The 72,089-nt window shown below is 37.5% G+C and overlaps 2 protein-coding genes across 4 annotated transcripts; one reads left to right on the forward strand and one right to left on the reverse strand.

Annotated features, from left to right (window-relative positions):
• Positions 1 to 1,291: 1,291 nt before the first annotated feature.
• On the reverse strand, positions 1,292 to 30,250 carry golim4a (golgi integral membrane protein 4a). Of its 3 annotated transcripts, none has more exons than XM_067419979.1 (16): positions 29,681 to 30,250; positions 22,405 to 22,479; positions 21,461 to 21,510; positions 21,139 to 21,192; positions 20,840 to 20,990; positions 15,956 to 16,038; positions 15,066 to 15,149; positions 12,535 to 12,690; positions 12,184 to 12,420; positions 9,845 to 10,110; positions 9,550 to 9,626; positions 6,564 to 6,628; positions 5,210 to 5,383; positions 4,722 to 4,790; positions 4,547 to 4,633; positions 1,292 to 2,795 (listed from the first exon to the last, which is right to left on the reverse strand). In XM_067419979.1, the coding sequence occupies exons 1-16, from the start codon at positions 29,964 to 29,966 to the stop codon at positions 2,667 to 2,669; spliced, it is 2,043 nt and encodes a 680-aa protein (XP_067276080.1). In that variant the 5' UTR covers positions 29,967 to 30,250; the 3' UTR covers positions 1,292 to 2,666. The 3 variants fall into 3 exon arrangements, with proteins under 3 accessions (XP_067276080.1, XP_067276079.1, XP_067276081.1); XM_067419978.1 differs by having other exon boundaries at positions 12,184 to 12,423; positions 29,681 to 30,247; XM_067419980.1 differs by lacking the exon at positions 1,292 to 2,795 and adding an exon at positions 3,816 to 3,842 and having other exon boundaries at positions 12,184 to 12,423; positions 29,681 to 30,249.
• A 3,462-nt stretch (positions 30,251 to 33,712) lies between these two features.
• On the forward strand, positions 33,713 to 50,193 carry LOC137043354 (CUB and zona pellucida-like domain-containing protein 1). Its single transcript, XM_067419616.1, has 13 exons — positions 33,713 to 33,857; positions 34,580 to 34,773; positions 35,027 to 35,164; positions 35,274 to 35,403; positions 37,319 to 37,487; positions 40,919 to 41,060; positions 41,770 to 41,925; positions 42,019 to 42,074; positions 44,484 to 44,659; positions 44,769 to 45,169; positions 47,379 to 47,475; positions 47,541 to 47,718; positions 49,676 to 50,193. The coding sequence occupies exons 1-13, from the start codon at positions 33,726 to 33,728 to the stop codon at positions 49,828 to 49,830; spliced, it is 2,124 nt and encodes a 707-aa protein (XP_067275717.1). The 5' UTR covers positions 33,713 to 33,725; the 3' UTR covers positions 49,831 to 50,193.
• The last annotated feature ends 21,896 nt before the right edge of the window (positions 50,194 to 72,089 follow it).

The following is a 72,089-nucleotide window of genomic DNA, read 5'->3' on the forward strand; positions in this document are numbered from 1 at the left end:
TAAAAATAAAGTTTATCCATGCATTCATAAAATTGGAATCGAAATGTAGCTTATGCGGCATGTTTATTGCTTAGAAGTTTGATGCGGTTTAGCTCTATGTAGGCCTATGTCATGTCAGGCACGAATGGTAGGCGGGGCTACAGAATCAAGCGTTCTTCTTTTTCTGTTGAGGCGCCGTTTCACCATATGATGACGTTAATTAGGTGTGGCATATTCTGAGATCGATCGTTTGCTGGGCCTGGTGTCAATAAAAGCTTTTCTTTGACTAACAAGGAAGTATTCAGCTCTGAAATTTACAGGATATTATTATATTACCTTATATTCTTATCTTACAGGATCTTATATTACCATGATTTAAAACATCCACAGCTCAAGGGAAAGTTGATTCCCCTTTAAAGGGTTACTTCAGCGATTAGCATATGGCTATGTATCAGTAGAAACCCTGGAGTATATTCAAATGATTGTGCTTTCCCCCCTCATATCCCCCTCAGACAAGAGATTTATGCATTTTATTTCTGGAAAAATTCCTCCCATGATGCAAATATCGTCAATTTGCGCCATCGGTGATCAGTGATTCAGTGGCTCAGTAATCCAGTAGCGGTGGCTTTGAGAGTGGCCTCGTAGGGCAGCGAAGCATTCTGGGAATTGTTGTCTTTCATCCCCATGAGACAAAAATATGTTTTCTGTCTTTTCTCAGTCTAGGAAGCACCAAATAAAAAAAATATTTCACATTTCTACTACATTAATGACCCAGTTTAAATACAGATTTATCTTCCCAGAGCTGAAGTACTCCTTTAATATTGACCCCTTTAATTCATGACCCCTTTATTTCTTACCAAGGGTGCTAATAATTCTGACCATTACTGATTATATAGCCTAATAAAATACCAATATGTTTCGTGAAGAATGAGAGAGAGAAAATGTTTTTGGGATGAACTCTTTCCATCATGTTTTACTATTTCACCCAAGGCTTTCAGAACTGCAGAGCTGTCGCCTGAATCCACACATTACCTCTTCTGCTGCATCTCATCAGCCTTCTGATGAACTGCAGGATGAAAGAAGAGCATTATTTTTGCTTTAGGTTCATTCTTGCATTTAATGTAAGATGAAGAGATATTTCTTCTACTCCAAACATCAGCACTCCACCAGACTTTGTGCATGACTAAAAGAGGATGAGCATTAAATCCTTTAGCAATTTTTATTCTGCTCACAATGCCATTATCAAAAACAAAAAAAGGCACAAAAATATTTCTCCGCAGATCACTTTAAAAACTGAAAACTTGGGGGGGAATTCTATAAACAGATATTTATTTTAAATATAAAGTATTAAAGCTGAACACTTAACAGGAAAAATCTGGTTTCACCAATATTACATCAACTAATAAATCTACAAATCATTTGCATCCCAGAAAATAAAAGGTGAAAAAACAAGATTATTCAATTTTATATAATATATAAAAACAAAATACAGGCAAATAAATATTTCTCATTATTGTAGTGATTTAGCATACATTCAGAACAATTTGTTTTCTTATTTGAGTAAGCTAATCCAACCCTTTTGTTTACTTTTTGCATATTCAAATTCTACATCTGAATATTATGTCTTCTATTAATTCTCATTTTCAATGTGCCATTAATTTTTCTGCTGTCTAAGGTCATATATGAAAGACTAACAGTGACAATAAACTTGAGGACCAGGTCCAGTAGCACGTAGAACACTAGTACTAGTTTATACTAGAATAGTAGTTGGCAGGTCGAAATAAAACAGTAAAAATAGTTTTCCATAACGGAAACATTCGACAAAGAGATCAGAAACCAAATCATTCTGGCAAGAGCGGCAGCATTTGAGAAGGTTTTCCTTATTATCTCTATGAGGCACTTGGTGAAAAGCAAATAAAAATCATGTCTAACTAAATGAATTTGGTTTATGTTTCGACAGCAGTAATCCCACTACGGTATACAAGCACATACAGTACAACATTTAAAAAAAGACAAGATTTAGAAAGCTACAGTTCTGTTTGAATTACATGTAAACATTAATGTAGTGACATCTTTTTGCCTTGCCAAACTCACCCATGATACAATATTTATGCATTGCATTATTTATCAACAAGATTGATGAATTATCATCATAAATTTGGTTGGGGCCAGGTCAGGATTTAAGGCTAATCGGTGACTGCTGCCTGTCCATGAGGATCAGTCTTAAAATTCATCAGTCTGTTAGGATCAGTCTGTTAAAATAAGACTAAGATAAAAGGTTTACTTTAAAGATGGAATATATCTTGTATGTGGAGCCACAACTGAACAAAAATGGCAAATCTTTCAGTGCAAGAGTTTCTGGTGGATGAAATCTGTGCTTTCAGATTGTTGTCCAGCCCCAAAAACCAAACTCAAGATATAACAGCATTAAAACTGAACTGATTCACTGCTCCTTAGTAGAAGAAATGACAGACGTACAGTAAAGGGAGACAGCAGGTGTTTGGTCTGTGAGCGGTTGGGCGTTTTGGTGCATCTCGGTTTCAGAGTTACACAGACCGGAAGAAAAACTAGTTTCCGGTTCATCAGAACGTCCCAATAGAGCCATTGCCCAACACAATGTTTGAGCGGATGGATGGGAAACCCAATCCAAATGTGGCAGCGATTGGCTGTCCTTTCTTTCAATAGCCTCACATTTCTGCCCTGCGAATGGGCGGTTTATCCCCGTTGCCTTCTTCCTCCTCTTCTTCCTCATAGTTCTCCTCGTTGTTATGTTGGGCGGGTTCATTATCCTCCTTCACAACCCCTCTGGCCTCTTCCTGTACAGATACAACAACAAAAAAACAGCATTATATAAAGAAATGAAGTATGGTGTTTGCTACATACATTTATACAAGGCATTAAATGTTTGATTTCTACAAACCAACTTAGATACCTTTCACAGAAGAAATTAAGTGATGCCCTGCATCTGAATATTATGGAAATTTGTTTCCGCCACTGACTAAAAAATAAAAAGGTTAATTGCAAATGTATCTTTTTTTTCTCAGAATTGTGATATAAAGTCTCAATTGCGAGATATAACGTCAGAATCGCAAGCTATTAACTGACATTTTCCCCCTCGCAATTGCAAGCGTAAATCATGCGTTATATAAACTCGTCTATAAACTTCCCCTCAGAATTGGACTTATAGCTCAATTTAATGTAAAGCTATTTTAATGCAAGATGTAAAATAGCAATTGTGAGGAAAAAAGGTCAGAATTGTGAGATAAAAAGTTGCAATTATCTTTTAAATTGTTTCATTCTGTGGCGGAAAAAAACTTCCATTGAATATGCCAATATAGTTGGCAAAAATCCCAGATGACCTGGTGCTTCCAGTGAGATTCTTAAAATTTGCATCCACTTGACTCTTTACTATCCCAAAAGGCCCCAGGAGAGGGTTTGTGAATGGCAGTGAAGTGACAACTGATGCTGTAGGTCACAAGAAGGATGGAGAGGTGGAGGTAGTTTGTCTGAATTTCCATCATTTAATTTGAATTTCATTTATTGGTCAAAGTACATTTTAAGTATGTAAACAAATGTAGTGCCTAATATACAGAATGCGATTTCGGACACAGCTATGGGTTTGGACCAACATGAGGGTGATTAAATTATGACTTTTCAATTTTAAGTGAACTGTAATTTTAAAAGTGCACAGATGTGGATAAAGAATGAAGAACATTCCCTAAATTCCTTAAAAGAGATGAGGTGAAAATGGAGGATGGATGTTTATAGCGGAGCTGGAAGTAACTGAATACCATGGAGGACACTGCAATCGATCTGACTCACCCAACTGTGGCACTGCCCCCAGTCTACAGTTACAGCGGCGGCTTGTACAAAAGAATAAGTGAAAACATACACACAAGTAAGCACTACACACAACTCTCTGTGATGCATTACAGTAAAAGAGACCCTAAAATTGTTTTCTTGGATCAGACAGCGTAACCAGAGACTCATGGTCCTTTGTTTTTGACAAGAAACTAAATAAACACTACTATCATATGCTAAATTAGTTCATTAACAAATATAAGGCAGCAGCTTTGAAATAGCATACGAAGTTAAATTAAAAATTATGTCTATAGAATTTTAGAAATTTTCATGTCATAACTACTGTAATTAATAGATTCCACCCGTGACGTTCCACTCTGAGCTGTTCACATCTTGAGACTTGGATTTCTGCCTTTCTATGCCAACACTATCAATAGCTAAATTAATCTGCAGCAGTCAGATGATACAAGTAAGAGCTCTCTAGGTTGTTGTTTATTATTGTAATGTAATGCCGTCTCTCATGGCGCTTTGCACTCTGCTCAGGCTTTGCACATTCATGTGTCCTGGAGGAGGTGTGTCTTTGAAGAGAGTGGGATCTTCTGCTTTCAAATCTAGATTGCTATTGCTAGCCTCTACAAAATTGCACACCCTAGCTTTAATTAAATCAACTAAATCTAAAGGATTATTTTTTATGTTATCATTGTCCAGGAGCAATTTTGATCAGCAAACCTTCTCAAAAAGCCACAAAATAAAACATATTTTATACCTGTTCTCCATTCTCCTCATTATAAGGGTCTCCCTCCTCCTCTCGTACCGCCTCATGCTTTTGAATGTCTACCAGCTCATCTTGAGCCTGGAGAGAGAAAGCCAACCCGATTAGGGAACAAATAATTATTTTTTTGTTTTTGGGACAGCGTGTGTGATTGCATTTGTTATCCGACCTCATCATCGCCATCTTCCTGGTACTGCTCATCCAGAGCATCTTCCTGTTGGTCTGGGTTTCCAGCCATCTGCACAAAACACACACAACTTCAGAAATTCTGAGCTGCATAAAAAATATCCCCTAGATCTCTTTAAGAGTCAGATGCCCAAACTAAATCTCTGTCCCCCGGTTTCCCAGACAAGGCTTAAATTGAGTCCCAGACTAAAATCCATGATATCTTAAAATATATCAGTCCCATTGTTTTTTTTCTAAGGCATGTTTATAAAAAGCTACATAAATGGCCTAAGTGACTAATCCTGAATTAATCTAAAACCGATCTATGAAACCAGGCCTGTAAGAGTGTAAGTGTAAAAAATGCTGTATAGCTCCATCTGCACTGAAGTCTTATTGGTCCAGTCTCATTTCACATGCTTATTAATCATCATCCTGAAAACATTTTGCGTCTGCTGGTTAGGAGACTCCAGCTGAAAAGACCTGTTCACTTACCACCAGTTGTTCTTCAGCGGGTGGGTGGTGTTGACTCTCCATGTTGGGGTGGCCTACGGGCACTGGCTCTTCCTCCTCCTCACGGGGCTGGTGCTGCTGCTCTGCCTCCTCAAACTCATCCTCGCCCTGATTGTTGGGGTCATCCTCTGGATCAACATCTGCTTCTACAGGTCGCTGTAAGATTGACATATTTATCATCAGTACACGTTCACACACACAATGGCTTGAATTACTCACATTTGAGAAAATGAGAGCCCAGACGAGCTGATCTTGAGTTCTCCTGTTATGACGTCATACCAGGAAATGTTTCCGCCCCTTCCTCTGCTTCGCCCGCTCAGATAATTAGTAGAGAATGGCTTCAGTTTATCAGTCGTGATGACAGCAGCACAAGCTTTACCATATGGATTCAACTGCACCACCACAAACAGTGAGTAACAGTGTTCATTAATGCCTGATCTGAGATCAGTGAGTTCTGATGTGTAGCTAATCATTCAAGTTCACACAGACTTTCTTTCTAAATCGTTTAAAACTGTCAGTCCTGCAGCTGGCCGTCTTGATGCATCAGTGAATCAAGCCAGTGACTAAAACCATCAACTTCATGTTGTTTCTGTTAGTAGCATGAGACAACTCTGTTATTTAAATGATTAAACTACAGAGAGCAATCAAAGAACACTCTTTATAATGTTCGGATCGGTCTGTCACGCGTTTATCTGCAGTGCACACTTGCCCAAACTGCCGTTTGAATGACGCTGCTCATTATGCTCAACATAAGCTCTTACTGTATTCATGTTAATGTCGTGTTTGCTGTTAGCTGTGGTGAAAGCATTTTGTGAGAGAAATAACGTTGCAAAGTTCACTTGTGTTTATTCAGAGCTCTCAGATACAAACAAAATAAACTTGCGCTCTCAACAACTCAGTACAATAACACTTCCTAAGCAATCTTTCCCCAGCTCCGTCTCTCTCTCTCTCTCTCAACTGGCAGTGAGTGCTGCAGCTGCTCGCGCCTGACTAAACCACGCCCCCTCCTCACATAATCTCATTTCAAATGCAAAGATGTCAGCCAATTACAACAGTGGGTGTTTTCACTGAAGACTCACAGCAGACATGCCCCTTGAAACAGAGCATTCAAGCCAGATGGCTAATATCAGTATAGAAAAAAACATACTAACAATATAAGTACACCTCAGGAAACATTATAAAATAATAAAAGAATCCATGCCATGGGACCTTTAATGTGCTCCTAAATTGTTAAACTTTGGAGCACATGTTCTACTTGGGAAACGTAAGCATCAAGCCCTGTTTATATGAATACTGGTGATTGTATATGCATTTATAATAGCATAAGGGAACACACCTCATCCTCATGGTGAGCCTGGTCCTCTTCGCCTTGCCCAGGCTCCTCATGGTGCACATTCTCCTCTACACATGACAGAGACACAAAAAATATAATCCCCTGGGCCCAGTAGTTAATCTAGATTTCCAAATATTCAATATAGATTTGGAATCCAGGATAAGGTAATCCATATTACTTTTTGCAAGAGAACGCAAAAGCTTAAATAGCGTTAATCTCTGATGATTGCGCCAATGTAGTTTATATACAGTGACTTAAAGTGCACTGTGTACATTTTAGCAGTGAGGTAGCGAATTGCAACTCCCCTCCCTTCCGAAGCACATAGAGAAGCTACGGTGGCCAACACAGAACAAAGATGTCCTCATCTGGGACAACAGAGAGTAGCTAAACCTCTGTAGAGCAGTTTGCCCGTTTAGGACTAATGTAAAAGCATGATCAGTGGTACATGTAGATAGAAACGGCTCATTCTAAGGTAATAAAAATGTATACTCTAAATAATCTCTATATAATCTTTATATACCATTATCTATATTGCATTTCTGTCAATAGATCCTCATAAATATTACACACCGCACCTTTAAAAAACACAAAATGAAACATGGAATTTTTGTTTGATATTGACATCTGGGGCCTGTTCTTCGTACCTCGCTTAATACATCCGAGATGATTTGACAGATCCCAGATCTTTTAATCCTGATAACTGATCTCTGGCTAATTTGGTCCTTCAAACGAATTTGCGGATTGGATTAATATATCTGGATTAAATTATCTGAGCTCGTGCCTGTGTTCCCTGAAGAGGGCAGATGCATCGATACTCGAAACCACGATCAGCAATGCAGTGATTGGCTGGCGTCAAGACAACGTAATGACATCATATAATTAAAAAAGCCACCTGGCAAAAAACTTGTCAAAGAAAAAAAAAAAAAACACTTTATAAGGACCTTTATAAGGAAACAGACAAACGAACAAACCAACATAAAAGTTAGATAAATTAAATGTGCACTGTTATGATGAACATGATTACTAGGATTTATATTCACGATTTTATAATATTTGTACACACTTTACATTTTTATTTCAATGTTGTAATTTCATTTTTAATTCAATTTGAAGCAGATTTGTTATGTGACAATATTAATTAAAATTTCTTAACAGTCAAGATCAAATTATCTGCATCTCTTGCGCTGCATCAAGCCACTCCCATATTATCCGTCATCACTCACATTAATGCACGACAAATATTAACTGCATATTTGGAAAAATAGATGCATTCAATATAAAAATAGATCTCTCTTCTATAATACTTGGTATGAAAACAACATTGTGTTTGTTAAACAACTTTTAAATTCAAACTGTATTTTATTATCTTATAGTGCATTTTTGGATAAATTTGAGTTTCCAGTTACACCAAAAGAGTATGCTGTTTTATTTGGTACCATACCTCAACAAGTTATACAATTTGTAAGAGTGTGTAGAAGTGATTCTTCTGAGGCAGTATAAGTTCAAGACAGCATGTTTTTAGGAGATATTGACATTCTGAAACACAGTTGTACTAACAAACATATTAGGGATATTATAACAGGTGAAACAGCTACTCATTAAAGTTTATTGTGGAACAGTGCATTTGGGAATATAAACTGGAATAAAGCTTGGTGTATTTGTGAAGCATACTGATTAAATAATAAAGTAAAAGAAGTTACATTTAAAAATTGTACATGGTATATATCCAGTTAAAACTATTAGAAAGGTTTAATTTAGATATTGATTATTCATTTGATTTTTGTTCAATAAAAAAATAATCTATAATTCATCTATTTTGTGATTGTATATACACAAAGATTTTTTGGGTGGACATTGAAAATTTCATTAGAAGGAAAACAAATGTTATATTTAAATTAATAAATTAAATAATTTTGATATACATTATTCCAATGAACATGATAATATTTTCACCTTTATTGTACAACTTTTTATTATTTTGGGAAAATTTCATATGCACAAGAAGAAATGGTCAGGATCCAAGCCACATTTTATTCATTTTCTTCAGGAGACTTAGGACTCTTGCACCAGTTTAAAGAATATTATGAATAACAAAGCAAGAAAGACTTGTAATATTCTTAAAGAATTTTTTTTTATTTATTAATTTACCAAGGTTTGTACTCTGGCATTTTTTTTTGTTTCATTGTTCTTTTTTAATTTATTTTAATTTATTTAATTTTTTGTTGTATATGTGTATTAATATATTTTCTTTGCTGTATTTTACATGTTTTTTCTGGCAATAAAAAAAACACAAAAAGCCAGATTAACTGCACAATTTGAGTAAACCTCCAATACATCTATAAAGTAATCATTCCATCACAATTCACAAAATAAATCTCTCAATCAAGTAACTGTGTCTATAGTATTATACACAAATTTCAAATAAACTTTTATATTTATTATTATTTTAATTTATTATTGCCCCTGGTTCAGTAATTAAGTGTTGTAATAAAGTAGCAGTGGCTGGGACAGATTTTAAGTATCACCTCAAGATACAATCTAATCCTGTTTACATGAAATAAGCAGCTCCCGAGCAGGTTTAAGCTAACGGACCTGTTGCTATGACAGCAAGTCCAGGATGAGCTTCGAAGAACCAAACAATCCGAGATCAAGCCAAATCGTCAACAATCAAATCCAGCTAACTAAGTTAGCGACGTATGAAGAACAGGCCCCTGTTTGGACAACTCTATAATACATTTTATTTATAAATCACGTTACATTTTAAAGAAAAGTGCTACAAAGGGATAAAAAAATTGTTAGAACAATTAAGAATTAAGTTAAAATCAACACAAATTTAAACACAAAGCAATTCAAACATTGAAAGAAAAAAAAGCTGATGTGGCCCAGATATTAAAAATTCCACCAAAACATTAAAGAAATCTCTTTTCTAAAGAAAGACACCACGGGTAAAAGTAGCACTGCTGTAACGTCACACTACATATATTCTCACCGTTCTCCTCTGCTATCTGTGGCTCTTCTTCTCCCTGGACTATATCAGCATCCATGTTTTCATATTGTGCCTTTTTCCTGGTAAATAGAGAAAATAAAAGGATTTATAAAATAAACATGACCATTCTTCATTAATGCAAAAAGTGTTGTAAAAAACATGTAATTACGGATCTGTAACTGTGAAAAATCAGAGCAACACAGTCTCCTGTAGCTTTTTGTTTTTATAAAATATAATAATAAAAATAAACTTTTTAAAATAACTTTATAACTGCATGACTCAAGGGAGGGCCTCTGACCGGAGCATCTCTTGCTGGAGTTGTTGCTCTTTGAGATCAGCTTCTCTGTTCTGCTGTTCTTCTCTCTCTTTGTGTAGACGTAATCTTTCCTCTCTCTCCTTCTGCTGCTGCAGCTGCTGTTTCTGCAGGGCTTCCTGACGCAGGTGCAACTGTCTGCGCTCCTCCGCCAGCTGCGCAGCCAGACGCTGCTGCTCTTGCTGCTGTTCGTATGCAGACTTCACCCGCTCCACCTGTGCGTGCTGTACATGCGCGTCAGCTGGCACCACCTGGGGGCAGAACAGAAGATTGAGGGCCTTACAATGGGAAATGACTTAAATGTTGGAGGACAATGCAGGAAGGTGGACTAGCTAAGATAACTCAATATTTATAATAATAGTGAAAACATACAGAATGAAAATACATACTGAAGCATACACAAATATTGTGTGAAAATAGACAGTTCTGACAGCCGGCAAATCAGATTTAGTCTCTAATTAGATCTTTTCAGGCCGACTGTCTACGCTATTTATTGCAAGTAATCAAATAAGATTTGTGTTTCCAGACATAAACTGCCTAGGTTACTTTGTAGGCTATGATTTGGCTTTCAAAACAGAAGCAGGAAAATGAAAATCGCTATCCAAATTAGTGCTCTCTCGAGTCTGAGTGCAGAAATCCTCCATCACACAAGAAAAACTCAGCAACAGAGGAGACTGGTATATATATGAATACAGGTTTAATTGTATGAATATTTCCACCATTTCCATTACTAATTTTGATGTAATCAGTGTGTCACATTACATAAAATATTATTTGATATCTGATTTGAGCAGCCAGAGCATCCCGACTGAGGCATCTGGTTTAAATCCGATCTGGAATTTCTTTTTAAATAAACCAATTTCATGTGTGTTTTGTGTGTGTGTGTTTTGTGTGTGTGTGTTTTGTGTGTGTGTGTGTGTGTGTGTGTGTGTGTGTGTGTGTGTGTGTGTGTGTGTGTGTGTGTGTGTGTGTGTGTGTGTGTGTGTGTGTGTGTGTGGTGGGGTGGGTTATCAAGTATCAAAAATAAATGTTTTGTCTTTCTGGCCAATTGTCTTATAAGGTATCATTTGACTGTCTACCATCTGGAACAGCACATTATGATGGCTAAAAATGTTGTCTAGGCAGGCAGCTTGCTGGGCTACACTACCTTACCTTTCAAAAGTGTTGGGTCAGTGTGTATAGTAAATAAATTAACATCTATTTAGCAAGGATGCATTAAATTGATCAAGAGTGACAGTAAAGACATGTTACAACATAAATTAAGAAAAAGAAAAACAGCCTTATAATTTCCAAAAATATTAGTCTGCATAGCTGTTAACATTGAAAATAATAATAATTAAAGCTGCAACAGAGATGATGTTTCACAATGAAACATTGAATCTCGTCAGGCTACCAGCGCAACGAAAACTTGAGATCTCCGAAATTTAACATTGCCATGGCCTTTAGATTAGACTGACCAAATATGATGTGGATCTGTTAAAGTACAACGTCTGGAAATGGCAAAAGAGAAAATTAAAAATCTCTCACTTCCTGTTGGGTTTACATATTTTGCTCCAAGGGACTTTTAGGTGTTGGGCATGAAATGTAGCGAGAACGGTGCTTAATTGAAATTTTGTAAATGGCACTATCGAGCCATTTTGCCAGACCTACTTCTGAAACCCATATCAGATGTACATTTTCACAACTTCTGAAGCATGTGCAAAGTTTCATGAGTTGGAGTATGTTTAGATCCTCAGAAATTAGATTTAAGAATAATAGACAGAGCAATTACAATAGGGTACTCACACCATCGGTGCTCGGGCACTAATAAATGTTTCTTGAGCATCAGTGTATTAGAATGCTTTCTGAAAGATCAGGTGACACTCAAGACTCTATTATAGGAATAATAATGTGAAAATTCAGCTTTCCCATCACAGCAATAAATTACATTTTGAAATATACTATATTTACATGTACATGAACTTTAAATGACATCCCATAGGATGTAATCCATAGGGACGTCTTAATCCATAGGGTTAAATATGGAGTTGGTCCACACTTTGCAGCTAGTACAGCTTCAACTCTTCTGGGAAGGCTTTCCACAAGGTTTGAGGGTGTTTATGGGAATTTTTGACCATTCTTCTAGAAGCTCATTTGTGAGGTCAGATACTAATGTTGGACATGAAATTGTCCAAACTGTTTTGGTATGCTAACGCATTAAGAGTTCCTTTTACTGAAACTAATGGGCCACGCCCAACCCCTGAAAAACAACCCAAAAAAAGCTTGTTGTAATTTTATTGGTAATAAAATGTTTGCATTCAAAATCATGTTGCAAGAGTTCTTACCTCTTGAGCGTGACGTTGCTGCCTTTCTAGCACATTTTCATCTGGTTGGTTTGCCTTTGGCTCCTCCTCCTCCTCTTCATTATGTGGCACATCAAATTCCTCCTCTAGTTTCTGAGGTTGCCCGGCCTGCTCCATCTCCTCCTCAGCCAGCTCTCTCCTCCTCTCCTCAGCTCCTCCCATTTCTCCAACCTCTTCCCTGTGGTGCGACTGAGGCTTCTCGACCTCTTGGTGGTTCTCCTTCTGATGGAGATCCACATGAGACAAATCTCATTCTTGACCATTTTAAACCAGTGACATGAGTAGGTCAAAAACCTCAATTTTGAATGGATGATGGGTAAACCATTTCAATACCTCTGGCTGAGCATCCTGGGGTTGATTGTTTTCCACTGCATTCCCGTTGTGGATGGGTTGAACAGCCTCTTGTTGCTGGGGCTGCCCGGCAGCATGTCTCAGACTGGGCATCTTACTGAGCGTTTCCTTCAGCTGTTTATATTCATCCACCTGAACCTGGAACCCATCGAGACCCATTACATCAGTACAACACCACACAGCAAAGTAAAGACTTCATATACACTGGTGAAAGGTTACATGAGAGATGGTTTGGTGGTTAGCTAAAATAAGAGTTCGAATTTAAGAGCCTGACATTAGGCAAAGGCGAAACAGATTAAAGGCCATCATGAGGAAATACAACAAGTTCAGAAAGAAACCTAGTGCAATCGAGATCTATTAATTGTATAATTACTTGCATAATGAACTGAGAACCTAACACAATTATATAAGCATTTGACAAAATGGACAAAATAAAAATGAAAACCATGTAGTTTTGTAGTATTTACTAATTTGATTGAATCATATTTAGAAATCAAAGCAAAATGTATTTAATTGGAAAAAAAAACAACAACATGGTTTTAATTATATTTATTTATTTAATATTTAATATTACTACAATTAATAACTAATTCAATCTATTAATGAATTAACTTAATATTTAGATACAATAACTATACACTGTTCATGCGTTGGCCAACTGAACTGCCTCCCCCTGTTTCGGCCCAGGTTTTTTTCTCCATTCTGTCCCCTGATGGAGTTTTGGTTCCTTGCCAATGTCGTCGCCTTTGTCTCCTTTGGCTTTTGGCTTGCGTAGTTGGAGACACTAAATATTCAACAATATTACTGACATTGCCACAATGGTATGAGAACTGAATTCTGTAACTATTTTCCTGTTATCACTGTAAAGCTGCTTTAAAACAATCTGTATTATAAAAAGCTCTGTATAAATAAAGTTGAGTTGACAATAGAAATTCAATTCAGACTTCCAATCTGACTCTATTCCTCATGCAATGTCTATGACTTCAAAGGGCTATTCTTGAAATCATACTATTGTTTAATCATTCTCAACTCACACCCAAAATCCTTCATTCCTAACCTAACATTTCTCCCAGTCCTCCTTCACTTGGGTACCCGTTTTCTTTTCTGTTTGAGTACCAAATATTACCAGCATATAGAAGGAAAATATCACTCTGGATGTGTGCAAACACACACACACACACACACACACACACACACACACACACACACACACACACACACACAGCCTCCCAGCATCCTTCCCTACGCTGAGAAAGCAGATAGTGACAGTTCTAATTAACAAGCATTTGTACATCTGGTTTCACAAAGCCGCAGAGAAAGTGCGAGCACACAGGAAGTACAGCATGTATGGCTTATCAGACTCATGCACATTTTAGCATACTAAACAAGGGCAAGAAGTTGAAAAACGAGAGAGTGTGTGTATGCAAGAGATCATAATGGCCTTGTGGAATGCAACCGGACTTGAAATGCAGGCTTAGTCCAGTCCGACACAGCTTGCATAAGCAGCACTGCAGTCTAACTGAATCAGCAGGATCAAGTGCCGCTTTCACACTGAGAGCATTTCTACTGCATAATTGATATGCAGTGCTTTGCAGAAAATAATATAAAACATATTAGCACTGTTTCGAAACCTAGTGAGCTGTCTCGCATCCCGTGGTTTGGGATGAAGCCACAATAATAACACCCCTAAACTGCACAGTAAAAGCACATTAATTGTATACAATAAGCATTGTTAAGCTAATGACACAGTGCTCTAACAAGTATGAAAATGCATGCAATAATCTAATTTAATTACACTAAACTATTATTTTTAACAATGCTTTTCAGGACTGAATGAAATATTGAATTGTATAGTTTATAAATGACATTTCTCTCACTTAATCCACTATCTTAGATTTAAATTTTTACTAATATATAAAATCTCATATTTATTACATTAACGTTAGCCATTCTTTAGGGAAAAACAAATTTACCTACAAATTATATATATATATATATATATATATATATATATATATATATATATATATATATATATATATATATATATATACACACACACACACACACAGTATATCTCAAGTTAAAATTATATAACAAAATTTGTTTTTGCATGTTTGTTCAAAAATAAAACTATAACATATGAGAAGTAGGTTTATAGTTCATGTTCATCATGTGTTTTTCTAAGTTCAGCAAAAAAAATATGTATGTGAAATCCTGCTACGAATCTCATTGCTTACACAGACATTATGACTGTTGTAATCTGCTAATATGGGTGTATAAATAAATACACACCATTTGCATGCTGCTTACATGAGCTGTGTGAAATTGGACTTGTCTTTCCCACAGGATATGCTCTACATGGAATTTGATCTGTCAGTGTGAATTGAATGATTGAACAGCACACACATTCCTGAACCTGCTTAAAGATGATGCATGAACACACACACATTCCTGAACCTGCTTAAAGATGATGCATGAACACACACACACACACACACACACGTCCCAACCTGAGCCGCAGCTAGCGCACTCTTGTGGTCCTCCAGGGTCAACACAAGCTGGTCATGGGTGGACTTTAGGTTCTTGTGCTGTTGCTACAAAAGAAAAAGTAAAAAAATCACAGGTAAACTTTGAATACAGGCATTCAGGATAACCACACTGAATATTAGTATGGACAGAGTGATAAAGATAAATTATTATAATCATAAATACAATCGCATGTGTAATAAGATGGAAATTAGGCTGAATAAAAATTTGTAACTGGGTAAATTTCACCAAAAAAAAATTCAGTCTATTTTTAAAAAGTAAAAAAAACAAAAGACTATAAAAATCTTTCCAATGAAATGCTTCAGAAAATAACAATTAAGCACAATTCCTCCCTTTGTAATTTTATGAAACAATCACATGTCATTTAAATCGATAAGTGATTTTCATTTTTGAATTTCGATTATAAGCACAACAATTACATCATTGTAATATCTGCAGTACTAATGTAATTTATAATAGTTTAATTAAACAAACAACTAAATATATCATGTATTACTACATTATATTATACATGTTAAATAAACATTATATTTAAATATATAGTAACAGAGAAATAAAGAGAACGATGCATTTTTTATTGACACATTAAAAATGCTTTTTTTCTTTACATAAAAATTACCAAAAAATATGAATGTCTTAAAATATGATTCTGTTTCCTTGGGCTAAATACATTTTCTAATTTTATTTATTTATTTGTGAATTTTGGGGCCAGACATATTTCACTCATTTATCTGTGACAAATGGAACACATGGCTTAATTACCCATAATATATATTAAAATATATATTAAATAACCATAAAACATATTTTTTAATACTGCTCTAAAAAGACCTATAGTGTTTTTTGGCATTACCCTTGTATCCTGAAGTTGCACATAGATGTCCTGATGAGCTTTTCTCAACTGTTTGTTCTCTTCACGTAGGTTGTATACATTATCTGGAGGGAAAAAAGAGAAAAAGCGAAGCAACTGAAATGACCATAGCTTTTAAAGCCACCATATGTATTTTTTTTTCCAACTAGAAGTCGCTTATTCAAAACAAAGGTGTAGCTTGATGATGTTTTATTATGCCACAGGTCCTTCTAAAAAAAATTACATTTCATACCAATAAAATAAAAGTGTTTTTAATACAAAAAAGTCAACCTTCAAATAATTATGTTCAGTTATGCACTCAATACTTGGTCGGGAATCCTTTTGCAGATATGACTGCTTCAATGCGGCGTGGCATGGAGGCGATCAGCCTGTGGCACTGCTGAGGTGTTATGGAGGCCCAGGATGCTTCGATAGCGGCCTTAAAGGGGGGGTGAAACACTCAGTTTCAGTCAATCTCATGTCAATCTTGAGTACCTGTAGAGTAGTATTGCATCCTTCATATCTCCGAAAAGTCTTTCGTTTTATCATATTTATAAAAGAAATATGGGCTGTACCGAGTCTTTCCGGAAAAAACCGAGCGCCTGGAGGCGTATCGTGTGGGCGGAGCTAAAGAATGACCAGCACACCCAAAGCGGTGACGTCCTCAAGCGTGGAGAAACCCATCTATCTCAGCTAAAACAGATAATGATCCACAATCAAATCTGAGGCTGAAATAAATTGAACAGGAGAAACGGCAACATCAGGATGTCCGTCTTTGTGGTATGTACTGTATTTAGGGGCCTTTGTGTGTCTTTACGCGCAGTTTATGAGGACATGATTCGGTTTATGGACTATTGTATGTGACTAGACCTTAGAGGTAGCAAGCAAAACGGTTTTGCACGTCAGAGTCAGACTAGTGTTATACAGAACAACAATGGAGTAACCGTTAGCGCATTTGAATGACGAAGCACGCGATCGTATCGTTTACTGATGTTTACTCATGCGACGGTAGCCAACAGCACAGACATTTGAAGTTGATTTACTCACCGGCTGCTTCCAAAGCAGGACCGAACTTTATCGCTGGGACCGCTCTGTCAAAAACACACTTCTTTGGTATGATTTGGTGAAGTCCTGTGACAGCAGTGACCGTGGAAATCCACTTAACGACGCGACTGAAGCGATGCCTTGAAGCTTCCCGTCATTTCTGCGTTCAAATCGGTTCAAATGCAGCGCTGCCTTCCCAGAATGCTGTGCTGAAGCGTTGAAGTCGCTCGACGTCACCCATAGGAATAAAGTGGAGCGCGGCGCGTCATAAGTGTTCACGGACGACTGGATCTGCACCTGAGTGTTTACGGCGTGCATTTCCTCTCTCTCCCTCTAGTTACGCGCGCGCGCACCCTACCGGGAGAAGAGCCCGTACGGCCCATACAAGGACCTTCCGATCTATTTAACGTCAAGTCGAGCCATACACGAAAAAAAACTCGCCGAAACTTGTGAGAAACCGGAAGGAGTATTTTTAACACAGAAATACTCCATCAAACGTCCAACATTAGTTTTTGAAACTTTGTCTATGTTTAGGATGGGAATCCAAGTCTTAAACAGAGTAAAAAGCTCAGTATGCATGAAACAGCATTTCACCCCCCCTTTAAGCTCATCCAGAGCGTTGGGTCTTGCGTCTCTTAACTTTCTCTTCACAATATCCCACAGATTCTCTATGGGGTTCAGGTCAGGAGAGTTGGCAGGCCAATTGAGCACAGTAATACCATGGTCAGTAAACCATTTACCAGTGGTTTTGGCACTGTGAGCAGGTGCCAGGTCGTGCTGAAAAACGAAATCTTCATCTCAAAGCTTTTCAGCAGATGGAAGCATGAAGTGCTCCAAAATCTCCTGATAGCTAGCTGCATTGACCCTGCCGTTGATAAAACACAGTGGACCAACACCAGCAGCTGACATGGCACCCCAGACCATCACTGACTGTGGGTACTTGACACTGGACTTCAGGCATTTTGGCATTTCCTTCTCCCCAGTCTTCCTCCAGACTCTGGCACCTTGATTTCCGAATGACATGCAAAATTTGCTCTCATCCGAAAAAACTACTTTGGACCACTGAGCAACAGTCCAGTGCTGCTTCTCTGTAGCCCAAAAGTGGCTTGACCTGGGGAATGCGGCACGTGTAACCCATTTCCTGCACACGCCTGTGCACGGTGGCTCTGGATGTTTCTACTCTAGACTCAGTCCACTGCTTCCGCAGGTCCCCCAAGGTCTGGAATCGGTCCTTCTCCACAATCTTCCTCAGGGTCCGGTCACCTTCTCGTTGTGCAGCGTTTTTTGCCACACTTTTTCCTTCCCACAGACTTCCCACTGAGGTGCCTTGATACAGCACTCTGGGAACGGCCTATTCGTTCAGAAATTTCTTTCTGTGTCTTACCCTCTCGCTTGAGGGTGTCAATAAAGGCCTTCTGGACAGCAGTCAGGTCGGCAGTCTTACCCATGATTGTGGTTTGAGTAATGAACCAGGCTGGAAGTTTTTAAAAGCCTCAGGAATCTTTTGCAGGTGTTTAGAGTTAATTATTTGATTCAGATGATGCGGTTACTAGCTCGTTTAGAGAACCTTTTCATGATATGTTAATTTTTTGAGATGTATGCCAAAATCACCAGTATTAAAACAACAAAAGACCTGAAATATTGCAGTTGGTGTGCAATGAATCTAAAATATATGGAAGTTTAATTTTTATCATTACATTATGGAAAATAATGAACTTTATCACAATATGCTATTTTTTTGAGAAGGACCTGTATATTATGTGTAGAGAGCAACAACAACGAGATTGCTTTCATTTTAGACATTTTATGTAAAGTGGACATTTAAAGGAAGTTATTGTAAGATTGTGGCCAAAACTGGTACTGCAATAACTTTCAAATGACTGTAGAGCGGTGTATCCCTCTTCCCCTCTCCCTGACTCGAGCTTGCCAAAACGCTGCAGGATCAGCAGGAACGTTTGTAGATCTGCAGCTTATGGTAACTAGAGCAGAGCTGGCAACCCGGATGCCTAAACACTACTGACTTCGTGATTGGTAGATCGGTGGAGGGCGGAGCTTCAGGCCAAAACACAACATGTCAACGTCAACATCAGTTGAGGGCTGCAACAACAACTTTTAAATGACAAAATCCTGGCCGTCAACTACTGTTGTTAGTGATATAAGTATTTGAAATGAACATGATGTCTTATGTCTATAGGGATATATCAGGGTCATTTTATGATCAATTGAAATAGATTTCTTACATACAGTTCCTTTAAATGCAGACCTCTCAAGCTGCGATACTGAACAGAACCACACGGAGACGCCAAAAAAACCTCCTAAATCAACTGCTTTGACAGCAAAAACCTACGATTACTAAACAACAAAACAATGTCCCTCCCTCCACTGCACGTATGCTCAGTATATCTGTGCTCAGAGTCATTATCATCATCAGTTCTCTCTTAACAGTGCTGTTAACTGAATAACTTCAGGATGTTGGTTTATTTTGAGTAAGAGGGAGTGTCAGACGCGTCAAAGTGAATAACTAAAAATGTGTGGATTAGGGGTTTACTAGAGACACGAACTGTTTGGAACGGTTCAGTCCAATTTGGTGAACTAATTCACTAAAAAGAAACCGGTTCAAATGAACGATTTGTTCGCGAACCGGTCATCACTTTCACACATGACAAATCAAACATTATCCTTCTTGTGTGTGTGTGGAAACAACGCGAATGTACTGAAATGTACATAAATGCTGCGTGAGATCAGTGTTCGAGAGTGCGCGCACACACGTTCCCTGTGCATCAATATAACCCACGCGCTTACTTTACGACACCAATACTGCACTCTTCAGAAACAGTCGCAGAATATGACAGAGCTCATGTTTTAAAGCAAAGCAAACACTGGAATGATCAATTCACTAAAACCGCGCTGTGAGTCTCTATTCTCTCTGATGTATCAGCCTGGCCTTACAGTGGCCCTGTTTGGGACTGTTTGGATGAATTAGATTAACGTTACTGGATCACTGAACACTTTCCCAGTGTTTAATGCTTCAACTCACAAACAGAGAATCAGGTTAAATAGTTGGAAATGGAATAGAAATTTCCTCCTACCAGGGTTACAGGTGCAGATGCTCAATGTGATTGTGATATAATCCCGACTTCTATGATCAACTGCGTGATGCAAATTACGCTAATGTCGCAGCTTCACGTACATCTGTAATTTCTTTGCTTTAATTGCATTAAATTATTAATTAAAGAGTAATTAATTAAATAATTTTCATTTTTGGGTGAACTAACCCTTTAAGTAGATGCTGGGTGGAGTCTACCTATTTGTGGATTTGTGTTAGTCTTGACGCTAGAAATGTTTAAAAATCCATGCGCCGTTCTGTGATTTACAAATGTGCAAGAAGAGATCCACCAATGCAGAGGAAGCCATCAACAAATGCACAGGAAGTGATTCACAAATAAATGCAGAGTTGTGTTTGTGACATTAAAATAAATGTGTGGATTTTTTTTCTATTGACAAATGTCATTGTATTTATTTGTGAATATAATACATTTTTGTGAAACTCTTTACATTTATTTTTGGATAACAATCTATTTGTTTGGAATAATGCAACAAAACTACCCCCATATATTTCGATTGATTTAAACATTCTTGGAAACATTTGGGATAATTTAAGTACATGAGTCAACAAAATATAACACTGTTCTAGTGGTTTTTGGGTATCTGAATCCAAAAATCTTTCATATTGTGCATTTAATGCAACCATAAAGACCCCAATAGGCAGCTTGATGCTAGAGTCTTTTCGTTGGTGGTTGCAAGAGTGTAATTGCTAAGAAAAAGAAGGTGAGAACATGATACCTTTGAGTTTAGAAATCTCAGATTCTTTGGCCTGGTGAAGCTGGTCAATTCTCTGTTTATGTTCATCTATTGCCTTGTTGTGTTCATCTCCCTGTAGCTGATGTCGTTCTTGTAGTTCGTAATACTGCTTTTTTAGGTCGTCATGCTGGTTCTAATGGCAAACACACACACACACACAACAGTAAATTATCTGTTTGCTGTGGGAAGAAAATAAATACTGCATGTCTTAATTCACAATACATCACAAAACATAATTTCTAAAAACAGGCATGCACAGTAGACATGATTTTCCCACTTACCTTCAAAATCTGATGCTGGGAATGCAGAGAATTAAACTTGACACTAGCATCTTGCTGTAAACAAACAGATACAAACAAATCTGGTCATTTAGTAAACATGGCGTCATTGTACCTTTAAATGCCATGCCAGAAAGCCAAAGGCTGTGATATTTGAGAAATATAGGATTCGCATACAAACAACCAGATGAGTATTTGACTACAGGGCAAAAAGCGTGTTTGCTCTCTAAAATAATTTTTCACTTCCCCTGCATTTCATCTAGTTATAACCCAGGTTTTTCCTGAAAAAAACATTCTTTATGCAGTAGCGCTCAAAACAACATACCTTTTCTTTATTGATAGACTGCTGAGCCTCTATTTTATACACAAGATAATCTGTGAGGAAAAGGCAAAAACCGGTATTATAGCAGTGACAAATGCAATACTTATTATGCTAATTAATACATTTTGCATGTTATTATTTTGCAGAGACATTCATGCATTTTAAGTGCGGCTTAAAGGTCCAAACGGTTTCACAGACAAGGCTTAAGCTAGTCCTAGACTAAAATGCTTGTTTGAGCCGTTTTAGTAGAAATCATTTCTTAAAACGGGGGTTTTCAAAATGGGGTCCTACAGAATAAAAATCAGAGAATAAAAAGACTAATAAACATTATAAATGTTTAATTTCTAAATGTTTCTTTCCTTTCTTGAAAAATATACATTTTTTCCAGAATTGTAAATGTTTGCTTTGTATCTTTAGTGAGTTTTTCTCACTATAGTCCCCTTAATCTTGCTCACTGGGGTTGTAAGACAGTACGGACACTGCTTAACGCAGTACGGACACTGCTTAGATACATTTATGGTGAAAGTTTCAAAGTTCTTTTCAAATTTGTTTTATTATTAAAAATGTTCTTCTTCAGGTTTATACATCCAACATTAAGTATAGCCAGTTTATATAGGGAAACAATATGTTGTATTCATTTATAATCTTAAAATATGTCTGTGCCATTGTTTTGACTCAAAATGTGCACCAGTTATGTTTTTCTCTAGGGCACGTTTATAAAAGCTACTTTAATGCCCTAATTATACTAAGGCCTAATCTAATCTTATTCTAATCCCTGTTTGTGAAACCAGGCTTTAGGATTTTATTAACTTGACACTTGGCATAACACAGCAGCTTTGGGCAGCACCAGTTTATCCATCATGCAAGCTACAGGATGTCATTACACTTCATCATTTCCTCTTCTTGTATTAGTCATTGATGTTGTTATATATTATAAACAAACTTGCCGTCTTTGGCTTTTTTATGCTCAAGTCGCTCCTTCTGAAGAGACTTCTCCAACCTGGAGCGATGCTCGTACACAACTGACAGGAAGAAAGAGGGGGGAAAAATACATTTGGTATTGGTGTTGACTAGTGTTGAGGAAAGTTACTTTAAAACTTATTGTGAATGCGTTACTCCCTAAAAAAAATAAGTAAGCAATTGTGATAATTGGTGCATTAAATTACTTTTTCTCACCTGGGCTGGGCTTGCTTGCTTGTTTTAAACCCCTTAAGCACTGAAGGCATTTTTTTAGTTGTTTTGTCTGAGTGACATACAAAAGTAAAGACTCATAACTCCAAAACTATAGCAAGGAGAGTCATTTGTTAGCTTTTTATATTTTTAGAAAATAAACATTTTATTGCATTTTGGACAATCTAATGCTGAGAAACTGCTGAGAAAAGACAGAGAAAAAATCTCATTTGACATGCAATAACTCATAAGAGCAGAAAAATATATTTTTGGTAATGTTCCCCTATATGTGGTCTGCATCTAGACTAGAACAAATGTTGAGGCGATAGAATAAAGTAATCAAAAGTTACAGCATTTGGAACAAAGATAGTCTTTTTGTTTAGTCCTTGACACCCAGAAGGCATTTTGTTGTTTTCTGAGACCTAGTCCACACGTACACACGTTTTTCTTCCTCCGTATTAAACCTTGCTTGTGCATCCACTCCACACGTTAAAAGAAAACTCTGTCCACATGACAACGAAAAAACACTATGATTGGCTGCCTGATTTCCACATGGGTCCCATTCACTAAGGGATGCAATGGGCTTGGCAAAACCCTTCTACAAGTTCCATTGGGCCAAGGCCCAAGTGGACTGTAATAGCTTCACACACTTGCCTTACTATTTTGTATTATTGCATTCGGCGCCTCTGTTCTGCAATACAATGAGATAACTTTACATGTATCTGTATGTGATAAGTGTTTTTCGGAGAGTAATTAAAAGCTACGTCTGCCATTGCATAGACGCGACTCATGTAAACAAGAGATAATGGCGCACAATCTGACATCAAACAAACGAAAGAACGGCACACACTTTGACTTCACAAGCCGAAAACTCTGATTTCACCATCTACACAGCAACGCTATAACCAGAGTTTCTAAAAATCTTCACCCTGGCCGGAGTTTTCAAAAAAGTCTGGTTTCTGTAACCAAATACTGCGTTTGCATGTGGACGAACAGCCAAACCGCATAAAAAGTCAGTGTTCGGAGAGGGCCTGAGTGACAAACACAAATGTATTAACTCCAGTCACGCAGCATTTCTTCTGCCACCCAGCCACGGCTGAGGGGTGTGTTCCGGCAGGAAAGTGACGTTGATGCATACCCTCTATAGCAAGGAGAGTAAAAAGGTATCAAAACACCAAACCCATTTTTGCTAGTTTAACGACGGAAAAAGTGGTCGGCATGCCAGTTGCATGGTCCAAAAGTGTTGTACCTAATATCTTAATGAGTAATGGGTGTGTTTTAGATGTACGTAAACCAATCAAAATCTTATCTCCCATTCCCTTTAAAAGCCAGTTGGGCTCTCACCATGGAGGATTCGCTACTTATCGGCGGAATTTGGGTAAACAGATGGGCACGAGTGCATTTACTTTGTAAATAACGTAGTGCTGGACGGGAAAATTATAACTGTCTAGGGCTGTCAAAATTGCTCAAAAATGATGTTTGAATATTCCCTCTAAAAATCACGAATATTCGAACAACTCAAACATCTGGTTGTGCATTTTGTCAACATAACAGGACAAATTAATACAAAGAGACATAACTACTTGTATAGGTAGTCTATTTAAGTTTAAACATTTGACAACGTATTATTTACACAAAAACAAGTATATCAACTAATGGCCAAAACCCCAAGCGCAGACCTCACTTTCTCTCGCCCTTACCTCACGTTCTCTGCGCATAACGGTTTAAATGAACAAACTTTGAGTGCTGATCAAGAGTTTTGTGCAAGAAATTTAAGGTCGCGAATTTAAGGCTTCATTCAGTGATTAAAACAAATATTATTGATATTAATTTAAGTTTTACAGCATAGTGAATGCTCCGAGCGAGCTGTGCTGTGGTAAACATGGAACGGTAAATAATCAGTGGAAGCAGTGCATTTATCCTTTATTCATGCAATATCTCTTCAGCCAGAACGGGAGCCTACACTTTAGTAATATTTCTGTTTAACATTAAATAAAATGAGGCATGGTATTCATGGTAATGTATCTTACATAGCTTGCATACAACTTTATCTTACGGCTCAACAATTTTTACCTCCTACCGACCAAAATCCAAAGTAATGTTATTTCCAGACATGTTTTTTTAGATTTTGGAGGGTTAAAATAGCTTTCTCTGCTGCGGTCGAGTTGGGCTCTGCACTTTCTGCCATCTTCCATGCAAGACGTGTCAACGTTCAGCATTGACGCTGTGCCTGACAGTGCGACTCCTGAGACCTGTCCCTGAACCCTCAGGCGCGTGAGTGCGCCCATGAGCAAAGCAGACAGCCACGCCTCTACTACCGCAGGTGTTTTTTGACACTTTTTTTTTCTCGAATATTAATTTTCACCTTCGAAATTCGTTTTTTAAGATCTATTCGAATATGTATTTGGATTTAGAATATTAGTTGACAGCCCTATAACTGTCATGCTGAAATTAGAAAAAGAAAAAAAACACTTGCATCGTGCCAGGAGTCCCATTGCACCCAATAGGGACCATTACAATAGGGCCCATTGTATTTAATATTTATTTATCATTTAATTATTCCAGGTTTGACATGCCTAGAATAAAATCGTGTTGTATTTATTTTAGTGCTGTCAACCGATTAAAAATGTACACCAATTAATCACACATTTTCTGTAATTAATCGTGATAAACATTAAAGTTAAATATATTTTTTATATTACTAATGTAGAAACAACATAAAGACAGAGAGTATATTTAAAATACTGATCTAACAGGTAAGAACTATACAGAAATTGAATAAAGCTTAAATTAAATAAACAATAATCGGTTTCTCACAGAAACCGAACGGTTTGTGTCTTAAGAAATCAATGTGTCGTCAGGAGCAGCGGGGTTTTTGTGCACTCTGCCTAAGCATGTTTTTTTGTTTGTATGTTTTGCTCTCTTAGAGCCTTACCTACTCATATGCATTACATGACTGGCACACAGCAACGGTTGGAGTTAAAAATCTTCATTTGTATTCTACTGAAGAAACAAACACATCTACATATTGGATGCACTGGGGGTAAGCAGATAAAGATCACATTTCCATTTTTGGGTGAAATAACCCTTTAAGATAATTGCTGTCAAATTTCTAAATAGCTGTTTGTAACATTCAAATTTTAAATACTTAAAGATCTATGACATTTTTGTGCAATAAAAGGTTATTTAGATTTGGCCTATACATTTCTTGGTTATCTTTCAGCAACTATTTGAGTAATTTTTTAACCTCTGGTCTATGCAAAAATGCAAACAAACGTGCTTAGCTGTCATGTAATATTTCATGCCATTTTCTATCACCATATGTCACAGTAATAGTTGTGTCTTGAAACCCCTGTGGTATGCACCATGTGTTTCCAAAACATGCATATAGAATGCATATATAGGCCAAATTATGTTTTAAAATATATCAAATTAATATTTCTGACATGGGTTTACTGTGAAAACGGTCTAACAAATAAAGTATAGCATCCTGTTAACATGAAAATAAAGCATCAGTGCTAAAAATACCCTCCACCCCACCCACCACCACCACCAAAAAAAGAAAAGAAAGCAAAATCTAGATCCTCACCAACACAATCTCCCCACAACCAGAATATTTTACAGTCAGTAAGTAAAGTAAGCTGAGCTATTTTTGAAGACTTTCCCCACAGTGTGAACCGCTGACCCATCAAGTGCCACATTCGACCCTTTTAATTTCTCTCTAATGGCATCAGAATAAAAGGTTCACCCATTTGCTCTTTTTACACGTAACATGAGCTACACCAGCCCTCCTCCAAAATCTGAAATGCCACAGGAAATGAAGCCTGACAGAGGCATTCCACCCCATATTTGTGTTTGTCCAGCAGCATAGGTTGTTCACTGAACTGCATTGTTACAATTAAGTCATAGTATGCATCCTCCGACCCCCTGCTTCTTGTATCCTCTCATTACAATCATCATTACATAACAGACATGTCAAGTACTTATTATACTGATTAAAGAGGCTGTGCCGTGATTGGGGCTCAAAGAAGGCAGTAAACACAGGACCTCCAAGTGGTCACAATTTCAGTAAAAAGTAAAAATGTTTGTGAAATGAGCAACACATATGCTCAGGAAATAAAAGATATGGTAGCTCCAAAGCACATAAAAATAAAAATAAAACTTTAATATTTTCATATGAATATAAAATAAGTATAATTAATGACAGTTATAAATTACTAATTTAGCATAATTAATTACATAATAATGATATTATTTTTATTAAATTATATGCATTTCATAATTATACATAATTTTGTTAAAATATAAAAGTACTGTAATTATTAACCATATTTTTTTCAAGAAAATGATCTGACCTATATACATTAGTGATAAGTTGCAGTTAAAAATAAACGGTTATAAAATCTAAAATGCTTAGATCAGTAAATTAATACATAAAAATGTGTTTTTACAAATAAAAAAATGTTTAAAAAAATATTAATCAGTTGTTTTTTCAAGATCTGAACTATATTAAAAAAAATCTAAATATAATACATAAATAATTATGCATGGCTGTTATAAATTGTAAAATAACTATACAATTAAATAAATAAAAAAAATAATTTTAAAAATGCACTAATAAAAGATGGCGTTCCCCACAGCATTGCTCCAGATGCAGTGTCTCATTCCCCTACTCAGAGAACCATGGTTATAGTCGACTCAAACCCTGTAATAAAGTTTTTTTGTATTTTTATATATATAATATTTATATATAAGTAATATTTATTTATTTATGTATTTTTCTACAGTAAAGGATTTCATTTATTATTTTTAATATTATTGTTGTTATTATTATCTGGACGCAGTGCCTCATTCCACTTCAAATGGGAATCACCTCAATTCATTTTAAACAAATAAATATATTAATTTATTTTGTTACAAATATATGTTTCTAAAGACAATTTTAATCTTATTTGTTGTAGTCAACACAAAAATATATGGATTGTAGGCTAGCACTAAAAAAAATAAAAATGGATCGTTGAGCCCTTAAATGAGCCCTTATCGTTATAGCATTGAAATGAATTATATTTTGTTGTGGTCTCATTTGTTGTCATTAAATTGCAACAGGGGGACAATATCAACCACTTAGAATAAGCCATTGATTAAACAAACACTGTTACATTTGTGCTTATAAGTGAATAACAAATCTCAAACAATTCTGATATAGGCCTACTGAAATGTGGAGCAGATGTGTACTCAGTAAATACAAACACTACATGATTAAACACATTTGCTTGCTCAAGGAAAGGCGCACACAAAATTCCCTCCAATCTACAAGCATTTGAAAAGGACTGAACAGAAAATGTGACATGCAACTCAATAATTGTAAAGTAACAAAACTATAGTTTAATCCATCAATGCCAACAGCTTTACATCGATCTGCTTCCTTTGTTAATCTAAAAAAAAAAAAAGGACCATTTCTTCTTACCCTCTTTGCAGCTAGCATACTGAGCTTGGACAAGCAGACAAACTGCAAAGCCAATCTCTGTAAAACTGGGACAATGAGAGACTGTAATTTTAGGCACAGGTTGAAACAATGTGGTTGCCAACAAAATGTTCCGCATAAAAATGAGCATCTTCAATGGCAGCCTGCAGGGAATCACTGCAGTAGCTATACACACAAAAACAATAAAGCGTTTCTAGGATTTCAGTTCCTGAACAGCCAAAAAAATTATCTTCCTCAGTTTCAAGTTCTGTGTGAATTTGCAGCAAATCGCTTTGTTTGATTTCCATGAAAAAGGTATGCAAACCACTGCATTTCATTAAATGTGTCAGGAAAGTGTCATGTAGATAATTACATTTGCATAATGCTATATGGAATAATTTTATATATTTGATCTTAGTCAGGGGTTTTCAAACTGGGGTCCTACAGAGGGTTCTAAGGGTTCCCCAGAAAAATTCAGCGAATAAAGAGACAAAGCAAAATAAGTACCAACATTCTAAATATTTCTCTCATTTCTAGCCGTATATATGCATACTTTCCATATATGCATACTTTCCAGAATTGTTTGTTAGCTTTGTATCTTTCTAGTGAGTTTTTCTCACACTAGTCCGCTTTATCTCAGTGCGCATACAAAATTTGTTTAAATGTTCTTCAGGTTTATACAGCCAACATTAGGTATAACATTAAGTTTGGAAACAACAATATATTGTATTTATAATGTTACACTTACTATTTATCAAACAGTTTAAATGTTTTCATCCATACAAATATGGATTTTTAGGATGGGGGTCCCTCATAAAAGGTTCATCATATTTGGGGATCCTCTTGTCGTCAAAAAGTTTGAAAATTCCTTCTCTAAGTCAAGTCAGCATGAAATGGAAGTTGCGATCATCTTTTTTCCCTATTGTGACGTATATCCAAGGAAATCTGCCTCTGGAATAAGTAAAAATGTAGGGTGGGACTTTTTGTCCATGGGGAATAGATTGGATCATTTTGGTTTGCTATTGCTGTGATCTCATGTAAAAGTGACATGTTGTCCCTGTTAATTCCATTTAGATTTCATGGTGACTTAAATCCACAAGACACATTCGGTCCTATCATATTCTATTCTGTTCTCTTAAATGTGTAAAGATAAATGTGTGAACCATTCAGAAACGTTTGTCACCAATTTAGCAGCTTGTGACATTATTTTATGATTTTAAACTTTTCAGAAACGTTTGGCTACCAGCCCAGATCTTTCTTAACCACTAGACAACGTTACTCCATTCTATTCTATGGCATTCTATTCTATTCCCATGACATGGTCTTGACACTGAAACACTGGTGAGTAATATCAGTCAATGTTTTCAGTGCATTTTGTGATTGTCATGTGACATTCTTTTATGAGATTTAAACCTAAAACTTGTGTTGCCTCTATACCTCTACAGATCCTTAACTACTAAGCAACGACACCACAAACAAAGTATGACCTGTATTATCACTCACAGTAAACCATTTTAGACATCGACTTTTGCTAAAGTTTGGGAGAATGTTTCTTGTGCCGTGACGTCATCGACGACGTGTGTTTTTACCTTGAAGCTGAGCAGAAAGAGACTCCTGGTGCTGCTGATATTTCAGGGCCATCTCTTCTGTCCTCTTCAGCTGTTTGTGCATCTCATAAGACACCATCCCACCATAGATCATCCCGAACACCACTGTAACCAGTAAGAGAGATTGGAAAATCTTCTTCTGCTTCCTGGAGCACACGCCGTTGACCATGTTCCCTCCTCTCCTAGATTCCACAGAAACGTTCCTGGGAATGATTTTCTCTTCACTCTTCAGTATAGAAACAACTCTGTTCCCTCCAGGATTCCTCATGAAACATTATATATTCTGGACTGGTGCTCATACGACATATATCTGAAATGTCTCGCGCTTTTCCAAGTTTTCCAAAGACATTCAACAGTTAAAAAAAAAGAAGTAACAAATCCTCTTGTATTTGATCCTCGTGCTTAGCCGAAGCTCTGTAAAGGTGTTTACATAATGAAAAGCAGTCTTTGTTAACTAATTATCTGCAGTTTAGAGAGGCCTAATCGCACCTTTCATTACGTGTCACCTAGAGCTGCAGAAGATCATCCAGCGCTGAAGGAAATCCCGCCCCTGACGAACATTCCATTGCTTTGATTGGTCCTGGTTCATGGCAATCAAAAGAGGTTCGCCCTAATGGGAGGGGCGTGTGTCTGAAGGTCTCCGAGAACTGGCCAGAAGCGAGTAGTATGAAGCTGCAGACTCGGAGCCTGCATCCACAGTCCCGCACTCAGAGTCCCGCATTCTCAGACCCCTCGTTTTTAAGAAACAGCGCCTCCTGCTGTTCTGAAGACCGTACAACTCCCTTATCCAAATAAGTGTGTCGTTTCATTTAAAGTTTTCCAAATAAATCTAAACAAATTAACGATTTTGCAAACATCTTTGCATTCCCTAAAAATGTCAGTTTTCTCTGACTAACAAAGTACCCAGTAGTTTTTTGTTTTTGTTTTTTGTTTATTTAAATAAAAGAAAATTACTGATGGAAGATATACAATTACAGATTGAACTATCCTTTGAAAAATGTTATGTGATATTATATTGCTACAATGTTTTTTTAATTCCAATTCCAGTGTTTCTTTTAGCTCAACCTATGCTAATGGTCTGATTAACATATTATACATTGCTAGCATTAAAAACCTGTTGATATCTGGAATCCAAAGCAAAACTCAAACAAGAATAGACAAAACACCAATAATAAACAAATCTGTACAATTCAAAAATTGTATTACAGTAGTATTTACAGTATTTATAATTTTTCCTTATGCAATTGAAGATACAAAGTACAGTCACTGACACAATTCTTTCTTCCTTTTTTCTTTGCTTTGTCCTGTTTACCGCAATGTGATGTTAAGGTGATAGTTAAAGTAGCCTACAGACTCGTTTATTATTGGTGTTTTGTCTATTCTTGTGTGAGTTTTGCTTTGCATTCCAGATATAAAAAAATATGGTTTTGTAATGTTAGCATTGCGTATGATAGGCCTATGTTAATTAGACCATTAGCATGTGAACCTGAAAGAAACATTGAACAAAAAAAAAAGAATTGTAGCGATATATCACATAATATTTTTCAGAGGATAGTTCAATCTGTAATTGTATTTTGTCCATCAGTAATTTTCTTTCAATTGCCCACACTCTTTATTAAATAAATAAATAAATCTACTGCGTAGCCTACTTAGTCAGTGAAAACAATGACATTTTTTGGGAATGCAAAGATGTTTGCAAAAGCGTTGTTTTGTGTAAATGTATTTTTAAATGAAAACTTTAAATGAAACGACACCGTAATAATATATCTTATTTGGATAAGTGTGATGTACGGTCTTCAGAACAGCAGGAGGCGTTGTTTCTTAAAAACGAGGGGTCTGAGAATGCGGGACTCTGAGTGCGGGACTGTGGATGCAGGCTCCGAGTCTGCAGCTTCATAATGTTGCCAGAAGCAGAAGCAACTTTTCAGGGTCAATATGTTGGTATTTGTATTAGAGATGAAAACAAATCTTTTTTTTGTTTGTTTGTTTTTTAACTGAAGGCATTATGTTTAGTAAGGACACATTAAATTGATCTAAAGTGACAGTAAATACATTTATAATGTTTAAAAAATATTTCTATTTCAAATATGAAAAAGATAAAAATGATAATTTGAAGATACTGTAGTAATAATGCTGAAAAATCAGTTTTGCATTTTAAAATATATTAAATTAGAAACAGTAATTTTAAATAAATTGTAATATTATTTCATAATATTACTGTTTTACTGTATTTTGATCAAATAAATGTAGTCTTGTTGAGCGTAAAAGACTTTTAAGTAAAATATTTTTATTGGTGTTGTTTTTATATCATAATCTAGCAGGTCACAAGACTTCATCTTTATGGCAGGCTTTTGTTAATGTATAAAAGCTATCTCTTCTAAAGTCATGCAAAGTCACAAAAGACATTAGAATAAGCAGATTTATTCAAAATGATAAATAAAACGCTTTGACTGCAGCAGGAGGCACATTTTCTACACTTGGATTTTCTACACTACACAAAACTCTTTTGTTCAGGTATTTATTCTTCTATTTCCAGAATAATGTATTTTCTACACACACACACACACACACACACACACACACACACACACACACACACACACACACACACATATATATATATATATATATATATATATATATATATATATATATATATATATATATATATATATATATATATATATATATATATATATATATATATATATATATATATATATATATATATAATGTATTTATTTATTTTCACATGTATTTATATTTTCATTTATTTCATTTATTTGTCCTGGCTAATCCAAGCTTTATAATAGTGTTGCTCTGTTTTTTAAGGTCCATAAAAATGAATCTGTCTGTCAAATAACGTGCTCGCTCTGGGAGGATAATAAATGCCTTCTGAAGTGAATTGATGCTTTTGTGTAAGAAAAATATCCACATTTAAAACTTTGCCACTCTAAGCTCGATTGCTATGTCTGAGGTAAAACACACCCGCATTTATAAATAAATAAATGTAGAAATAAATACATATGAAAATAAATAAATGTGGACATAAATTTAAACATAAATAAATGTGAAAATAAATAAAAGTGGAAATAAATAAACATAAATACATAAATGTGGAAATAAAAGTATAAATGCTCATTTATTTTTGCTTTTTAATCTATATATTTAAGTATTTATTTATGTATTTTTGCTTTTTTACATATATTTTTTATTTATATTTAATTATGCTATAGCTTTGAAATTGCAAACAAGATTACAGCATTAATTAGAGCTGATTCATGAGACAGAGAGGTCAAAGTTCATTGTTATAAACCTCAGGCCCTTCACTTAAAAAAATAAATATCATCTAAAAATGGATTTCACAAACCTGTGTGACTTGTTCTTTCTTCTTTGATCACAAAAGGAGATGTTAGGGACTGACAGCCCCAGTGTTCATTTACATTCATTGAGTTTTTCCCCTTGAAAATGAAAGTTGAATGAGACTGTTGTCATTGTATACTTAACATTCTTTGTATTACATGAAAGAAATGAAGTATACATATTTGGAATAACATGAGGCTGAGAAATGGCCAAGTTTGTAGGTTTGTAGTGATTCCACAAATATAATTAAAAGTTAGATCATCTGAAAAAAATGTGTTATCTTGTTTTTGGAATGTGAATTTCATTTTGAATGGAGACGGTCGGTTCATAAATTAGTATTCTTAACTTGTTATTTCATATAGGTATACTTAACTAAGAAAAATATTTTATGGAATTTTGATAGGATACTAACATAGAAAATAATAATTTGTTCAATGCCTAACATGTTGGATGATGTTATCTGTATAATTTTTATATAATAAGAAATCAACGTTAAAACAATAACCAGATTCAATGTGTATGGGGCTTTTCAAGGAAGCTGATTCCTGTCATTCAGCACATGTCAGTCTTGAGCTGGTGGAACAACTTGAACAATAACTTGTAAACAGAAAGTGTCCACCCATATGTATATGACTTTGCTCACCTAGCGATTCCATCAGACACAATGGCAGACACCACAATGCTGCTGCTGCTGCTGCTGCTTAACTTGTCTCTCGCCGTGGGACCAGCCGAAGGTTTCTATGGGGGTTCCATGACGTTCACGCCTGGAAAGAGATTTCCAGATGGTTCAGTGGAGGTAAATCCAGTTTTAACATTTTAGAACTGAATGTGTCTCTCTGTTTATTTTTAATTCCTTTAATTTGTACCATTTCTATTTGTACTGCAAACCAAAATATATCAAATCAATTGTACGTAAAATGATGCAATCTAAACTTAGATTGTAAATACAGTTGCTGAAGTTTCTATTGCTATGTTGCACTGCATACTTTTTTAGCACTATTATAGTATTTAAATGAGCTTCTTATTGTGTGTTTTCTGTTTTCATTTTCATTTTATGTGCTTCTGTCATTTTATTAGTTTTTGTTTTGAAAATATTTAACTGAAAGCTTTATTTTTTTTTTAGTTTTATTATTTAGGTTTTAGTTTTAGTCATTTTTAACATAAATATGCAACCTTTCTAATTTTCATTTAACTTTTTAAAGTTTAAGTTGTCATCTAATATTTATATTTTACTATATCTCAGCTTCATTTAAACTGCTGAAAATGATAAATTGATCAATATAATTTATAATTGATGATTTTACTTTTAGTTAACAAAACAAATGGGGGTATTGCTATATCTTTGCAATTAGATAGTTTAGATAGTTTTTTTTCATACATATATTTTGTAACAGTGGACATGCGTCTTTTTTATAGATAAAATTTTAAAGTGATTTTTTTAAAGAAAGAAACCTCTCCTGAGAAAAATTCACTTGAGTAAAACTGTGTTTTTTTTGTTTTGTTTTGTTTTTTTTGCAGATGCACTTTTATTACAGAGAGTCCAGCAGGGGTCACTGTAGTTCTCAAGTCAGCTGGATCTGTGACAGTGGAATCTGTGGCGTCCTTACTAATGGAGAGCCTATGGAGACAAACAGCTCAGCTCAAAATCTGTGGTGCCAGTCAGAGGTTCACATGGCCACCAATGTCTCGAGTAATGGTCCATTCATTCTGAGGTAAATCTGATGTTTCTTTTATGACATTATATTTGGATAGCAGTCTCACGTGGTTGCAAAATGATAAAATCCCCAAATGCACGTACTGACCTTAAAAGAACTTAAAAGACCTAAAGTTAATAGCTTAGATGAAAGGTTTGTCATTATACTATGTTCTGTAGTTCATGCTTAAAGTGAATTTCTGCATTTAAACACATTCAAATACATGATGCCATTAAGATGATGCATATTCATTTGATCAAATATCTTTCAGTTCCTCTGGTTGCTGCTGGGAGGGTAATGTTCAGGGTGTCGGTGGATGGACACTTCACACTCGTGTTGACGCTGGTCTAAGATCAGACACTCGGTCTCCGAACAGATCCCCTGTTTCAGCAGCAATTCCAAACATAAGGTTTGTGCATTTTATTAATTTATATGTGTATAATTACGTTTGTATTTTCATTAACAGACAACTCTACTTCCATAAATAAACAATGCATCTTTCTCCATCCAAAATGTAGAATTCCTCAGAACTGTTTCCAGAACCTTCAACTGCTGGCACATGACCCAGATGATGATGTCGTGAGATGCAGGTTTAATGATGCCAACTGCACACTATGCCATCAACATCCAAACATACATCTTCACCAGGTAATGTTTGCGCGTGTGTGTGTGTGTGTGTGTCCTTGTTTATGTTACATTGTGGGGACCAAATGTCCCCATAAGGATATTAAAACCTGAGATCACCTACATTGTGGGGACCAGCCAGAGGTCCCCACTTTTTAAAATGCTTTTGAATCATACAGGAATAGTTTTTTTTTTTTGAGAAATTAAAAATGCAAAATGTTTCCTGGGTAGGTTTAGGGGTAGGGGAAGTGTTAGGGGATAGAATGTACAGTTTTTACAGTATAAAAACCATTACGTCTATGGAGAGTCCCCACTAAGATCTGTGTACCAGACGTGTGTGTGTGTGTGTGTGTGGGGGGGGGGGGGGGGGGGGTGTTTCTTCATGTTGGCCACAGTTATTGGCACCCAATTATTACAACTTTTCCCAAGATAGCAGCTCGGAGTCTTCTCCAATACCTGATGATTTTGGAGAACCATTCCTACAGAATCCCAGATCCATGTCGGTGCTTCCTACTCATTTTCTCTAGCGTTCAGGTTAGGGGACTGGGACGGCCATGACAGAAACTTCACTGGAAAAAAAGTGTGTTGGATTTACATGATTTAATTGTGTACATCGGTCCCATATGAATCAGTTCAGTTAAACAAACATAATTTGTTCATGTAACTTCACCATCATAGAATGAATACATTTTAAGTGACTCAATTAAGTAGTCACAAGGTTCATTTTTATATGGCTCCCTGACATGATTTAGGCATTCAATTTCATAAATTCATTCATCCACTTCAATTTCCTATATTATAATACTGCACTAGCTAGTTGACAAACTTTTAGCTAGCATTAGTATCTTAAATGCTAAGCATTAAAAGCTCTTTCAGCAATACCAAAATGGCATTAGTTGTTTTAGTTCACAGCCCTCCACTCTTCTCCACAATGGTAACCCAACTGTAATTTAAATAGTTCTAATAATTCCAACAAATTTTAATATTAAACACTATTAAACACAATCAAGTCTCCCCCTTTCTCATCTTGCTCAAAAATAGCACTTTTACATATAAAATAACAATTTACTCTCTCTTGATTTAGCGTTGATTTAGCCAGGTTTCAGTTAACGCAACACAAATCATTCATGTAATCTCAACACAAACGGATTAAACTTCAATTTGACTTTTATTTAAGTGGATCGAACAAAATCAAATTATGTTAGGGGAAAAGCAATTGAGCAATTGTTTATTTCTTAGTGAGGAGGAATTTTCTTGAAACCTTCTCAAACAACTTGTAGTGATGTAGGTGCTGTTTGATCAATTTAAAAGGGTGTCTTCTCTGTAATTCTCTAGCTGTAGGCTAATCCTTCGAGAGTCTTTGGCCATTCAATCTCTCCTCCTCACCTTGCATTAGGACGATATAGACACATCCCCCCCCCCCCCTCCCCATGGGAGATTTGATAACATTGATAACATTGATTTGATTGACAGATTTGTAGCTTATCTAGTTGATTGAAATGTCTTAATTATTGCCCTGATAGTGGAAATTTGGATTTTTGAGTCTTTAGTTGGTTTCTTACAGCCATTTTCTATTTTGCAAAAAGCTCAACAATCTTTTGCTGCACATCAGAACTATATTATTTTACTCACTGCGATGAATGATTAAGGGAATTTGGCCTTTGTGTTTCCTCATATTTACTCTTGTGGAACAGGAAGTCATGGCATGTCAATTTCATGTACAAAGTCAACCTGGTTTGCTAAAATAAATATAATATTGAATGGGAATTCATTGATATTTAACTCATAAGAATGTCTAGGGCTGCCGATAATTGTGGCCAACATGCATTGGAGAAAAACATTTATTTCATAATGTGTTTCCCAATTCAATTTCATTTGTTTTAAGGTGCAAATATATATTATTATATATATTCAATATATGGTTTATTCTGCTTTGTAGGAATCATGCACTTTGCACAGAACAGATACACTGGCTCTGGGTGTGCATGTGTTTGAGCTCATCCTGGAGGATTATCTTGTTTCTAACACAACGGTGACTGAAGATAATGGGGTCTTCTTCAATAACAGTATCCCTCTCAGTCAAGTGCCTCTGCAGTTTGGAGTTGAACGTGAGTGAGAATAACATTTAGAGATTCCGTTATGAAAAACAAATACATTAGGAATCAAATTATATAGAAATAGCCTTTTAGAAGAAATGTGCAGAAATCAAAAAGTTTTACTATGCAGTGTACACATGCTCTTTTTAAATGGTGCTTGAGTGATCAAATGTAGTTCAGGCAGACCACTGATCGCTAAACGATATCAGCTGATGCTCAACTGATTTGTTCCTCCACCTATTCTAATCAACTTTAGTATTTTAGCTCATTTAAACTCATGTTCCTCAGTCTGTCACACAGTGGTTTACACCCACCTCCACCTCCTAATATCTTTTATCGAGTATTGGATTCTGTGTAGAACTCTATTGTATCTTTTTCTGTAATATAAGAAACTTTTGGTTTTGAAGGCTGGGGGATTATTAAGGGTATTATGATTAAGGCCCTTCTCTGTTCTTGCGGATATTTTGCAGCCTTAAAGGGTTAGTTCACCCAAAAATAAAAATGTATGTCATTAATGACTCACCCTAATGTCGTTCCACAACCTTAAGATCTCTGTTCATCTTCAGAACAACGTTTAAGATATTTTATATTTGGTCCCAAAGCCTATGCAATAGGGCTGTAACGATATGCGATATGAAATCGAAATCGCAATACGCAGGTCCACGAACCTGTATCGCGATGTGAGAAGGCAGAATCGCGACACACCCCTTCCAACTCCCAGAATTATCCTGTCCAGGTCCAACTTTTAAGTCAGCAGTATGGCAACATTTCAGCTACCCGGTGGAGAACAAGGATGGCAATAGTGTAGTTGAAAAGACCCACACAATTTGCCGTAAGTGTTTCAAGAAGCTTCCCCAACCGGCTGGCAACGTGGTGTGAGCGTGGCGTTTCTGTTGCGTGTCATCCGCGGGGCGGCTGCGTAGCGTTTTCCCTTTCTTTGCACACCAGAAGCGTGTCTGACGCGGCACTTCTGTTGGTATTGATGTACAGGAGGCCCTATACTTCATGTTAAATATATATTGCCTATTGGTACCGCAAAGAAAACGTCGGCAGTAGCCTATTGACCATACAGATATATGGTATTGACGGCAAAATAGGTTACAGAATACTGTACAGAATAAAACTGTTTTGTCCCCCCCATATCGAGGTTTGTATCGTACCGTGGGTCAAAAATCGTGATACGAACCGAATCGTGGGTTTGGTGTATCGTTACAGCCCTACTATGCAAGTGTATGCACACTATACTGTCCATGTCCAGAAAGAGAATAAAAACATCATCAGAGTAGTCCATATGTGACATCAGTTAGTTAATTAGAATCTCGAGTCTTGAAGCATCGAAATTACATTTTGGTCAAAAAATAACAAAAACTACGACTGTATTCAGCATTGTCTTCTCTTCCTTGTTTGTGTTTAATCCTCAAATAAAGATTCAAACGGTCATGAATCAGCAGATAGATTCATGATTCAAATCGCGTGTCAAACTGCCAAACTGCTAAAATAATGTGACATTGGCGATCCGAATCATGAATCTATCTGCTGATTCATGATCGTTTGAATCTTTATTTTAGGATTAAACACACAAACAAGGAAGAGAAGACAATGTTGAATAAAGTTTAGTTTTTGTTATTTTTGTACCAAAATGTATTTTCGATGCTTCAAGAGATTCTAATTAACCAACTGATATCACATATGGACTACTTTGATGTTTTTATTACCTTTCTGGACATGGACAGTATAGTGTGCACATATATATATATATATATATATATATATATAATTTTGATTTATTTTTTATTTTTTCACGCAAGTTAAAATCCGTTAAGTCAGGACCACTAAAAGTAAATCTCTGTAAAATGTTTTTTTAAACTAAATTACAGAAATCTAAATTTAATTGAAAGGAATGCCAGAAGAATTCATTTAAAAAAGTAATTACGCTGCTAAAAACCAGCTTAAAAAGGATTTTTTGAGTGCATGTACAAAGTTTGTTGAAAGTTGAAAGAATGAAGTCACCATTATGGTGATTAGTATTCCCTTTAATTGGGCACTTGGCCATTGACTTTAGTTTCATTAATTCTATATCAGAAATTGTTAAAAGTGCCTGCTATTACTATTTTCAACAATATATGTCATGCTCCTGACTGTACTGACATACTTTTTAGAATTAATGACAGCTAGATTTTGACATGTGACTTCCCAAATAAGTATGAAAGTCTTTAAAAACAGCCACTTCTCGCCACAAAGTTGTTTGAACTATCCCATTGAAAGAGCTCATCTCAAAACCCTGCTTATAATTATGCTTATAATTTTATTCAATTCAATTCACATTTAGTTATGTTTTATTAACAAATATCGGAAGGAGCACGTCAGATAATTGAACCTAATTAAAAACAAGTGGAGCCCATCAGATAATTAATCCCAATTAAACATGAGCGGAGCACTTTAAGCTAATCAATGATAAGAGGTGAATAGGTATAGGAATAGGTGAACAGATATTTTGAAACAGTAGACCATTGGTGCTTTGAAACATTTTGCAGTGACATTGATTAATAATGTAATCATAATTAAAACAACTAAAATGTTCAGTTCTACTTTCGGCAGAGGGAGCAAAAGAAATACATTAAATCACATAATTCAAAAAAATAATGTTTCAACCTTATATTGTTTTATACAGTGTTCTTTATTTCATCGGTGTGTTAAATATAGAAATATGCACGTAAAAGCAATGCGTGTCCTTAAAACACTGCTTGCACACAGGCAGCTGACCTAATCACACTCATCCCTTGAAGACAATGCTGGTGAACCAGCTTCTCCATTTTGCTTGAGAACAACATGAAAATGCTGGTTCACAAGCTAGACCAGCTCTATAACAGCATAAACCTGCCTGTACCAGCACGGAATCAATGCTGGTTTATGCTGGATTTTTCAGCAGGGAAGTGTTCAAAAGCAATCTCTCTGATTACAATTCCTAATGCTAATCACAAAAGACTAAAAAAGCCATTGAAATATATTGCTTAAATCCACGCCAAAATACTAGAAGTTAAAATGAAGTCAAATGTGCATTTGAAAGAGTGTAAATGAGACGCAGCATAATTCCACCACTAGAGACATCAATCACCGCCAACAGAACATTAGACATTTATTTGTGTTTAATTGACCTGAACAACCAGTTTCTGTCATTTGACAGGTTTGCGTGCAAGAGCCAGAGACAATGGAATATAGGTCAAAAAGAAAAACAGGCTCAGTGGTTAACTATATCACATGTAATTGAAAGTAGAAGTGAACATGCAGTAGGCTGCTTACAAAAAAAAATTTCAGTAAACAGTTTGTGGATGATGAAACAGATGTGTATTTTAGATCTGTTTTGCGCATTAATGAACAACATGATATTGACAATGTGTTTTCTTTGTGTTGTTTCTGTGGATTTAAACACAATCGACTTGCAGTTCTTCCACCAGCTCAGGGTTGTGTGCCAGGAGTGAACAAGCCCAGTTTCTTGATACCAACTCCTTTGAACGGAGACGTACATCATGCTGCTGTGGGACAGGCTCACAAGATCACCCTCCGAGCACAAATCTCAGACAACAGGTCCGAATATTTTGGTGTTATATATTTTTCTTCCACTCTTTGTCAGCGAATTTGTCTACCAAACTTCCCACATGAAAAAATACTATAGTATATTATAGTAAAATGACTCTAATAGGCCTAAATACTATAGTGTTTTGAACCACTATATACTATAATATATATATACTACAATTCACTTTAGTATATTTATGGTTCAAAAACACTATAGTATTCACTAGAGTTATTTTAATGTAAATTTACTATGATAATAATAATAATTCATGCGGGTTCAAGCGCCCAGCTAACATGGAACATTCCTAGAACTTTAGCTAACATTCTAGAAAGGTCCTTTTACAGTTATGAACAAACCTTCTTCCAGTAAGGTTATCCTTCCTTTGTGTTTAACAGAACAAAGAAATTTAAACAGGTTTGGAACAACCTGAGGGCGAGTAAATTATGACAGAATTTACATTTTTGGGTTAACTATCCCTTTTACGTGAACATCAGTGTAAGCTGGGAAAGTTAATATTGTATATTTTATTAAAAAGGTAATTTTGTAGTGGAGTGACTTTGTTGAGGAAAGTAATTAAACAGATTTTTGTTTTTTGTTTTTTATAACTAGGTCAAATTCATACCTTGGTATGCTCAATTGATAATGTTTGCTAAAACAGGTTTTCCATGTGCCAGTCATTTGTGTTGATTTTATGATCTTTCTGTTCCTCTTGTGTAGCATCTTTGACTTCCAGGTCAGTGGGCCCTCTAATATGTCTAAGACCCTGACAAGTTTGAGTAATGGGGTTATGATGGCAACACTGACCTGGATTCCACAGGAGACGGATCTGTATCGTCATGTACCTGTGTGTTTCACAGCAGAGACGCTTCACAGGTACAGGAAAAGGAAATCTGTGTTTAAGTTCAACAGTTATTTGTGTTCTCTGTATAATATCTCATGAGTTCTTTTCTGTCATTTCTTCATCAGTCAGTCAGAAATGAGGTGCATTATTGTGGTTGTGGCAAAATCAAGGGTTCTATCAGGTAAATACATTAACATAAATATATTTTATGTAAGTTGGGAGAGTGGGGTAAGATGAGCCACTGGGTAACTATCTAGGTAACTGTACACTTTTATTGTCATGTGACTATATATTTTGGAACCACCCATCATTTCTGCAAAATCTGCAAACATATATCCAAAATTACAGCTATGGGGTAAAGTAAGCCAAATGCTATGGGGTAAATTGAGCCAGCGTTTTAACTTACCCCACCAAAAGGCACTGTAGTTCAGTTAAATCTTTGAAGTATAAATTGGTATAATTTCAATGTAATGCTACACAACTTGTGTAGTTTATAATTTTCTTACTTCTACTCAACAAACTCTATTTAGTCTGATTTCTGGAAGATTACACCTTTGTTGTTTAACATTTTGTTTCAGAAATCAACTTAATTTGGTTGGTTTTATGCTGTTTAAGTTGCAGCAGCCATATCACCCTGTAGCCCAAGACTGGTTTCTGAAACTCACTGAGTTCACTGAAACTAAGCAGGGCTGAGCCTGGTCAGTACCTGGATGGGAGACCAACTTGGAAAACCAGGTAGCTGCTGGTAGAGGTGTTAGTGAGGCCAGCAGGGGGTGCTCAACCTGTGGTCTGTGTGGGTCCTATACTGACACTATACTGTCAAAGAGCACCGTCTTTCGGATGAGACGTTAAACTGAGGTCTGACTCTCTGTGGTCGTTAAAAATCCCAGGATGTCCTTTGATAAAGAGTAGGGGTGTAACCGCGGCATCCTGGCCAAATTTGCCCATTGGCCTCTGTCCATCATGGCCTCCTAATCTTCCCCATATCCTGATTGGCTTCATCACTCGGTCTCCTCGGTTGAGGAGATTCCCTTTTCTATGTAAAGTGCTTTGAGTGCCTAGAAAGGCACTATATAAATGTAACAAATTATTATTATAATTATTATTAAGTTAGCTTTAAGAAAATAAATATGACTATTTGTCAAATGAAATTTGATTATTGAAGGTGTTTTTAAAAGAGGTAAATTATCTTTACAGTTTCACATGGTTTGTTTACACCCAGATAGTGCAACTTACCCACTGACTCGGATCAACTTACCCCTAATTGAGGGTAAATTGAGCCACAAGAACACTTTTTTTTAATAAGAAGCCATATTTTTAGAACTCTTTGTCATAGATGACATTCTGATCATTTAAAATGAAAGCAAACATCCTGAAATTACTTTAGATACTTTCACTGTACTTTTGCCTAAGTTTCCACAAACAATGACTTATCTTACCCCACTCTTCCCTATTTAAAAACAGATGTGAATGTTTACCAAGCATTAGTGTGTTCTGTTGTTTGTGAACAAATCTGTGTTTTGAATTAATCGTTTCTTTTTTCCCACCAGCCATCGCCAGCATTTTTTATTTTTACAAACATTTTGTGACTAGCTAAACATGCAATATATTAAAAGTAAAAACAGACACTTAGAAAAAAAAAATTATTCTAGCTTCATGCATTCTTTTCATATCAACACTTGAATATGGGTTTCATAAACCATGATCAAAACATGGAGTAAAAAGGGGTTAATCAAGACCCCCAAAGCTTGCTCAGTCCTATAGCTCATCTTGGGTTGACATTTCACTCAGTAATATTAGGCAGTTTTGATTTATATGCTGTTTAATGTTTGTGATTATATTATTTCGAATATAGGCTATATGTTTACATATCATAGTGCTTTTTTCTGCAACTTCTTCGCATGTGTTTTAATTTTCTGTACTCTTCTAGAAAATGTGTAATAACGCCCCCTAGCAACAAAAAAAACACGGAAACACTGAAAATTCTGTGTTTGGTGGAGAAGCAGTTTCTCACAATTAACAGAAAATTCTGTGTTTGGGCGGAGAAAGGGTGAATGAATCATTCTCACGTTTATCGTTTGCGACATTTGAAGCACATTCTATGGCGTGTCGTTTGTTCAGTTCGTTCTGTGATTAATGTGTTAACCATTGAACTTATACTTTACTTAGATTATAGGACGCTGTTGTAATTTGCTTTACTTTATTGGATTTATGATGAATCGGATAAATTAATGATTCTATGACTCATAAAGCACAAATTAATTCTTGCCACCTATTGGTGCAGCGATAGCTTGTAGAAAGAGCCACTGAACTAATCCTTTTGGTGAATCACTGCGGATAAACCAAAATCCTCAGCAATTTTATTAAACGGGTATAGTCCGGTTGAAGAAAATGAACAGTGCACTGTGTTGCTGGGTGGTAGCAAACCTTAATATCTCAAGCGAGTCACTTTCAAACGTTTGTGCTCATCAAGCAAGATATATTTTAAATTCACATACTTGCATAGAATAAGCTGTGTCATCATGCATGAAAATACACTAGAATCATGACTTAATAAATGCTATATTTTAATAAAATCATATATTTTAAGGTGAAGCAAAGGTCATCTGCGACAATAACAGTATCAGCATTGCAGTCAGTAAAGCCTCCATGGAAGGCATTGACCAGAACTGGCTCCAACTGCGAGACCCCACCTGCTCTCTCACTTCCAATCAAACCCACATCCTGGGCACAATGTCCCTCAACACCTGTGGTACTACGATGGATGTATGGAAACTGTTTTATGTTCATCTAAGTTATTTTTAAAATATATTAGAGTGTTGTGTTGAAGCCCTATACATTCTGATTATTTTTTTCTTCATTTAACACCAACCAGGACTCTGGAGATTTCATCGTCTTCAAAAACGAGATAAACTCCTTTGAGAACCCGAATGCTGTTATCACCAGACGGAATCAAGTTAAATTTGGCTTCTCCTGCCAGTATCCTAAAATAGCTAGTGTGTCCAACAGCTACATCAACCACAAATCTGACTACATCTTCACTGAATCCAGCTTTGGCACATTTAGTTACTCGTTTGAAGTTTTTACAGACAGCAGCTTTAATAGTCAGGTAGATCCCAGCCATTATCCAGTGCAGGTTCAGCTGATGGACAAGATCTACATGGGCATTCAAGCCCGTACTGCTCTTCCAGAGGTCACACTCTTCATTGAGTCCTGCAGGGCCACACCTGAGGACAATCCGTTCAGTCCTGTCTTTTATGACATCATCAAAGATGGGTAAGATTTTATCATGAACTAGATTTTTAACATTTTCAAATGCACAAAATAATGATAGAGTAGATGTTTATTCATTATACTCAACACTTGTTGTGATTGGTAATGTTTAAATCTCTGCAGGATGGTTGCAAAATTAAAGGCTCGCTGGATTAAGCTTATGGTCTACTAACACAAAGGCTTCAGGTTCAAGATCATATAAAAAGTCTCCTTCAATTACACGGTCGACTTTCAAGGCTTTGTTAAAAACCTCACAATGACTTTCCTCAAAACCATTTATCACTTGGCTGCAGGTGCTTAGTAACATGAAAAACAAGTGTGAAGCTAAAGATTTTGTGCACCTGAACCCCTTTTTTAGTGCTAAACACACTTGTTTGAACTGTTTTAGTGAAAGAAAAATTATGCCCTTAATCAGCAAACACTTGATCTGCTGCTGAGATCATTAGAAGCGTAATCTTTTCCGTGATCTTATACAATGGAATTTAATAATAAATAGGGTAAATATACCTATTAATCTCACTAAGCACTCTATATCTTTAAGCTCAGATTATTATTGTTTGTTACTATACCTCCTGTAAATTCAAGTTAATCAGACCATTGCACACTGAGAAATGGATATATGTGTTCACACTGTCTGACGACCATTTTGAAAACTGTCTGAAAACACCAGAAGAGGAGTCCCTTTTAATGTGCACTTTTTTTTAGATATTTATGTCTTTATTTTGGATAAGTATAACTTCTTATTGCAAAATTAGGAGATTAATGTTTAGAATTTTGCATAGTATAACCTGGAACCTGGATGTGGGAAATAATTACAGTTAGATCCAAAAGATAGCGCAGATGCTACAGAACATTGTTAGCTTACTAGCTGTATAAGATTGTGTGTTATACTGATATATTACTACACATGCATTATTGGCTTTTTTAAAACCATTATATTAAAAATGTAAAGTTAATTGATGGTCAGTGGTTTTACACTGCTGTAATTTTTAAAGACCTCATATTATTTTAAGGTGAGCTTAAAGGGTGAACTATTATGAAAATCACACGGTTTCAGTGTGGCATCAATAAGAAAAAGTATAATTTCATAGATATTTTCAATAATAGCAGCCCATACTAAAATATGTATGAACTTAATACATGACCTAGATGATTTATTTAGCAAAATTGTCCTTTGATATTGAATTTAATAATATTTATTAATAAACAAAGGTTTGCTGTTCCAATTAAGCTCAGGGTGCTCCCTTTGTGCTTATCTCATCCACATTGAACGTCTATGTAAATACTTCATAAACAGACTTTAAATATTAACTGATGGTTGTCACTTCAAGATAATATTTATAAAATGATTCTTTAAAAATGTTTCAAATAAACAAGAATTATTATTATTATTTTTTTATGTTGTGAGCTTAATGGGAACAGGGGTGTGCTTAAAGGATAAACGTATAAACATGTACCCATTAAGCACATCCAGACTTTTTGAATTTAATATGAATTAAAATGCCTATGTCATTTATAATAAAATATTATAGTTTGAGAGATTTATCTTTTATTTTAACATAACTTATTGTACTGAAACCTATACCTTGTGCACTAAAATGTCTCAATGTAGACTTTGGTGAGCTTAATATGTATGTTTAGCCTATAAGTGTTTTATGAATAGTGTTTTATTATAGTGTTATACCTAATAAAATAAGATAATCAATTAAGACACAATGAATTGATCAAAAGTGACAGTACATACATTTATGTTACAAAATATTTATTTTTCAAATAAATGCTGTTCCTCTGAACTTTCTATTAATCAAAGAATCCGAAAGAAATCGTATCACGATTTTCACAAAAATATTAAGCAGCACAATTGTTTTTTAACATTGATAACACTAAGAAATGTTTTATGAGCACTGAAGACTGGAGTAATGATGCTGAAAGTTCAGCTTTATCACCACAGTAATAAATTAAAATTTAAAGTAGGCTGTAGCCTATTAAAAAAAGAAAATCTCCCAATATTACTGTTTTTACTGTATTTCTGATCAAATTATTGCAGCCTTGGTGAGCAGAAGACACTTAAAAAGAAATATCCCCTTAATTAAGGCATGATGAATGTTCATGTTGCACTTTCTCTCTGATTTAAAAGAAATATACAATTCCAAGTATTTTTTCTTACCCTATGATACAAGTAAAGTTCAGTTCTTTGATTGTGTTATTTCAGGTGTGTTACGGATGAAACTGTCATGACTTACCCAAGTGACTCAACAAAATATAACTTTGAGATCCAAGCTTTCAAGTTCACAGGAGGCTTCGATGAGGTATGACACATTTGCATAACAATGTGTAAATTGTGTTGAGCTCGCTATAATAATCGTGTTGACAGGTGTACATTAGCTGCTCCGTGATCCTGTGTGCAAAAGAAAGCTCAAACTCCAGATGTGCCCAAGGCTGCCTCGGTGCAGTCGCACGCAGACGTAGGCGAGATGTGAGCCAAGAGACAGCCAGGCACTACATCACTCAGGGTCCCCTGCGTGTGGCGAGACAGACTCGTAATTCTGCAGGTAAATGAATATGGTTTAATGGGACCCTATAATGCTTTGTTCTTTTGTTTTTTCTCCTCCATGTTCAACTTTCATTAGTGTGAGGGAGAGAAATTAATGATATAGTTTTTATTTTTGGGTGAACTAACCCTTTAATTGCTGAAGCTGTAGTCAGCTCGGCGCAAACTCATCGAGTTGAAAAAAACGTATGTTTTAATCAATCAATCTGTCAAAACTGCGCAATGAATCTTTTTTTTTTGTATTGTGTCGCCGCTTTGTTTATTATAATGAGAGAATTTGTGCACGTGCAGAACTTAGTAAACTTGCACTAAATTTAAACTAATTCAGCGTTTTGAGGGGTACTGAGAGGATTCTCACTACTGGTAACTTAAACACCTCTGATTGGTCATTATTTTCAACAGAAATCCCTGTGAGTGGCTACAATACCCAACAGTGCTTGTTTGTTTGGAGTGGAGAATGGTGCACGGTGTGCTCTAGTAAAACGGAGCTGCAGTGTTCATTCATAAAATTCCCGACGTGGAACATGCACTATTGAGAGTCTCTGCTCCTTTTGGCTTTCTTCTTCAGGGAAGAAAGTCAACAACGGTCTTTGGCTAGAATCTCACGTTTGCAGAGGCAGCGTGTAGCTCACGGGTCTAATATACAGATTCTGTGACTCGGATCTCGCGCGTGCTGAGGCAGCGTGTAGATTACAGGTTGAGTCTTGTGTCTCAGATCGCACGTTTGTTTAGGCATCGCCTAGATTCTTCCTTTTCAGAAGATTATCTGTAGAATTAAAGCCTGCATCTAAGCAGACTCTGAGGAAATGGATAGCTGAGGCTATTTCAGTTGCTTATGAGTCGGCCGGTCAACCTTCTTCAATAATAATAATAATAGTTTGTTCGATTTATATAGCGCTTTTCAAGGCACTCAAAGCGCTTTACATTGAAGGGGGGAATCTCCTCAACCACCACCAATGTGCAGCATCCACTAGGATGATGCAACGGCAGCCATATTGCGCCAGAAAGCTCACCACACACCAGCTGGAGAGGAGACTGAGTGATGAAGCCGATCAGGATATGAGGATGATTAGGAGGCCATGATGGACAGAGGCCAATGGCCAAATTTAGCCAGGATTAAATTTAATTCAGTTACACCCCTACTTTTTTATTGAAGGACATCCTGGGATTTTAACGACCACAGAGAGTCAGAACCTTGGTTTAACGTTTCATCCGAAGGATGGTGCTCTTTCAGTATAGTGTCCCCATCGCTATACTGGGGTGTTAGGACCCACACAGACCACAGGGTGAGCACCCCCTGCTGAACACCTCTTCATTAAGTATCCGAGTCCATTCAATTCAGAGTATGGTTATAACCTGGGTGTGGCTTCGACTCCGGGGTCTCGAGTGCTAGTGACAGTGTGCACTAAGATTTTATACAGACAGGCACTTGTTATTATGGCGGCGTGGGTATTGAGTTCCTGCAGTTTTGACGCAGCGTGAGTTCCCTTGAAAGGGAACGTTTCAGGTTACGTATGTAACCATGGTTCCCTGAGAGGGAATGAGACGCTGCGTCGCTTTGCTATACTCCCAGCATGCCTGTGACCATCTTGCTTCAACATTTAAGAAGCTGATATCGTTTGGTTCAGGGGTGCTTTAAAGTTTCCTGCTCAATGACGTCACCCACTTGTGACGTACCACCATGCCACTTGACTGATTTCACGAGTGCTTCACGACGCAGTCACACAGATGCGTTCCCGCAGCGTTTCAACGCAGCGTCTCGTTCCCTCTCAGGGAGCCATGGTTATATACTTAGACAGGTTTTTTTTCCCTCAAACCAGCTCAGCGGAATCTCCACCATGCTCTCAATTAATTTGATTTTAATGGTCATGTCAATCACAGTAATAATTTTAACAGTGACTTTAATATGATTCCTATGCCATTATTTTCTGTGTAATACTTGCTCTTTCATTTTGTAGCTTCAAATGATGGTGGATTTCTACACATGAGCACAAGCACTGGGGTCTTTGCCGGACTCTTCATTGTCGCCATTGCTGTGATGTCAGGGATGTTGTTATATAAAGTCAAAAGAACAAGATCAGTTGACCGCATGCATCTACTGTCCACTTTTTGAGATCTGTGGCCAGTTTGAGTATACATACCAAAAACAAAATGAATTGCAGTTTAAGTCTTTCTGCTATCACTATATATCTCTGTGTATGTTTTTGAGGGTAAATGGGATAATCACACAACAATGGCCCTTGGTATGGCTGGTATTGGCTCTTATTTCCTTGTTCACTTTCGCTCAACATGTTTCACTGAGCATAACACGCATGCTGGGATGTATAGTTATTGGAAAAAAATACTTTCACTTGAATATTGAGAAAGATCTGGCTTGATGAAATGTCATTGGAAGACATTAAATGTTGGTGTTTTGAATGTTGGTGGGGAGTGACTAGCAATATGGATGCTTCTGTATTCTTGAAATAAAATATAAATTCAAGTATTGTGTTGGTGTGTTGGTCCATATTGTGTGCAGAAAGTGTTTAATCAATCTTTATTGCAAGGGAAATTGCTTTACTTTTCTTCATTACAAGAATAAAGGACTTGATTCAATAGAAAATCAGCTCACACTCTAAACAAATCAGTAAAAATAGGGCACAATGTACTGTATTAATTTGACGGAAATTTGCGTATTTATTTTTTTTTATTTTTTTACAGGTGTTAAACTGTATTTACAATTTCATTGCGTTCTATATTAGGGTTAATGGAAATGTCTGTAAATTTACTGGATAATGTCCAAGTATTAAGCTGCCAGTACTTTTGCTATTTTACAGATTTTTTTGTTGTTGTTTTTTACAGTATACATATAGAACAAACGGATACAAATGCTGATAGAAAAAAAAAAAAATTAAGGATTTTTCATGGATACATTGCCCACATGAGATATATATACCACATGACACTCAAAAGAAGCTATTAATATCTTTAACATTAAAAATCTATATTAATGGGTCTTGCCAAGGGCGTAGGGACATCCCACCAAATTTGCCCAGATTATATAGTCTATTATTTACTGAGTATGGAAATGCACCATGAATGAATACGTCAAACAGTTTATGAGGCTCTAAATTATATTTGTATTTATTTATTAATGCTTAACTGTAATTGGAATTATGTTATAAAATACCAGTGCCTCTTAATGTAGATTTCCTTTGTTATATCAGACTGACGGTAATACAGAATATCACAATACAGAAGTGAATCTACTTCATCTCATTAAATTGTATCCTGACTGATACACCATTATGTATACTGTCCCTAAAGAGCTAGTATAATGGTATAATCTCAAAAATACCAGAGACTGTGTAATGCTAAACAACCAACCATTTTATTAACCAATTATTATGTACAGTAATATTTACACTAACAAAAATACTGTCACAAGGAAGTATACTGCCTGTTTGTGAAGCAAAACAATTAAAGTAAATCAATGGAATAACCCTTGAACATTACTAATTTTGGCACACAAAATGACTAATTTTCAATATAAAAAGTTATTGTGGACTGGGTTTAAAAAAAAAATCTTGGGCATGTCAAAGATTAGGCTCAGCATTGGCTTTGATGCATTGTTAGGGTGCGTTCACACTTGTCATGTTTGGTTCGATTAAAACGAACCCTGGTGCGATTGCTCGTTTAGTGCGGTTCATTTTATCATATGTGAACGCTGCCATCCGAACCCTGGTGCGCACCAAACAAGCGGACCGAGGGCGCTAAAAAGATGGGTCTCGGTCCGCTTCCAAACGAACTCTGGTGCGGATCAATTGATATATGAACGCAACACTGACCAAAGACATGTAAACGGACCAAAAAACCGGACGTAATGTTACTTGATGCAACGCATAGTCAGCTGATTTGACGACGCGGAAAGATCGGTGTATCCAAAATGAATAACTTTAACGTTAGAGGGCAAACGTAGAGCAATGAGGAAGTGCCTCATCAATAGTTGGTCCGACGAGCATGTTTCGAAAAAGCTAGAGAAAACGCACAAAAAACATACCTGGTTCTTCTCATGAAAGGACCCATGTTGCCCATTTGTTACAGACGACAGAACTGCGCCATCTCTTTTCTGCACAACGGAGGAAATACTGCTGCTGTTTTGAATGTTTTGAACATTTTATGAGCTCTTTATGAGTTCTCAACGGGTAAAAATAATGCCATATGTACACGCATAAAATGATAAAGTTTAATCCAGCACACAGCATTGTTTTGAATGTTCGGTAAGCAAGCTCCTACGTCATATAAGCCGACCAATCAGGTTGTGACCGTCTCCCTGTGCCTTTGGTTCGGTAACTTTAGGTCCGCTGTTAAAAATGCCAGTGTGAACGCTAAGCGGACCAGTACTATATGTTTTGTTTTTGTTTTTTGGTCCGGACCAAACTAACCGAACTACAAGTGTGAACTTAGTGTTTGAGCAGCATCAGATTATCCCTTTTTTACTGTTTGTGGCTGTTTTTGCCCCATTGACTTCCATTAAAAAGACAGGTTTTGAATGCAAAGCAATGATTGTATGCTTGATCGTTGGTGGTAAGGAAGAGGTAAAATTTGTGATTTTTACTGTTGATCACCAGGTGGCACCATTAATTCTTTAGATAGGTCTGTGTAAAAAAAAAAAAAAAAAAAAAGTCACCCTGCGTCCCAACTTGCATACTATCCATACTAAATAGTATTCGAAAATAGAATCGGTATCTCCCAAATCATAGTGAAATAAATAAACAAATGAAATATATATATATATATAGAGAGAGAGAGAGAGAGAGAGAGAGAGAGAGAGAGAGAGAGAGAGAGAGAGAGAGAGAGAGAGAGAGAGAGAGAGAGAGAGAGCATGTTATCAGTATGTTTTGGGAAACATTCTACTTAGAACTGGAGCTTAATCAGCTCTAACCTTGGAGAGACTGTGTATCTTTGTATGTGCGCAGTATTCTTTGTTACAGATCAGTGGACATCCTAAGAGATGGCTGGACTATGGCTGGATGGCTGGACTTGTTCTGGGCAAGCTGGCGTCTGCTCCAGATCTGGAAGGTCACTACGTGCCTAAATCCGGATCTATGGACACATGCATCTAATTTACCATGTTTCTTTGGAAATTTAACAATTTCCCATGACTGTTCATTTTCTCTAACCCAATCTGAATCATTTACCTTGCAGTAATGACATGGATAGACCTTGAAAACAGTATAAATTTTGGGACAATTGTATGTACGAGGGGCGGGGTGATGAGAGGGACACGGCCTACAAACTCCTTGTGAGGCTTGCTGCTGGCTGGTAAATGGACTGCATTTATATAGCGCTTTTATCCATAGCACTTTACATTTTTGCCTCACATTCATCCATTCATACACCGACAGCGATGTCAGCCATATAGGGCGCCATCCAGCTCGTCGGGAGCAGCTGGGGTTAGGTGTCTTGCTCATAGACACTTCAATATTTGGTCAGGTGGAACCGGGGATCGAACCACCAACCTTCTGGTTTGTAGACAACCTACATGAATTGCTGGCTTCTGGAGCTCTTGTAGTGTGTCTCCGGCCTAACACAATCATCAACCCAAACCTGTTGTAGTCATCTTACAGATGCTAACAGTATAGACACAGCTTTTACCTTTCTGCTTCTCATTCATATAATTACAGTAAACCAATTACAACAGAAATCTTTCTGATTAAAAAGAAAAAGATAGAAAAACTACATGAGTTAAGGTTAGTTTTAGGGGTATGCTCAGGGTTAGTACAGTTATTTCCCAGTTATTGTAATAACTAAGTACATAGTATGTACATAGGGAACATGTCAGTAAAATAAATTAAAAATAAATAAATAAATAAATAAACTTTTAGTATATTAAATTGATATTGACTTAAAGTCAGCTAAATTGGAACAACTAATTTTATAGTTAATGCACTTTAGATATCTGGAAGTAGTGCTGAGGTCTTATTAAATATATTTAATTTGATTCTGCATATATTTAACTATATTGTGTACTTTAGGTACACTTTAAAGGTGCACTGTGTACATTTTAGCTGTGAGTGAGGTCGCCCACCCCTCCCATTTGAAGCACAGTTGCCATCACAGGACAAAGATGTCGTCGTGTGAGACAGCAGAGAGTAGCTCGGGCTCTGTAGAGCAGTTTGTCCGTTTAGGTCTACTGTAGAAACATGGCAGCGCAAAAAGATGATGGTATTTTATATTGCATTACTGTCAATAGATCCGTAATAATACACTGCACCTTTAAATCTCTTGCATTTAAAGACTGATATTATACAGAGATCATAATATTACAAATAGTGATGCACATTTTAATAATGTGAATTGTGCAATAAATAGGTACTCCAAATAAAGTTTAATTATATTAATTATATCTAAGTATATCAGTAAACTGACAAATACTGACAAACTGACAGTACAAATCTATTTGTTAATAGATTTGTACTGTATAATTCTTTAAATACATTTTGGTTAAGGTTTTTTGTTTCCACTATATGGACAGGCAAGTTAACTATGGAAAAGGGCACATTTTAATAAAAGAGATGTTTTTTGTTTTTTTAAATAATAATATTTGTTAAAATGAATACATTTAATCTAAAGATGATAATCTCCATTCAGTCATCATACATGGGGTGTTTCTTCTGCTGTGCTTTAGAGGGTTATAGAAGAAACACAATAGTAACACCCAACATTACACTAATATTTAGCAACAAACCTGCTCTTTATTTTATGTTGAAATCCTCTAACAATAGAAAAGTATTCTTGGATCCATTTCATCTAAACGTCAGATGAATTACTGGAAAGCTTAACTTCCTTATAGCAAAAAACAAAAACAAAATGTATGTGACAAAAATGCTGCAGGACAGGCTGTACAATTTTTTAAAAACTTGTACCCAAATGACATTGGGTTTCTAATACTATTTTCTGGACAGACGTTTCAGCATACTAGAGAATAAAGATGAAATATACATTTCATATGCATATGAAAGTTTCATTTGAAAGTCATATGCATTTATCTACACAAATGATCACATATATATATATATATATATATATATATATATATATATATATATATATATATATATATATATATATATATATATATATATATACAGTCTTGTTCAAAATAATAGCAGTACAATGTGACTAACCAGAATAATCAAGGTTTTTAGTATATTTTTTATTGCTACGTGGCAAACAAGTTACCAGTAGGTTCAGTAGATTCTCCGAAAACAAACAAGACCCAGCATTCATGATATGCACGCTCTTAAGGCTGTGCAATTGGGCAATTAGTTGAAAGGGGTGTGTTCAAAAAAATAGCAGTGTCTACCTTTGACTGTACAAACTCAAAACTATTTTGTACAAACATTTTTTTTTTCTGGGATTTAGCAATCCTGTGAATCACTAAACTAATATTTAGTTGTATGACCACAGTGTTTTAAAACTGCTTGACATCTGTGTGGCATGGAGTCAACCAACTTGTGGCACCTCTCAGCTGTTATTCCACTCCATGATTCTTTAACAACATTCCACAATTCATTCACATTTCTTGGTTTTGCTTCAGAAACAGCATTTTTGATATCACCCCACAAGTTCTCAATTGGATTAAGGTCTGGAGATTGGGCTGGCCACTCCATAACATTAATTTTGTTGGTTTGGAACCAAGACTTTGCCCGTTTACTAGTGTGTTTTGGGTCATTGTCTTGTTGAAACAACCGTTTCAAGGGCATGTCCTCTTCAGCATAGGGCAACATGACCTCTTCAAGTATTTTAACATATGCAAACTGATCCATGATCCCTGGTATGCGATAAATAGGCCCAACACCATAGTAGGAGAAACATGCCCATATCATGATGCTTGCACCTCCATGCTTCACTGTCTTCACTGTGTACTGTGGCTTGAATTCAGAGTTTGGGGGTCGTCTCACAAACTGCCTGTGGCCCTTGGACCCAAAAAGAACAATTTTACTCTCATCAGTCCACAAAATGTTCCTCCATTTCTCTTTAGGCCAGTTGATGTGTTCTTTGGCAAATTGTAACCTCTTCTGCACATGCCTTTTTTTTAACAGAGGGACTATGCGGGGGATTCTTGAAAATAGATTAGCTTCACACAGACGTCTTCTAACTGTCACAGTACTTACAGGTAACTCCAGACTGTCTTTGATCATCCTGGAGGTGATCATTGGCTGAGCCTTTGCCATTCTGGTTATTCTTCTATCCATTTTGATGGTTGTCTTCCGTTTTCTTCCACGTCTCTCTGGTTTTGCTCTCCATATTAAGGCATTGGAGATTATTTTAGCTGAACAGCCCATAATTTTTTGCACCTCTTTATAGGTTTTCCCCTCTCTAATCAACTTTTTAATGAAAGTACGCTGTTCTTCTGAACAATGTCTTGAACGACCCATTTTCCTCAGCTTTCAAATGCATGTTCAACAAGTGTTGGCTTCATCCTTAAATAGGGGCCACCTGATTCACACCTGTTTCTTCACAAAATTGATGACCTCAGTGATTGAATGCCACACTGCTATTTTTTTGAACACACCCCTTTCAACTAATTCAACTAATTGCCCAATTGCACAGCCTTAAGAGCGTGCATATCATGAATGCTGGGTCTCATTTGTTTTCTGAGAATCTACTGAACTTCTGGTAACTTGTTTGCCACGTAGCAATAAAAAAATATATGAAAAACCTTGATTATTCTGGTTAGTCACATTGTACTGCTATTATTTTGAACAAGACTGTATGTCATGTGCTCCTCTCACATGGAAATCTATCAAAACAAATGTGCACGCCACCTCAGTGATAAAACCTTCAACTTGTGCATTAGGATTGTGATTTATTCACGTTGGAGGGGAGAGTTTTTTGATCGGGAACGCGCTGATCTCATGGATAAATGTTGCTTTAAATAACAGCCTAACTCAAATGTTTACGTGCTATTATTTTATTTTATTTTTAGCAGTGACAAAATATATTGCTCTTGTAAATACTTGCCAGGATTTACAAGTGCCAAAGAAATACAAGTGCATCTGAATAACAGTAGAGCGCAACCGTACGATGCTCTGCAGTGGTCAAAAAGTATTATAAACAGTGAATTTTGAAGTGATATATTTTGTACAACTCAGAGATGTGGATTCTGACAGCAATTACATCACCACACAACCTTGGCTTGTCAAAAGCAGTAGGCCAGGTCAACTTGGCCAGGGATTTTTACACGGGTGATAGGAGATGGACGGCAATAAAATAACTGACTAGCCCCTGTAACTTAAGTGATGGCAATACCTTCTGATCTCCTTCACCACCAACGGAGGAGCGAGCTGGAAAACCAAACTTTTCTCGAATTCCCCCTGTTGGGGAGGAGGGCCACAACATCATGGCCACCTACAAACCCCAGCAAAGATTTTTCTTGCTCCGGCTTTAACTTCTGGATATTCAGCAGCGGTGCCACAATGGTCTGAATGGTTTCACTTGCCTCTTTCTCTATTACTGAACTACAACTCAAACTAGCACACGACATCAACGTCATCATTCTCAGCCACTCCCTCTGTTCGCTGATTGGACCGGTAAAAATTTGTTCGGAGAAAACCTAAAAATACATCGCAGTCCCGGATATTTACATTTACATTTATGCATTTGGCAGACGCTTTTATCCAAAGCGACTTACATTGCATTCAATGTGCAGATTTTCACATTATAGTCAGTACTTGCTTTCCCTGGGAATCGAACCCATGACCTTGGCGTGGCTAGCGCCACGCTCTACTGGTTGAGCTACAGGAAAGCTATATATAGTATAAGCGGGTACTAAAGATATAGTACTAAAGGACAATGAAAATTGAGCGGAAGTACGTAGGAGGGTGGAGCCTGGCTACCTCTGCAGAGCACAGCATGGAGGATTCCAATGTTTTGAGGAGAGAATATGAGGCTGTCAGTCACCGCGCTGGTATGGATACTGTCATTCGGAATCACAGATTCTGCTGTTTGAAAGTATGACCGACATAAGAATGTCATCTGAACAAGTAAGTAGCTAACATCCACTTTTGTTCTGACCAACTAAGGGGAAAAAAGCATTGCAATAAATCGCGATGATTAACAATCATTTATCATATCACGTCAAACCGGGTAAATTATACTTTTTCAAAATGTTAATGTTAACATCAGCATTGCATGACTTCATTTTTTGTGTATTAGGGCCACCTGTAGTTCAGTTTCCATTTCTGTGCAACCTAATTTCTAATTGTCTTATACTAACAAATAAATGTAGAGTAGAGTTGAATGCTCCATCTCATAGCTAACACAAAATAATTGATACCATAATGCACATAGCAAAATGAGAAAGGCACAACAAAGAAAACTCTGTAACTGTATGAATTAAGCGAACAAGTGTGCTACTGTTATAGCCTAATTGAACCATTGAAATGTCTTACCTGTCCAGCAGAAAGAAAAAAAGCTGAAAAACCCTTCAATACATGGAGTTCCCGCCACCTTTAGAAACCCTTTTTATCCTTGTCTTTGCATTGGCTGGTTGAATTCTCTCTTTTTTTTTCTGGAACCACTCCAAAGTCCAAAGACTTTTGCATTTTACAATGGATGAATCTCCTGTTGTCACTGGTGATTGTCGTTTGAACCTTTTTGGATGCCATCAAACTGATAAGTTTAATTATATCAAATGATGTGAGAAAAGGCTATAAATCTCCACTTTCAACATCCTCACACGCAATATAGCCTGCTAACCGGGACACCTTCTTTATGTGTACAGATGTGACGTAATGACACAAAGATATGCTTGAATTTCCCGCTGAAGTCCACCAGATTTATATAATTTTTATTATAACAGATAATTTTTAACCCAAAAAAGGTACGGACTGCAGCTCAGTGCTCTTTAGGAATACTGAAAAATGCAACCCGACAGGTCTGCATTTCCCAAAAGCATTGTAAGCCTGTTTAAGAAGTTCGTAGGACAAATTATCTTTTTATTAAACAAGGTTTGGGAGGAGCTCGTTCAGATAATTGGCAAAGGTGGCCAAATACGCATTTAAATTATAAGCGACCTTGAGCTATGGAAAGGCGCTATATAAATAAAACTTCTTCTTCTTATATAAATTATATGTAAGTGTGAACTTGTGAATTTCCACATTTCCACAGTCTTTACATTCAACTAAGGCATACAATGGTTTATGCATTTCCAAAAAACATTGTTAGCCAACTATGGTCACAAGTTCCATCGTTATCAGCATAGTTCAACCAGTCGGTGTTTCCCGAAACCATAGCTCCAACGAACATTCACAAACAGCATCGCAAAGTAACGTGGTTGCAAACAACTCTCAACCTGTGATTAGAAGCATATTTTGTTTGGAAGACATGGACAAAATACATTGTTATCATGAGCAAAATACGCAAACTGACATTTAGTACAATCTATATCTTTTATTTCGAATTAATACAAATGTAATTTATGTCTTTTAAGTTTGTCGAGAGATTTAAAACACCTTTTTGAAGAGTGTGCATGTGTGAACGTGCTCTAGTATGTAAGAACGAACCTGTTTGAATTTGGAAATAAAGCAAAATAAGTGAGAAAAATAAGAATTAGTCAAGTGCCATGTCCATAATTTATAGCAAAAAAAAAAAATCTAGCATGAATTCGATCTCAAAATAATTCATTAAAAGCAGTTATTACTCCACCACCTGCATGACATTGTCTGAACAACAGTGTTTGTTCCAGTGTTTCGGGAAATAGTCGTGACTAGCTAGTTGATTTCTTCAGCGATGCATCATACTATCGTAGTTCAGCAGTGAGTTACATTGTTGTATGGGAAATCCATCCCTGTATGGTTGGTTGCATTTTTTAGTATTTCTAAAGAGCACTAATTAATTATAATTAAGACACCTGAACTAAATTAAACATATTTAAATGGGTAATGAATTGAGAAATCTACTTTCCCTTAAGCTTTTGATATATAAAAGTAATATAAGATTCTCCTGTAAGTTTCAGAGCTGAAAACTTCTTTTTTTAGCGTCATCGCGCTACAAAACACCGCATCTACAGCATGTGTAATTCAGTAACCCCGCCCACCAACTCATGGAGCTGATCAGCTCGCTAGCCAGTAGCAATAAATATGTGGAAGAAGATAGCAAGATATTTCTGAAGAACAAAGTCGCTGCATAAGCTTCCTTCGGATCCTAATATTAGGAATGTGTGATACTACATTTATTTTTAATGAAGTTCCAGCTCACGTGGGGGAGAACGTGTGTACGTGTGTTTGCTTCATTTCACCGCGGAATCGTTTGCAAACAAGTCTCAAGTGCTGGATCTGCAGACACAATCTTGTGCCTTCTATATTGGATCCAACAGGAATGGTGCAACAAACTTATGTGAGGAAAACGTCTTTTATATGTAATAGTACTAGTCTGTAACAGACGGGCTACCAAAATGTACACCCGTCGGCAGAAACTCCTACTTGATCTGGGCGCGAACGTGTGTGCAGGGCCGGCGTTTGCTATAGGCGAGCTAGGCGGTCGCCTAGGGCGACAATTGTGTTAGGGGCGCGAGCGCACTCTAGTGCCGCCCATTACTTCCCATTAAGCATAGAATCGGAACAAGCGAAATACAACATAATGTTCATTAAACATGATCGTCATAGGGTGCCCCCTCAGCCACACGTTTAATTACTTATCAACCTGATTATTAGATTGAATTGATGGTGATTATTGATTATTAGTTCAGGCGTTAGGTCAGGCCAGTGCTCATCTTGCGCGTTCATCAAAAATGAGGCGCCTAAACCACGCACAGGGACGGAAAAAGTGAAAAAAGAAAGGAAGAAAATCAAAAGAAAGCCCAGTATAGAGGTTAGTCTTCTTATCTCAGCCAATAAGTTGTCAAACTAAATAAAATTACTTAGTATCAATCTTATCAACTAATATTTATTTTATAAATATTATTAATATTGTCACCAAGCTATCACTTGCTAGTTTTCTACATAATTACTATACGTATCGCAAACATAACTTCACTGACAATAATCTACAATAACCTACATGGATGTCATTTAAATATAAAAAGTCCAGTTGGTTATGAATGTAACGTATGCATTTTATTTATAAAAAGTACAAATGCTCTCTACGTGGGCGTCGGAAGGAAATAAATACGGCCTCTCGTTTTTTTTTTTTTTTTTTACTGGAGCAGCCTAACGATAGACGCCATATTATTTACATTAAACACAAATATGCTGTGTTCACTTAATTGTTTACAGTGGCTGTAGTGTAGTGGTAAGTCGCATGGCATCAAGATTTGATGCATCTCGATCAGAGGTTCGATCCTGCCTTTTACCACACTCGCTCTATTATCCTTTTCCCATCACATATCAGATCGGAAAGGCATTTATTTTCAATAAAAAGTGAGAAAATGTTTGAAAAGTGGAAATAAAGCGTCGAACGTGTTTAATAATAAGTGCTTCTCGGTTAGGCCTAGGAAAAAAGACATGTGCTGAATTAGAATAGAGACGATAAAAGTGAGTGGGGAGGGGTGGGGGGCGCAAAACTCCATCTCGCCTAGGGCAACCAAAGACCTAGAGCCGGCCCTGCGTGTGTGTGTGTGTGTGTGCACGGTTCACGCTTATATCGACCGATCGTGTGGGTGCTGGCCATGCAATAAAATCGTGGGTGGATGAGAAATAAATCATTGTTTTTATTTGATAAAGACAAATTGCAGTTGCCGCTTTCAAAATAATCTCTCCCTCATGTGAACTGACACTGGGGCATAGATATGACAGTGGAGCTGAAGCTCATTAAATATGCAAATCTTATCCAATCCTAGCCATGGGCGTGGGCGTTTACTTACAAGTCTCCAGTGTGGCCCATCAAAACCCAGCATTCAGAAAAGAGCCTCAAAACCAGTGTAAAAAATAGCCTATTAGTTATGATGTTTTTGAATGTAAAAAACACACAAACGTCATTAGTTGACCTCAAAAAACAAAAACAAAAAAAGCCAGTTCATGACACCTTTAACTTACAAAGAAAGTGTAGCACCTCTCACAGTTCAAAATGCTTATGCTAAATCCGACGTCATCATTGCGGCAGTTACGCTTTTGTACGTAATGTCCGATGTCACGTTAGGTTTTTTCCGCAAGTTGAATACGGAAGATGATATGTGCAGTTGTCACGTTAAAAATGTGTCAGAATGTGTGAGAACTCATCACTGGACTGCTGTTTTCCTCCTGGTCGGCAGGTGGCGCCTCTCACCAGACTCCTACTAAACACTAACACTCATTATGCCTGATATGTGACACCTGTGTTTTGCCCTATTTAAGTGGATGTGTGACATGCTGTTTTGTTCAGTCTTGAGCCTTTGCTACCCGTTGTCAGCTGCAAGCTAAGTTTGTATTTACTCATGTCTTTTGGACCCTTGTGTCTGTTTTGTTTTTCTCTGTTTTTGGAAGCCAGGCTTCCTTTGTTGTGTTGCAATTTTCTTCAGTAAAGATTGTCTTTGTTTGAAGATCAACGACTCCTTGCTTTTACCACCTCTGCCCTTGGATTCATTAACTTGGTACTTAGCTCAGTCAGTAAAGTCAGAGTCTTTGAACACTAGAGACCCAGGTTCGATCCCCACCTAGAACAGGCCCGTTACAGCAAGACTGAACCAGAAACATGAATCCAGCGGAGGAGGCTTCTCCACCTTCTAATGTGGATCGCATTCTGTCTGCCATAGCCGGGCAAGCTGCAGCCATCCAGCAACATGAGCAAATCCTTGCTGATATTCTTCAACGCTTAAGTCTTCAGCCTCCAACCACTTCATCTCAAGAGTCCCAGCTGCCACCTGGTAATCCTTCTCAAGCAGTGGTAGCCTCCTTGTCAGAACCCAAATTACCAGCACCAGAACGATTTGATGGCAGTCCTGAGAAGTGTCGTGGCTTTGTCACCCAGTGCACCCTAGTATTTCAACTGCAACCTGGAAGCTTCCCCACAGAGAGCAGCAAGGTGGCCTACATCATCACCCTTCTCACTGGCAAGGCATTAGACTGGGCCTCAACTTTGTGGGATCAACGGTCACCATTAACTGCAAACAGCAGCAACTTCATTTCTGAAATGAGGAGGGTCTTCCACCATCCAGCATGCACAGGAGATGTGGACTACAGTTTGCTTCGACTCTCTCAGGGCACTCGGAGTGTGGCGGAGTTTGCCATTGAGTTTCGTACCCTGGCTTCAGAGAGTGGATGGGACCAGCGAGCCTTGAAGGCCACATTCCACCAAGCCTTGTCTTCTGAACTCAAGGATGAGTTGGCATTTAGAGACCCTTCTCCTGATTTAGACTCTCACCAGACTCCTACTAAACACTAACACTCATTATGCCTGATATGTGACACCTGTGTTTTGCCCTATTTAAGTGGATGTGTGACATGCTGTTTTGTTCAGTCTTGAGCCTTTGCTACCCGTTGTCAGCTGCAAGCTAAGTTTGTATTTACTCATGTCTTTTGGACCCTTGTGTCTGTTTTGTTTTTCTCTGTTTTTGGAAGCCAGGCTTCCTTTGTTGTGTTGCAATTTTCTTCAGTAAAGATTGTCTTTGTTTGAAGATCAACGACTCCTTGCTTTTACCACCTCTGCCCTTGGATTCATTAACTTGGTACTTAGCTCAGTCAGTAAAGTCAGAGTCTTTGAACACTAGAGACCCAGGTTCGATCCCCACCTAGAACAGGCCCGTTACAGCAAGACTGAACCAGAAACATGAATCCAGCGGAGGAGGCTTCTCCACCTTCTAATGTGGATCGCATTCTGTCTGCCATAGCCGGGCAAGCTGCAGCCATCCAGCAACATGAGCAAATCCTTGCTGATATTCTTCAACGCTTAAGTCTTCAGCCTCCAACCACTTCATCTCAAGAGTCCCAGCTGCCACCTGGTAATCCTTCTCAAGCAGTGGTAGCCTCCTTGTCAGAACCCAAATTACCAGCACCAGAACGATTTGATGGCAGTCCTGAGAAGTGTCGTGGCTTTGTCACCCAGTGCACCCTAGTATTTCAACTGCAACCTGGAAGCTTCCCCACAGAGAGCAGCAAGGTGGCCTACATCATCACCCTTCTCACTGGCAAGGCATTAGACTGGGCCTCAACTTTGTGGGATCAACGGTCACCATTAACTGCAAACAGCAGCAACTTCATTTCTGAAATGAGGAGGGTCTTCCACCATCCAGCATGCACAGGAGATGTGGACTACAGTTTGCTTTGACTCTCTCAGGGCACTCGGAGTGTGGCGGAGTTTGCCATTGAGTTTCGTACCCTGGCTTCAGAGAGTGGATGGGACCAGCGAGCCTTGAAGGCCACATTCCACCAAGCCTTGTCTTCTGAACTCAAGGATGAGTTGGCATTTAGAGACCCTTCTCCTGATTTAGAATCCCTCATCGATGTAGCCATCCGAGTAGATCATCGTCTCCGAGAACGACAACAGGAACGACGCCGAGAGACTGGTTTGTATCGTCCTCAGGAATCCTCCAATACTGTTGAACCTCCCTGGAAACCCAATGATCTGGAGGAACCGATGCAGCTTGGTAGAACTAAACTAACCCAGACAGAAAGGGATCGCCGGATGAGGGAACGACGCTGTCTGTACTGTGGGAAGTCTGGCCATTTCCGATCCAACTGCCCTGAATTGTCGGGAAAAGCCAGTTCTCGTCCAGGAAAGGGGGAACTGGAGCGAGAGTAGATATCTTCCCCCATCCTGCAACCTCTGGAGTCACGGTTCAAGCCACCATCGTCCACAACAACCAGCATCACCAGCTTGGTGCTTTCATTGATTCTGGGGCTGCTGGGAACTTTTTGGATCTAGAGGTAGCCAAGCGCTTGGGAATCCCATCGGTGCTCCTCCGGAAACCTCTAACCATTACGGCGCTAGACGGCCGACCTCTGGGGTCAGGACAGGTCAGTCACTGCACTTCATTCCTTCAGTTTGAGATTGAGGGTCATAAGGAACTAATGCAATTTTTTCTGATCCAGTCACCAGAACTCCCCTTAGTTCTTGGATTTCCATGGTTAAATTGTCACAACCCACATATTGACTGGTCCAGAGGTATAGTTAAAGGTTGGGGAACTAACTGTTGTATTTCTGCTCTTTCTTTTTGCCATTCTCCTGAGATACTGGAAGCATTCTCAGGGCCTTTGTCAACACTCTCTAGGAGGCCTGCCAATATCAAGTCTGCCATCACAAGATTCCAAGTCCTTCATCCTGAGTCGTCTCAAGCTCCCCAGCCCACAGAGGTGCTAAAGCTTCCTATTACAAAAACTCTTAATACTGTGCCTCCTATGTCTCTCCCTAAACTGTCCAGAGTTCCTCCAGAGTATGCTGATCTCAGTGAAGTCTTCAGCAAGTCCCGAGCCACCTCCCTTCCTCCACACAGACCATATGATTGTGCTATAGACTTGGTTCCTGGCGCATGCCCACCACGGGGTAGACTTTACTCTCTCTCTGCCCCTGAGAGGGGTGCTATGGATAAGTACCTTAAGGAAGCCTTGGATAATGGTTTCATTCGTCCTTCGACCTCACCTGCTGGAGCAGGGGTTTTTTTTGTTGAGAAGAAGGATGGTGACCTCAGGCCCTGCATCGACTACAGAGGTCTTAACCGCATCACCATTAAGAATCGTTACCCCCTGCCCCTGATGACTACCGCTTTTGAAATCCTGCAGGGTGCCAACATCTTCTCTAAGTTAGATCTCCGAAATGCCTACCATCTTGTCAGGATTCGAGAAGGTGACGAATGGAAGACGGCCTTCAACACCCCGACAGGCCACTATGAGTACCAGGTAATGCCCTTTGGCCTGGTCAATGCCCCAGCTGTCTTCCAGGCGTTCATAAATGATGCCCTACGTGAGACGCTGAACAAGTTTGTTTTTGTCTACCTTGACGATATTCTGATTTTCTCAAGTAACTATCAGGAGCACGTTCAACATGTTCGACAGGTCCTGTCCCAGTTACTTAAACACAGCCTTTTCGTCAAGCTTGAGAAGAGTGAGTTCCATGTGTCTTCAGTCCCATTTCTGGGCTTCATCGTTTCCAAGGGCAGTCTCCAGATGGATCCTGGCAAGGTTCATGCAGTGCAGGAATGGCCTCAGCCTGGTTCTGTGAAGCAGGTACAACGCTTTCTTGGGTTTGCCAATTTTTATAGGAGGTTTATAAGAAACTTTAGCTCTGTTGCAGAACCTCTTTCCGCACTGACCAAGAAGTCTGCCCAGCCATTCACATGGACTGAGAAGGCCAACCAAGCTTTTAACAAGCTGAGAACACTCTTTACGTCTGCTCCCATCTTAACCCTTCCAGATCCAGAGTTGCCCTTTGTGGTGGAGGTGGATGCTTCAGATGTGGGTGTAGGGGCAGTCTTATCCCAAAGAGCCAGAATCGACAACAGGCTTCACCCATGTGCTTACCTGTCTCGTCGACTTACTGCAGCAGAGAGGAATTATGACATTGGAAACCGGGAGCTTTTGGCAGTAAAGGTGGCGCTGGAGGAGTGGAGGCATTGGTTGGAGGGGGCCAAGCATCCATTCCTCATCTGGACAGACCATAGAAACCTTACCTACATTCGCAAGGCCAAGAGAATGAATTCTCGCCAGGCACGTTGGGCTCTGTTTTTTAACCGGTTTGACTTTGTTCTTTCTTACCGCCCAGGTTCCAAGAATTCAAAACCAGATGCACTGTCAAGGCAGTTTGATTCCCCAGAGGAGGAGTCCAGACCGGAACCCATCCTACCTACCTCCAGAATAGTGGCATCTATCCAGTGGGGCATTGAGGCTGAAATTAAGAAGGCCCAACAGAAACAGTTTGTTCCAGGTAATGGTCCACCAGGACGTCTCTTTGTACCTAACCGACTACGCTCTGATGTGTTACAGTGGGCACATAATTCCCTCCCCTCTGGTCATCCTGGAGCCACTAGAACTTGCAAGCTCATCCGGAGAAGGTTTTGGTGGCCAAAGTTGCAAAAAGACGTCCGGGATTTTGTTGCCGCTTGTACTGTATGTGCCCAGAACAAGGATCCTAGAACCCACCCTCAAGGGCTACTGCATCCTCTACCTATCCCTAAACATCATTGGTCACACATATCTCTAGACTATGTCACAGGGCTACCGAAATCCCAAGGTAACACAGTCATTCTTGTGGTGGTGGATAGATTTTCTAAAGCTTGTTACCTCCTGCCATTACCCAAACTTCCCACAGCAAGCCAGACTGCAGAGCTCCTAATGCAGCATGTGTTCAGGATTCATGGATTTCCCCAGGATATGGTCTCCGATAGAGGGTCTCAGTTCACCTCTCTGTTCTGGAAGGCATTTAGCCGTCTCATTGGGTCTGATATTAGTCTGTCATCAGGTTTTCACCCACAGTCTAATGGACAGACAGAGAGGGTGAATCAGGAGATAGAGAAGACTTTGAGATGTTTGGAAGCAGACAATCAGACCACTTGGAGCTCTCGATTAGTATGGTCAGAATTTGCACATAATACTCTCTACCATTCCTCCTTAGGCATGTCTCCTTTCGAGTGCCAGTACGGCTTTCCCCCTCTTTTGTTCCCTGGACAGGAGCCAGAGGTATGTGTGCCTGCTGCTGCTCAAATGGTTCGCCGGTGTCAACGGGCTTGGAAGAAGGCCCGGGCAACGTTACTGAAAGCCACTCAACAACAGCGGAGGCAAGCTAACCGGCGCCGACGGTTGGGACCAATGCTTCGTCCGGGTCAGAGAGTGTGGCTTGCAACCAGAGATCTTCCTCTGCGGGTAGAATCTCGGAAACTGGCTCCACGTTATATTGGGCCTTTTAAGATCATCAGGAAGATAAATCCAGTATCTTATCGTCTGCTTCTGCCCAGGTCTATGAGGATCCACCCAACATTTCATGTCTCTCGGCTAAAGCCTGTTGTTTGTTCCTCTCTGTCCCCAGCTTGCAAACCTGCCCCAGCTGCCCGTATCGTCAATGGACAACCAGCTTACACTGTACGTAGGCTGGTGGATTCTCGGATGGTCCGTGGAAAGGTGCAGTATTTGGTCGACTGGGAGGGTTACGGCCCTGAGGAGCGCACATGGGTGCCTGCTCGAGACATTCTGGACCCAACACTCATTACGGCCTTCCATCATACCCAAAGACTCCTTCAAGGGAACGTCAGGGGCCGTTCTTAGAGGGGAGACTCCTGTGAGAACTCATCACTGGACTGCTGTTTTCCTCCTGGTCGGCAGGTGGCGCCTCTCACCAGACTCCTACTAAACACTAACACTCATTATGCCTGATATGTGACACCTGTGTTTTGCCCTATTTAAGTGGATGTGTGACATGCTGTTTTGTTCAGTCTTGAGCCTATGCTACCCGTTGTCAGCTGCAAGCTAAGTTTGTATTTACTCATGTCTTTTGGACCCTTGTGTCTGTTTTGTTTTTCTCTGTTTTTGGAAGCCAGGCTTCCTTTGTTGTGTTGCAATTTTCTTCAGTAAAGATTGTCTTTGTTTGAAGATCAACGACTCCTTGCTTTTGCCACCTCTGCCCTTGGATTCATTAACTTGGTACTTAGCTCAGTCAGTAAAGTCAGAGCCTTTGAACACTAGAGACCCGGGTTCGATCCCCACCTAGAACAGGCCCGTTACAGAATGGTATATGTTTATACTTTTCATCCAACCACAATCAAATTCACTCTGCCCAGATGGCACAATTGATCTGGATTTTATTTTATTTTTTTTATTTTTTTACGATTACAAGCCGAAATGAAATATGAATAACGATATATGAATAATTGTACTCAGATCCTACTGTCACTTGCATCATCATTTGGAACACAGTGTAGACGTGTGGTTTAGTCCAACCTTATAATCAAACTTTTTGATTGACATTTTAATCATGATCCACATTCCTAACAATTAAAGGTAACTTAAGCATCAGTTAGTTTTATGTAAATTAATTTCCATATCTTGCTCAACTGGTTAATTTTCTATTCAGGGTGTCACATATTATTATAAGCCTTGTTGTAAACTCACACCTAACTTTGTATAGTAAAGTTTCCATTAAATAGTAACATTTCATCAAGTTGAACTGAATAATATTGAATAGAATATTATTCATATTATGAATTAAGAATTTCAAATGAGTGAAAAAAACAACAACTGGAATTTACAGTTTTTCTCAATTGCTAAAACACCAAAACCCATCGGCTGAACAAATTTCTCAGTTGCCTGAACTCATTTAGCTAATTGTGCAGTCTGTTGTCAATACCTTAAACCATTTCACATGGTAAAACACAATTTGCAGATCTCAGACTTTTCAGCAAATCTCTAAACACATTCTCATTGTCAAGACACATTCTGCTCTCTAATGCACATGTCTTCGTACGGGTTAACACAAGTGGCAACAATCTAATACAAATGGAGAACACAATGTCATTGATTGAACACAACCACTCAAAACTGATTTAACCTGTTTCAAATGATGAGACAACCAATATAAGTACAGTGCATTGTAGGCTGTATACTGTACAATTAACAAATCTTATTGCCCTGAACGTGTTGCTTTCCATTTGTTTACAGTACTGACTGCTCAATAGATTTTGACTGGTTGCAGTTTCATATCAACAAAGAACGAGTTTGTGAGATGCAGAGTACAGTACTGTAAAAATCAGCCTAATCTAATGAAAATGCATATCTATAGCACAAATTGTATTTATCGTGCGATTTATATGCCAAAATGAGTTTTTATGAGCATATGTTACGCAGTTTTCGTGTGCATATGATATGTACTTTATATTGTGTTATGTGCACGTACTCCAAGCAACTCAACCTACCCAATGGGGTGACAATGCAAATCATATGCACATAAAAAATAATTGTGCCGTATAAATCGCACAATAAATACAATTTGTGATGTATATGCATTTCATGAGAATGAGTTGGTAAAAATAGGGCTACAAGCAAGAGGAAGAACAAAAAATTGCAAAGCAAAGCAGAATAGTAATAATTTCTGACCAATTTTGAGCTACTATGATGGAACATGTTTTCATTCATCACAAGACAATGACAGAAAAATATGAAATTTGTTTTAAGATTAAAAATTAACTTCTGCCTGAGAACTATGTTTTGAACAATGTGTTTTCTATTTTTTGCTGTATTGTTAACTAATTGCTTGATAGTGTTTATCATTCCGATTACTTTTTTTATGATTTGAGAGCAGTGTTTGATTTTGAACACAGGTAAAACTGTTTTGAGGCGAAAGTTTCATTTTGCAAGAGAAGTCAGAGGTTTTGTGAATAGTGCTTGAAGAGGAGGTTTTGTGTTTAATGGTTTCAGAAAATGGAGCAAGGTTTTAGAAATAGTGTTTAAGCAATTGAGAAAAACTGTAATAATTCTGTTCTCACTTGACATGTCAATATGTCAATAAGGTCATACAGTAATGCATATGTAGAATGTTTTGTCCCTCTAAAGAATACAACGTCTTCCACCCTCTGGGAGAATAGGAAAGCTCCTCAGTAATGATCAAGAGCTTGCCATTGTAGACATGGTTCTTGAAAATAATGCAATAAAACCGCAAGATATTCAAACTAGAATTGTGGAAGACCATGATATTTTTGACAATATCGATAACATTAGCCTCACAACCATTACGCGGGCATTGTCCAAACACAGAGTGCGGATGAAGCAGCTCTGTTCCCTTTGAGAGGAACAGTGAGAGAGTCAAGGAGCCCTATTCACCTTTCCTCAACCCCATAGAGGAGTTCTTTTGTGCATGGAGATGGAAGGTTTATGACCATCAGCCACATGACCAGATGTCCCTCCTTGAAGCCATGGATGCTGGCTGCAGGGACATCACAGTTCGTAATCGCCAAGGGTGGATCCGACATACCAAGTGGTCTTATCCCAGGTGCATCGACTTGGTTAATATCAGATGTGATGTTGATGAAAACGTGGCCTAACCCTGAAGATCGCAGAGATTAGATACAGTCATTTTGTGCTTATTTTCGTAGCTTATTTTTTTGCTGTTGTTTTTTCTTTGTTCAAAATGTTCTTGTGTGTTTAATGGATATTTTGTTCACTGTAAGCAATACTGTAAAACTTTTTTCTGTTCTATCATACCGTGTATCTACTTTACCTCCTGTAGTAAATAGTAAAGATTTTTTTTTTGAATGTGAACATACTGTACATGTGGACATACAGTTCCCAACCAAGATATTTAGTGCAAAACAGAGGATTGCATGTTTTGCATGCAAATACCTGTAAAATTGAAACATAAAAGTCTATACAGTCTTTGTAATGTTAACAATAGCCAGAATTCTGAAACCTGGTATACTTTAATTGACTGCATGTACCTTGTGAAGTGAAAACAAGTGTTATTCTTTGACAAAATAATTCCATTTTGAGTCCGATTTCCAGTGTTTTGTTAAAGTTAGTGTGTGCAGAGAAAGATGTGTTCTATTTTGAAATGAAGAGTTAGTATATATTTAACAAAATGTGTTTTTGAGAATAAAATTATCCATTTGGCCAATTGGGTTTTGTAGGTGTAAGTCTGTGTTAAGAGTTTAGAAAAAGTATCTGAAGTATGGGTAAGTGCTTGTTAGCAACTGAAAAAAACTGTAAATTACATTGACACTTCTACAGTAACAGGAGGACTTTGAGCAGTAATGTTTTTGGAAACAGAAACAGAAAAAGACAAACACTATGTCTGGACAAGGAAGAGTAAGAGCAAAGGGCCGATGAGAAGAGCAGGCCCAGTGAGAGATGCAGTGAGAGGTGTAGGATTCAAGGCTGGACATACCAAGCAGTTTTATCCCACGTGCATAAAACCCTTGGATAAAATCAGATGTGATGTTGATGAAAACATGTGGCCTAACCCTGAAGATCACAGAGATTGGATACAGTAAATTTCTGTAAAACTTTTTCTGTTTTATCATAGCGTGTTTCTACTTTACCTCCTGTAGTAAATAGTAAAGGGGGAAAAAAACGAATGTGGTTTTTACTGTAATGCTTTTGAATGTGAACATTACTGTACATGTGGACATACAGTTTCCAACCAAGTAGTGTAAAAATGGTGGACTGCATGTTTTTCATGCAAATACCTGTAAAACTGAAACATAAAAGTCTATGCAATTTTTGTAATGTTAACAATAGCAAGTATCTTGAAACCTGGTATACTTTGATTGACTGCATGCACCTTGTGAAGTGAAAAGAATTGTTATTCTTTGACAGAATAATTTCATTTTGAGTCAGAATTCCAGTGTTTTGGTAAAATTAGTGTGTGCAGAGAAAGATGTGTTCTGTTTTGAAATGAAGAGTTAGTGTATATTTAACAAAATGTTCTTTTGAGAAGAAAATGATCCGTTTGGCCAACTGTGTTTTGTAGGTGTTAGTCTGTTTTAAGAGTTTAGAA

The sequence above is a fragment of the Pseudorasbora parva genome, chromosome 16 (assembly GCF_024679245.1).
Source record: "Pseudorasbora parva isolate DD20220531a chromosome 16, ASM2467924v1, whole genome shotgun sequence".
NCBI lineage: Eukaryota > Metazoa > Chordata > Actinopteri > Cypriniformes > Gobionidae > Pseudorasbora > Pseudorasbora parva.

Excerpts from the sequence above, each read along its gene's own strand:
- golim4a (XM_067419978.1), bottom strand. The coding sequence starts at position 29,966 with ATGAGGAATCCTGGAGGGAACAGAGTTGTTTCTATACTGAAGAGTGAA. Across the intron at positions 15,150-15,955 it reads TGCAACTTCAGGATACAAGG|CAACAGCACAAGAACCTAAA; the intron begins GTAATGCCAAAA and ends TTTCTTTTGTAG. Across the intron at positions 4,791-5,209 it reads CCGCTGAAGAACAACTGGTG|ATGGCTGGAAACCCAGACCA; the intron begins GTAAGTGAACAG and ends TGTTTTGTGCAG.
- LOC137043354 (XM_067419616.1), top strand. The coding sequence starts at position 33,726 with ATGGCAGACACCACAATGCTGCTGCTGCTGCTGCTGCTTAACTTGTCT. Across the intron at positions 41,061-41,769 it reads GCACAAATCTCAGACAACAG|CATCTTTGACTTCCAGGTCA; the intron begins GTCCGAATATTT and ends CCTCTTGTGTAG. Across the intron at positions 47,719-49,675 it reads ACAGACTCGTAATTCTGCAG|CTTCAAATGATGGTGGATTT; the intron begins GTAAATGAATAT and ends TTCATTTTGTAG.